Here is a 72,089-nt window from a genome sequence, read left to right as displayed (position 1 = left end):
TCTTTTTAGAGTAATCAGATTTGTTTTAGAAAACTAATGGCTCCCCAATCTCACTTTCTTTTCATATCTGTGTTATATAAATAAATATTCAATGCCTCTCTATGTCTTATTTTATCTACTAGATCATGAACATGTAGATAAAGAATTTATTTCAGTATTACCAATAAAACTTAGAATAATCAAAGTACTCAATAAACATTTGTCAAATAAGCATCAGAAATTGTCAACAATATTCAATTGTCAACCTGTGAATTACATACTAATGTCACATTCTATAATTAATCATTGATACAATAGGAGGGAAATGAACAACTACTGAACATCTTCTATATACTATCACTGCCCCAGCCTGTTTTCACACAGTGTCTCATTTTATTCTCACAACAATCCCATGATACATACATTATTCCTGTTTTTAGAAGCAGCAATTGATTCTTTGCTGTATTTCTGATGACAAAATGATCAATCAGTTTATATTTTGGATTTTATGGAGAGCAAATAACTTTTAGAAATGATGAAATACATGTTAATGTGTACTGGCCCTGCAGTCACGTATCTTCACATATAGCATGAGGATAATGGCAGGACCTGCCTCATAGGGTGATTGTGAGAATTATATGAGATGTTTGTGTAGAGAGTATACTACATTGACTGGTACATTGTAAGCAACCAAAATTGCCACTCATATAATTCTTAATTTATCATTTCCTACTTTGTAAATTTTAGTTATTCAAACTTGTCAGATATATCCTATGCTCCCTTCCTTTCCTGCACATGCCTTAACACTGGAATGTCTGGATCTTGGGTAGAAGCATCCAAGGCTTGAATATAGTTACAAACCTCCTAATTGGCACTTCCTGGGTCTCTGGATACACAGTATATCAGCCAAATTGGTGAGGAAAGAAGCCAAGGCTGATTGAAATGATGAATTCCTAGGGAAGGAAAGCTAATTTGCAGTTAATTTCTAAAATATTGGCTAGAGATTTGTTCAGCTTCATGGGGACACTAGAGAGATTCAGGCATCACCAAGTAATTTTTCAGGAAATATCAGACTCCTGGAAGCTTCCCTTTTTTTCTTCCTCTATATTACTAGAAGAATAGAATTAACTCAATGAGCTGATAAGTATTTGTCTTGCTGGAGTTTGTTTTACAAATGGAAATGACACAGAATCATAGCAATGAAAAATATGGCCACAAAAGTTTGGATGCTAATACCCGCATCAGATACCAGTGCTCATATGGACAAGGTGCCAGGGAAGTCCCACCATGGGCTACCCACACCTTAACATGGGTCTTCAAGGGAAGCTGGGAAGGGGTACCATCAATGACAGCCATGAAAGCAAAACAGAAAAGGATGAGCCACTGAAGCATGAGCAGGAGAGGAAGAAGAGGCAATGTCTTCCATGGAGCCTTGGTGCATGAGAATTTTAATTTTCAATCCATTTCCAGCCTATTTCGCTCCATCTTTCCCACTGTATCATTTGTTCCCTTACATGCACACTCCTTTTCCTTCCTTTAGGACTCAAAAAACACCGAGTATTCAAGAACAAGATTGTACAGAGGGAAGTCTATTTAGCATAGTCTTTCCTAGGTCAAGCTTCTCTCATGCTCCAGAGCAAACCAGTCTGCTCTTTTTGAACCTAAATATTTTCAGGCCACTTAAGAACATCTCCCTATGAAAACACTGCTATCAAAGCTAACAGAATTTGTGCTTTTTTACTGAGAGACTCTTCAGAGAGCATTGGGAGGAGCTCGAATGTGTTTCAAGGCTGTGGGTAAAGAGTCAGCAGAGCATTGGAGAGACAGCTTTGATGACATTGTTTTTCATTTCACAGAGGATGACTCATGTTTCTTTCAAATATACACTGCAAGCCACAGAGATGGCAGCTGTCTAATTAAACCTGATAAAGCCTCCTTAAAAATGAGACTTGGGGAAACACATCATGTAGATTGTAGAGCTGCCCAATTTTCCCTGGAACACAGAAGGAGCTGTGTACTATTTGGGAGGGACAGAGCATGAGACCTGAGGGAGAGAAGGCAAAGTTATTGGCACCATCAAGTTGTTGGTGTGAAATAACAGAACATACATGTTTCATATTTAATGCAAACTAGATAACTTTACTTTATAAAACATGCAAAAGGATAACCTCATCTACCATTTAAAAAGCCACAAATGAAGGCTTTGATAATTTACCATATCCCTTCTTAAATTATAAAGACTTAAGGGGGACAGTTTATTTTCTCCAACTGGCTTTTGCTGGCATGAGAACCTGGGAAATTAATAACAGAAATGAGATCATTAGGTCTAAGGCTTTGGGACAGCCCAAACAACTTCCTCCCTTTTCTCCTTTCAAACCCATGTCCTCTTAGGTTTTAAATAAAGGACCAGAGAAATGTAAGTAGGAGCACATGATTCTAGTTCAGGTATCATTATGGGTTCAGTTGTATAAGTCCAATGCCCAGAATATGATGTTTTTGTTTGTTTGGTTGGTTGGTTTGGTTTTGTTTTTTGGAGATAGAATCACCTCATATGGAATTATTTAAGCTCAAACTGGATTATGGTGGGCCCTAATTCAATCTGCCTGGTGTTCTTATTAGAAAAGGAAATTTGTACTCAAAAACAGATGCAAGGAAGAAGGCCATATGATGATGAAGGTAGAGATTGAAGCCCCAGCATTACCAGCAAACAACCAGAGGCTAGGAAGAGGCAAGGGAGGGTTAAAATAAAATAAAAATAACCTATACAGTTTTCAGAACAAGCATGCCCTGAAGAAGTTGATTTTTAACTTGCATCCTCTAGAACTGTGAGACAATAAATTTCTCTTATTTTAAACCATCCAGTTTGTGGTACTTTGTCATGGCAGCCCTAGCAAACTAAGGTACCTGAAGGAAAAAGGAGAATTTCCCATCATAAATTTCTCTGTTTCCCAATTTTATCAACTCTTTATTTTTTTATGTTATATTGTTTCTAATCCTCTCCACCACTGCAGTGATAGGCCATGGACCATCTGCTGTTTACCCAATGATACAGTAAGAAATAGAACATGAAATCTCCTAATTGTTGTTCACTAGAGAATTTCTACATGGTACGAGCTAGAGTTTTGCCTATTGACACAGCCTCTCCTCAACCTACTACAAGAGAAAGGAGAGAGCCCTGAAGCTCTGAGCTCCTCCAACCAGGTAGACCTTTCACTCACGTGAGATGCAGACATGTGCCTTTAAGAAATGCCAGGAGTTTGAGAGAGCCATACACATTGATTTGTAATCTTTTGAATCCCTCAGAGCACAAAGCATAGGGCTGATTATTTGAAGATGCACAATAAAGACCTTAAATACTTAAAACTGAGGTAAAATGGAATGTGATAGTTTAAGCAAACAGTTTCAACTTGGAGAAAAATAAGCTCAATTCCATGAAATAGCCATATGGTTTGTCTCATTATCTCCTTAAAATCAGGTGACAGACTTGGGTTTTCCAGATACCGAATTCAAGTTCCTGAACTCTCACTTTCTTATTGCATCAGAAATTTCACCTTCAATGTCAATGTGGGTTGAAGTACACCTGGGCATGCTCTAGATCACCAAGTACTCTAGTGTCCATTGTGTTTGATTTCCAGTAACCTGTGAGTGAGATTCAGACCAGCAGCTTTTTCCAGGCACTTGGAAAAGAAACAAAGATACCATTTCAGTTAGTATCCATATTTAGGAAGGATGGGCCAAAAGTAAGCTTCTGTGACCCTCAAAGCCCTGTTTTATATCCTTTCTCCAATCCTAAAAGCACTCTGAATTATACCTTTCTGGGTCCTAATCCACTGGATTATAACCACGTATTTATTGATCTGCCTCTTCCATTAGACTCTAAGCTCAGCAAATACAGGGGCTGGTTCTATCATGGCCACCATCTACTTGCTGGTATCAAGCATGATACCTGACTCTAAGTAAGCAAGGAGTAAAAATAAAATAAAATAAAATAAATTATATGGCAGGCTTTTGTTCAACCAAGACCATCCTAGTTTATCTTCTCCTATCACACATAAGGAAGAGGTTATTTTAATTCTGAGCAATTATGAAGGAGTTTCAAGACTAGCCACTCTTAGGGCAAATTCAAGAATAGAAAATCAGGCCAAATGACAAAGGCCTTTTAATCATCATGTCAGTAGGAATTCTAGAAAGAGAGAAATGAGTTGACCAAATGGGAAATGTGTGAATAGTTTCCATCATCCAAAGGTATAGTAGTTTTCTCTATACCCCTGGACATACTCAGAGGAGGGCTAGCTGGCAATGAGACTTCTGTGTTCGTTCTTTATTCCTAGTTTATCTGGTAAGTCTGAATGGTATTCATTGGGATGAACTTAAAAAGTTAATTGCATCCCAAGGCCTTGCCACAGACAATAAAACTAAAGGCTCAACATGATTTTTTAAGCTCTGCCAGGTGTTGTATATTTTCTCTTCTTCATGGAGTTTAATCTTATTATTCAAAATTGGGAAACTGGGACGGAGCAGGGAGGGAGAGTCAATGGTGTGTAGATGCGACCAGAGTGAGGGAGCTTGGCCTGGCTTTGACTCTTCCTGTTGGAGAAACAGAGCTGCTCAGGTATCATAGGTCCCAGACTGACACTCCTTCTCAGGAGAGGACAATGAGGAAAAGTGCTGAATGATAGATGTTTTAGGTTGAGTTCTCTGGGAAGCAGACATTGAGACAGAGTTTAGTGTGTAGGATGTATTATTAAAGGATGTACTGGGTACCAACATTTGTGGAAGGGAGGAGAAGGAAGTAGGATTGGGCAGAGGGAAAAGTCAAACTGATACAAGACCAATGACAGCCTTGGGTCAACCACCTAGGGGGCTGTGGAGCTCAAACAGCACTTCAGAGTTATGACCTATTTGGCCCAGATGGCCAGGCTTTTATCCCCCCACACTGTTCAATCATTGGATGTTGTCCATCCTGAGAAGGAATATGAACCTTTGACAGGGTGGCTTTCTGCAGCTAACACAGTCCCTGAGGAGTCTAAAAGTTGATATGCGTTTTCCCAGGGCACATACCTCTTCTTGCAAAGCTGAGAAAAGAACCAAGAATTCTAACATAACTGAGAGTTCATTGGGCATTCCTGAGGTGACTAAGATCAGTCAGGAGGTGGCAATAAATTAGGTGCATTGTGTATATTTTACAGACCTTGGACCATTAAAGGCTCAAGTCAGAATAGGACCTGAGGAGGAGAATTATTATTGAAATAATAACCCCTCTTTATTGTGTTAAAACACTTCATACACTGTCACATCCACTGTTGACTCTGATCATGATGTCAACCCTATATAGTAGGCACAGAAGGGAACACTGTCACTAATTCACAAATGAGGAAACTGAGGGTCAGAAAGAGACCATGGTTTTCCTGTATTTAGTCTATTTCAGAGCTGGGACAACAATCAAGACTTGCTGATTTACAAGTCTCATAACCTATGAAGATTTTTCTCCCTTCTTGGTTCTAATCTAATGGAATGGCTCACTCATCCCATCCTAGCCAAGGGGTCTAGCTCAGCAGCAAGCAGCACAGAGAGAGCCTCAAGTCATGGAGGAAATGGGATTCCCAATGTCTGTGCTTCTAACACCTCAAACTTTCTAACTGTCCTGCCGATTCTGCCCTCTGGACCATGGTAATCCCATTCTATCCCCAAACAATCATAATTTTATCAGACTCCAATAGGATTCTTCAAACACCTACTGAATTCACCACCTCACTCCATAACTAGAAGCTGAGACTTCTGGATCCTGAAGCATGAGCTTGGGTTATGACCTTGGGCAAAACTTTTCCTATATTTGGAGCTCAATTTCCTCATTTGTAAAATTGTTTATTAGACTAACTGATTTCCATAGTTCCTTCTAAGTTTAAAATTCAGTCCATGGATGTAGGAGCTGCATGTTAATAGCCTCTAAAGCTATTTTGTGTGGCTGTTGAATAGTGCTCCTCAAGCACAACTGAAAATAACTTTTTTTTAATGCTGTTATCTTCTGAGTCTCAGTAGCATGTTGTTACTGAACTCACAGAATTTCTTCTGTTAATTCTGACAATTAGAAACTGGTATGCATATTATAACTTTCTTTTTATTGATGCTTTTAAGAAATTTCAAAAAATGCAAAGAGCAAGTTGAAAGAATACATAAAGGAAGTATCATGAAATCTGGTTCTCTGAATAGCCATAAATCTTGGTTCTTCAAGGTTGTCTGGGACAGTAATCAGACTAAGGAACCCACACATTTAGAATATAAATTGATACTACTATAAAAAGAACTACAGAAATCATATAGTCAACAAATTATTTTACCAATAAGGAAACTGAGCTCCAAATATAGGAAGTATATACTATGTACAAGGCTATATCAACTGAAAAAAATTGTGATGACAATTTTGAAATAATTCTTTGCAAATATAGCTCAATTTTAATTATTGTCTTGGTAATAATTATGGAAGAAAGAAGTGATGACACTCATCATAAGGATTCTACTATCATGCTGAATGTCCCTATGGCCCCTGAAAAATTAGATAAGTCCTTAACTGGCCAGAGTATCTGGGAGGGATAGAAGGTACTGCATCAGGTACCAAAAACCCTGGGCCCTTCCAAGCCATTGTGGATGCATATTCTTCTTCAAGAACGCAGGAACTAGAAACGTCTAATCTAGCACAGTGACAGTGGTAACAGGTTAGTCAACCCAGCCTGTCATCCCTGGGCATTTGTGATGATAATACAAAATGCCAATTTTCTGTAAGTGGAGACTGAAAGACGCATGCTTTTCTCTTCTCAGTTAACATTCCTCTGGCTCCAACCTTACAATGTCCAGAGAAGTTCTTATCCTTTTAATATTGCCCAGAAAGAGTGCCCAATCCAGGTTTTGCCTTCTCCTTGCCCCCAATAATTAAACACAGACATCAGCCACCATGAAAGGCAGCCTTCTTTTCCATCTCCAACATTCAGTTAGTTGTCAAGAAACTTTCTGATAAGCTAATTTCCACTAAAATGATAGTAAATCCCAAAGTTTTCATGTGTTACTATTCCCAGAGGAATTGTCTTACAGTAATAAAGAGCCTGGTAGGTTAATTCCTTAAATCAAGGGCATTGCTTTCTAAAATTGGACTTTCAACACTGTGACAAAGCAGGAAGGGAGACATTTTGCCAGGGGAAAGTCTCCCCAGTGCCTTTATAATCACACTGCATGGGGCAATTGCACCTACACCATCAGGGCATAAGGCCACGCCTGCTGGTGAGTTTTTAGAAAATGCCAATGTGCTTTTCTAATTTGAGGTTTTTGTATTAAAAGCACAAAGTTACTCTAGTCAACACTTATATTAAGCTACAACAAAAGGCTGTAATTCAGTCATCATATGTGACCCGGCCAAGCACTTTACCTTGAGATAATTTGAGTCTGCCTTGAAACCCTGGGGTTCTGTTTTTCTTTTCATTTCCAGTTGCCCTGAAGATATTTATATATGAAACAAACAAGAGCAAAAATATACTGCAGTTCTTATTTGTGCAAAATACCCACAAAATTAGGGCGAAAACCAACACCAAGGCATTCTCAGCCTCCCCCGCCTAACTGTCCATCAAGACACAAAAACTCAAGCTGAGCGATTGAGTCTTACATTTATATCTACATGACATTTAGGAAAATTGAAGACTGGAAGCTACACATAGAACTAAAACCAGTGATTAGAGACAATGAGATTCAGTCTGAGGAAAAAAACAGTGATATTATTAAAGAGACACTGAGAAGTCCTTCAGACCCCAAATATAGACTATACCAAAACTTGTTTTAGATTTATCACAAATGTGAGCTTGAGTTTCTTTTAACATTAATAAAAACATGGATTCCCTGCAATCATGTATTCTGTCAGAAATATTTGTAGCTCACATATTTAAAATATAATTTAAAATTTTTCCTAAATGCCATTTACTTAAAGGCAGGAGAGCAGTGCCATCAAGAACACAGGTTTTAGAGTCAGGCAGTGAGAATTCAACTCTATATGATCTTGGCAATGTATTTAGTCCCTCTAAGCCACGGATTCCACTTCCATGAATAAATTCTCTTTATATCTACAACTCACAATTTTTGTGAGGAATAAATGAGATATATTGCTAAGTGCCTGGTGGATAAAGTCGTCAATGAATATTTACTATTATTTTAGAGGATAATTATTGCTTCAATTTAATAGTTATTTCATGTGTATATATGTTTGGTATTGGACAAAAAAGAAGCCACACCTCTGGAAAATAGAGACACAATGAAAGTTGAGATGGGGCTGAAACAGTTTAAGAAAGACATAATGGCAGGCTTGGTTCTAAAATGAGATCAACTCTATAGGCAGGAATGATAAGCAAATGTAAGGAAATGGCAAGAATGTTATCACAAAACTGATAACCCAAGAAGGTAGGATTCCATTGAGCTGGGGTAGGTTCTTCAGATGGCATAAAGGAGAAACATGTCAGATGCAGGCTCAGTCTGAAAAACTAAGGTGGACCCACTGTTCACCAGCGACTATGGCCAAGTGTTGTAGACCACAGAGCATGGCTTTGTGACTTCCCAGAGGCATATTGATTAGTAAGTTGTATGGATTATGATAAAGAAACAGGTGTGAATAAGACAATATCCTTGCCCTGAAGAAGCCAACACATATACCATTCAAGGTAGGGCATGAAAGAAATAAAATCAAAGTTCATTGTAAATCAAAATAAGTTTAGAAGATATACATTTGTGGGAGAAACAAGATTAAAGGAATACATATAGAAAAGATTCATGGAGGAGGTAAAGCCATTTAAATGTGGGTAGTATTTTTATAATAATAGTACTGATGATTGATGATGATGATGATGATGATGAAGGCTAATACTAGTTAAACACAAACTAGCTGCCAAGCACTCCTCTTCTTAGTGCTGTGCATTCCAACAGGCTTGTGGGTTAGGTGATATTCTTACCCCTATAGTACTGATGAATAAACTGAGGTTCAGAGAGAAAAAGTTACTTCTTGATATACGAAAATGGTGAGAGAGAGAATTGCAGGTAGAGGGAAGACATGAGCAAATTAAGGAAGAAGAAATGGGCCATTTATTCAACAAAAGTAGAATGGTCTGATTTGGCTGGTGCTTAGATTAAATAGAGGAGAATAGTAGGAAATTAGTCTGGACAGAAAGGTTGTAGAAAGCTTTGAACTCCAGATTTAATTTAATTAGCAAAAGAGTCTTTGAAGGTATCAGTGAAATGAAGTGATAAAATAAAGCTCCACTTTAAGAACTTTGGTATGGCAGGAGAATATAGAATGTAGGAAGAGAGTAATAAGGAGCTTAGAAAGGTTATTGAAAAAAAATTGTCAAAGTTATAGTAGTATTTACAGTTATGCTTGAAACCTCTCAGAGCATAAAACTGACCCCAAAGTAATTCTATTCTGTAGATAGGGATCCTGCAAGTATAGAGACTCTGTTTCTGGAATTCTGTGTATACTGGAGACTATATGACCCAGAAAGGAGGCAGTTGAGAACAGCAAGCTTGTGGTCAGGTTACTCTCTCAGGAAATACCAACTTTCCCAGGTGTGAAAGAGGAAAAGTTCACCCTTATCTCCTGCCCAGATCCTCTCCTTTTACACAGGCTACAAACATGACCCTTGGGAGAGATAACTAAATGAACACTTCATGGATCTTTCCTCTTACTTCTGATTCCAAGACTGCCCATCTGAATCAGACTCAATACTTCATCACATATGGAGTTTTGCATTCAGGAACTTCTAGTAACTTCCTATTGAATGCCACGAGGAAGGAGGGAGATGAAAGAGAGCAGGCTTAAGTAAAGGAGTGAGAGAGAATTATGACCATGAGTGTATAAAGAAGAGCCTTCTGCTTAAAGCCCAAGCTATGAACAAACCCTAAGCTATGAACAAATCCTAAGCTATGAAAAAACCCTAAAATTTGATATGATGCTATATGATTATTAATATAATTATTACTTTTATTATGATTTTGAAGCAACTTACAAAACTAAATGAAAACAAGATCAAAACTCTGTAAAAGTTACTTTATGTATATATATTTATATATACACTTCTTTATAGTTTTATATATATATATATACACACACGCATACACTTCTTTATAGTTTCTACTAACCTGTGAATTCATTAATTCAACAAATATTTCTTTAATAGACTTCCAGGCAATCTTCTAGAACTGGAAATAGAGATAATGATGCACAATATAGACAAAGTCCCTACCCAATGATCTCATTTAATCATCACAATTTTCTAAAAGAGACATTGTAATTCTCATATTCTAGATGAGGAGACTGGGGTTCTGCAACATTCTATGATTTGTCCCAGATCTCAGTTTGAAAACAGAAAACTCAAGACTTTTGATGCAAACCCTCACACTGAGATTTCTGTATGAGGTGGCCTTATGGATTTGGTGGAAGGCTTATGAGGAGAGATCCAGAAGACCAAAAGGCCTTTAAAAACAGTTTTGATAGTAGGAAGCTTCACCAAATCACAGTGTCTGTGAGAAATATTGATTTAGGAGATGATGTTAAATGAATGCAATTGAGTAGATGGAGGCTAGAGGTGAGTAGTTTCAAGGTATTATTTTGAACTCATCAGTTTCAGTAGAGACACCCTCTGATCTCCTTCAGTATCTCATGAGCTCCTGGTCTTGCAACCTTTATGGATTTCTGTTTGTGACATTATGCCTTACATAATTCTCCAAATAATTTACAGACAAAGAAGATAGAAAGAAAAAAAAAACAACTTAAAATTGGGAGAAAATGTCATTTAGCTAGCCAGGAGACCAGTAGGTTCTTTGATGAGTTATTAAAGATTTGTTTTGACCTATCTTACTTCCTTTTAAAAAATATAGACAGTCAAGGCTTAAAGGGACATTACAATTCATTGAGTGCATCTCCACATCCTACACGAGGAAACTAAGGATCAGTGAGGCTAAATGTCTTGTTCATGGACTTTTAGAACCCATCAGCCACAGCACCTCAAATTCTTTCATCTCAGTTCAGATTTCTTTCCATTCTTCTAAAACAGCTCTGTGGAAGAGGAGCATTCCAGGTGATTACCTTCCGATCTAAAATCTGCCTATAATTCCGACTTGCATGTCCCATTTCCTCCTACCCATGATAGTTAAAGAAAATTTTAAAACTCTGGTAAAAGGAAAGACGCAAACAATTTCCTGAAGCGGCAGCCTGAAGCTTTTCCTTCCCAGCCTGGTTACTATCATTTGTCTTGTATTCTGTACCTAAATGGTTGCTCAGAACCTAGGCCAATTTAACCTGTTAGACTCATCAAGTTGTCAGGTTGGGAGGAAAAGAAAGTATCATGGATATATCAAAAACTGATATTGTATAAAGATCATCAAACATGAAGCCAGGCAAATTGAGATAAAATCCAATAATTATACATCTGTGGGTAAGACATTTAATCAATAGCCAAGGTATAAGGAGATACAAAGATAAAGAGGACTCAATATCCAAGACAGCTTTGTTAACTTCACATTTTATCTAGGGCCAGCACTCCTCCAAGGCATAGAGTAGCTCAAGTATGAGAAACCTCAGAAATAAATGCACAGTGCATCAGAAAAAGTAAGAAGAAAATAGCCCCGAAACTTTTAGGTTGATTTCTAAGATTTGCTTAAAGATGGCCTCAATTTCCTCATCTGTTCAAAAAAATACAGTTCAAAAAAGAACTGGTGAAGCCCTTTCAAGATGGAATATTCCGTGAGTCAAAGTCTCTTAAAGGAATAGCCAGTAAATTGAGGTTGTAAAAGCAGATGGCCAGGCTGACAGTGTCCAGAAAGTGACAGTCCCTTGGTTACCCAATTACACCTTTCAAAGAAAAATAGGAAGTACCCAACTGCTTCCAATTATAATATGCCCTGTTCTGGGGAAAGACAAAGTCAAATATGTTAAAGGCCTAATGAGGTGTGTGGGAGCAGCCTCCCTCTGCAGTTTACAGCTTTTTCACACTGTTAGTTCTCACTGCCCAGTCACCAGGCATGGAGGGAGAGCCAAGGGAAAAGAGTAGTTGTTTTCTGGGCCAAGATGAAACAAAAGGAACCATATCAAACGCTTCATTTTATTGTTTTCACACAAACTTGACAGAGGATTCTTAATTTTCTTTTCTTTCCTTTTTTGCTTTCAACTTCAACATCCTAATAGGAGAAATGCCAAACGTGTTGGAAATAGAGTCTGAACCATTCCCTAAAGGAGTTAGCAGTTTAGTCAAGCTCCATGAAATCTAGTTGAGGCCCATATCAGAATTATCACTGTTGCGTTCATCAAAACTGAAAATATGCACATCAGAATGTGTCTGGGAAATGCAGAACATTGGAAATGGTAATGGTATATCTCCCAGGAGGCTTAGGGTCTACCTGGGTTCCTCCACTCACATGGTGAAAATCATAAAACTTTGATCATCTAACTAAAAATGGACCCAAATGATTTATCAGTAAAATATGTAAATTCCAGCTTATTAAACTCAATACAATTATGAGAATCAATTGTGACAAAAGGGACATTTTGCATATTAAAAGTTCATTTCCAATGTATGATAACATTATTCTAAAACAAATTTTCATAATAATCTACTTTAGATTTCTGAGATATATAGAATTCTTAGACCGAAAGGAGTATCAGGAAATCTGTATCTATCTCCTGACAGATGTTTGTAAAATTTTAAGGCTTTTTCTCTAGATGTACATGCCATGATCTTCCTAGTAGCCCAGTCCTTCAGTTAATATTTCCCTCTATAGTTACTAGAACTCATTCTTCCTGCAACTCCACTCTCCTCTCCTTCCTCCTTTTACGGAGAGCTTTAATTCACTTAATTAACAAGGCTTGATAATTGGGTTTTAACTAAAAGATTAAATTAATTATATATTTTAATTGATATTTTTTGTTAGATTCCTCTGAGTTTTTAATAAATTTTGATTAGACATTAAGATGAACATTTTGTATATTAGTTTTGCAAGTCTATCACTTAATGGCAGGGAAAGTCCTAAAGTTCAGAGAAAGAATTCCTGCAAATATGATATTCAATTATGAAAAAACAAATCCAGAAACAGAGAAACTGATAGGTTTTTTTGTTTGTTTTTGTTTTGTTTTTTGTTTTTGTTTTTTTTAATTTGGGGCCAAAGATATTATAACGCAAAATTTTGGTCGATCCTGTTTGCCAGCAGATGATCTCCTGTGTGATATTATTAAAAGGTTTCATGAAGCCACATGTGAAAAACAGCCCTCCATTAGCCTTCATGAACTTAAATTTCGCTGCGAGAGTTCTATTACATAGGTTTTTAAATACAACAGCCATTGGGAGAAAAGTAAATCTTTCTGTCGTTATTTAATGTGACCACATAACATAATGGACCTTAAGATACCATGTAATTTTGAAATGGTATTATTTATCCCTCAGTAGAAACAGAAGTATCTGAGAACAGGTTTTTACTTTGGGAATAGAGAACAAGAGTTTGGGTGCTCAAGACACATTGTATGAACAAGGTATAAGGAGACACAAAGATAAAGAGGACGCAATATCCAAGACAGCTTTGTTAACTTCACATTTTACCTAGTCCCAGCACTCCTCCAAGGCATAGAGTAGCTCAAGTATGAGAAACCTCAGAAATAAATGCACAGTGCATCAGAAAAAGTAAGAAGAAAATAGCCCCTAAACTTTTAGGTTGATTTCAAAGATTTGCTTAAAGATGGCCACAAACTCAAATCCAAGAGCAACCAAAAATTTCAGAAGAATATGTTTAAATGACCATAGTTGATTTTGGAGATCACAGATTTGATACCAAATGAATCTGGGAACCATAAAGACAAAACTAGAAATTTTAAAAATGCCTCAAGCTTTTTTGTCACATTAAGGTCTTCCCTCACCACCAGGGTTGTTTCTGACCTCAATTTAATTTAGCAGTAAGGATGATTCTCCTGATCCCTGAAGAATTACCCTGAACTCTACCAGACCTCACTGTCTTCCCTTAAATCAGCTTTATTTCCACGGGAAAATGAGACATGTATCAACTGTGAACTTGAGTGGCCACTGCTTCTTCAGAGGTGCAGTTCTGACCTCTTCCCTACCCCCACCTCATCCCTGACCACTCAATTGAGAGTGGGGTGAGTAAATAACATTTGCTTCCTTCTTTAAAGTATTCAAAGTATTTCAAGATTCAGTTTCTCTCCCTCTTTCCCCAATATTCATCACTCTATATTTATTTGCTGGAACATAGCAGTGGGGTCATTTATTCAACATGCCATGGTGACTGGCGCTGTAATCTGCTTTAGTGACTGTTGAAAAATTCTTCTGCAGTAATTTTTAAATGTCTGGACAAATGAGTTGAAGAGAAGTGCCCAGAGCAGGTGGGTGCTTAACAGAGACTTATTACTCTAGTGATACAAAGTCTACAGGCACCTCAGTGGACCGAGTGATTTTACCCGTGTGTGAGATCATTATGAAACCGCTATCATTCTGTCATGAATAATTGATCATCACAGTTTGATCATCACAGTATTAGGGGGTGGTGGGAACAACAGATGTGATAAACAGTGCAATGAATGTGACAAAGAGGAAGGTTATAGTTTATTATTTTACTGCCTATTATTTCACAATTTGTGAAGATGCCATAGGCACAGTCATCCAATCTCTGCATGAATGTGTAAACTGCATGACAAGTAAAAGATTAAAATTAAGTGATTTAACCCCGACTATGAAATGGTCCCTTTGGGTTTTGTAGAAAAGTCTGTTTCTAAGAGAATACAAGACCTGTGATAGCTCCTGTAGGAACTGTGCAGCCAGCAGAGTTTCTTTGCCATCCATTTCAGTGTTCTTCTCACAGTTGATATTCCATTTGCCCTGAAAGTCAGTTCACCTGTGCACCCATGTTCAGCTCAGGACTCTAACTGCAGGGTTCTACCAGCCACCCTTCCCAACCTGGGCCACTTATTCAAAATTTACTCTTCTTTATTTCCACCAATCAAAAGTCTTATTCTCTCTCCCTGCTATTCTGTTAGCTGTCAGGAGGAAAGTAATCTGAGTAAAATAAACTAAATTAAAACCAACATCATGATGACTGCTAACTTTCTACGTCAGCTAATTACATAATTTACTTTTTCCAGAAAATAAAGCTGAAATATGACAAAAAGACTGCCAAGTACCATTATATCCACCTAAACTATCCATTTCTGATATTTCTTGATAATCACACCATACATCAGAAAGAATAATGAATAGATTTCTGGTGACTTCAAGCTCTAGGTAATGATCTTTAAAGAGTTATAGGCCCAGGTAGAGTTTTGTGTTTTTTTTACATAAATATGGAAAAAAAAAAAAAAAAAAAAAACATGAAATGACAAAAAAAAGCCTTCCCAAATGTTTGAATATGAGATTACACAGAGAGTAGGAGGATAATTTTCTAGATAAAATTCTAAAATCAGATTTGAAGGAAAACAGCATGTGCCGCAGAAAGTAAAAGGAGGAGGAAGAGAAGGGGAAGGAGGGAAACAGAAAGAAGGACTATTCTCCATGGATGTCAATTAAATGGACGTAATCCCCCCATAAAATGCACTGTGAGAGAATTTTAAATCCATGATTATAGAGGCTGGCCTATTTTCCAGCATTCCTACATTATTAATTCTATAGCATTTAACAGTCATTCAACCATTGTCTATGTGGTGCCTACAATATGCCAGGCATTCTTTTAGACACTGAATTGATAGCGATAGACAAAAATAGACAAAAATCCCTGTCCTCAAGTAGCCTATATACCAGCAGGAGAGACAAAAAATATTTATTAGGTTAGAAAGTGAGGAGTATTACACAAAAAATAAATCCAGGACAGAAAAGAGAAAAAAATCGGGAGGTGGGATGCATGGCCATTTTAGAATTTAGATAGGAAGTCCAGGAAATATCAGACTGAGTAGTGAAAGAATGAGGAGCATCTAAGGGAAGAGCATTAGAGGAATAAGGAAGGGCAAATGCAAAGGCCTGAGGCAAGAGCATGTCTGGTGTTTTCAAGGAACAATGAGGAGGCCAAAACTGCTTGGCAGTGAGCAACAGGGAGAGTACCTGGGAGATGAGGTCAGAGGTAAGGGCAGATGTGGGGCAGATGACGTGGCGCTTACTAATTGTTGAATGGGTTTTGGCTTTTCTCTGGTGAGAAGGAAGCCTTGGAGCGTTTTGGTCAGGAGAGTGACATAATCTCTATTACCTCTTTATTAGCCAGGATCACAGTGGCTACTGGATGGAGGGAAAAGTAAACAGGCAAGGGCAGAAGCTGAGAGACTAGTCAGAAAGGAGGCTATTCAAGTAATTGGAACAAGAGAGGATGGTGGCTTGAACTAGAATACAGCAATGTATGTGGTTCAAAGTGATTGATTCTTGGTATTGATTCTTAGTATCTGCTGAAGTGTTCCAGAAAGGAAGGAGTCAAGAATGACTTTAAGGGTTTTGTCAAGAGAAACTAGAGAAATGGAGTCATCCAATACTAGGATGGAGACAACTGAGAGTCAGGTTTGAGGGCAGGAGATTCAGGTGTTCTTTTCTGGACATGTTAGGTTGTTGATGCATATATTGCTCAGGGTGGGGTAGCTACACTGAGTAACAAATGACCTCAAAATCTCAGTGCTTACAACACAGCAGGTTTATATCCCATAAATCCACATATACATCATGGATTGGCTTTGACATTGCTTCCAGTTTTCTTGTCTTTGGGGCCAGGGCTCATGGGCAGCCTCTAACTAGAATATTTCCAATCATTGTGGCAGATAGAAAAGAGACTATGACAACTGGCTCTTAAAACTTCTGCTAATACTGACGCATGTCCCATTTGGTTGGCCAAAGCGTGTCACAGGTCTAGACATAATATCAAAGTGATGAGAAAAGGATATTGGCTGTTTAAGAGAAAGACCTGTGGGTAACATTCCTGCCTTCCCTTATTTTCCCTTCATTAAAACTAATAGAGAAGATTGTTGCCTAGTATTGTGGGAAGATGGTGGAGCAGGAAGCTCCAGGAATCAGTTGCTCCACCATATCAACTATTGGACTTGCAGAAACTATCTGAATATCTGAGTCAACTATTTTGAAACTCCAGGTTCTAGTGGAATACTGTGCAGCATTCAGAGAGGAGTGGGAGGAAGAAGCTGCTAAATCATGGTAAATACTGGTGAGTTCTGCCCTCCCTTGCAGTGGCTGTGATCCCCGTGATGGGCAGCAGGGGGACTAGTGTGGGCTCCTGGCACAGCTTGCTGGTTCCAGGATGGGACATAAAGGCCTAGTCCGCCAAACTCCAGGGCAGTGTGGTCTGAACACTGATCACTGCTTTTAATTCGTTAATTCAGATCACTGGGAGCTGGCTCTGAGGATAGCCGTAGTTCCAACCCACCTCTGGCAAAGGTGGCAGAGGAATTGTAAAGATAGTAACCTTCCCCTAAACTATACAAAACAAAGTGCTGCATTAACTGAGGAAGTGCTGAATCAAGAAAACACAGTTCAAAAGCCATGGACGAAGCTCCTGTGGCGCTTACTGGACCCTCCCTCATTCCCTCCACAATACAAAGTAGAATCAGCTTGTGCTTCATTAGGGGTCCCTTGCCCTATTCCAGAGAGAGCAGAGTGGCCCCTGTGCACATACTAGGGTACATGCATGTCAGTGCCTACCTATCAGGTAGAAGTCTTAGGGATGAGCAGGGAACTTGCCTCAAGCTAACCTCCCAGAGTCTGTCCAGAGGACAGAGAAGTGGCTTGCAGACAGCTAGAACATTGTGAGAAGCAGTTAAGTCAGAGTGGCCTGGGGCAAAGGACGACCTATATTAAGTCACATAAGATAGAACCCAAGAGGGGGTGGACATCTCTTTCAAATGGAGTAGAAGGGCATTTATTTGAACACCTGTAAATTGTAAATGGGAATTCCTAAGGCCACAAGCAAACACAAGGCCCAGGGAAAGAAGCAGATGCCATGGACCTACACAGGCTCAGCTAAGACAGAGGGAACCCTGGACTTCACATTTGCTTTGGGCTAATTTTCTTGATAGGAGGGCTAAGCTCTGAAGGAGACTACTGCCCGAAACAGAGCCAATTTTCAAAGACAATAAAAGGTGCTTTTTGCTGTTTTTGTTTTCATTACACAAATGAATTTTTGTTTTCATTAGTTCCTGGCACTCATGGAAATGTCTGTCATATCACTAGCTAGATATAAACTTAAGGAAGAGGCAGCTCAGAGACTAAATTCCAGAGTTAATACTTAAAAATATTAAAATGTTCAGTGTGCAGAAAAGAGTACAAGGCAAACAAAGAAACAGGAAATGATGGCCTATCCAAAGGAACAAAATAAAAATCTAGAAGCCATCAATGAAAAGTATTGGTAAAAACAGATGGTGGTGATGGCAGCACAGCATTGTGAACAGAGTTAACAGCATGAATTATATATTTGAATGTGGTTAAAAGAGGAAATTTTGGGTTGTATATGTTACTGGGATAAAATTTTAAAAAAATTCTGATCTACACATACAGTGAAACCTTATGTAACCACAGACTATAGTTAATGGTACAACTATAAAAATGTTCTTTTATTAGTTGTAACAAATGCACCACACCAGTGCAAGTGTTACTAATTTGGTGGTATGTAGGAACTCTATATTATATGCATGATTTTTCTGTAAATCTACAACTTACCTAATTAAAAAAAAAAGAAAAGAAAAATAAGTGATGAGGAAAACTGCATGACAAGTGAAATATTAAAATTATTTAACCCTGACTATAGAAATTTGCCCGTTTGGTTTTGCAGAAAAGCCTTGTCTAAGAGAGTATACAGATCATATACTTATGAAAATAGACTACTACTACTACTAGATTCTACCACAACATCCAAGTGGAGATGTTAAGTGGGCAGTTGAATATATGAGTCTGGTATTCAGAGGAGAAGCCCAGAGCTGAGATAAAAATTTTTAAGTCTTAGGATTTAGTTACTATTTAAAGGCATAAGATGGAATGAAATCTCCAAAGGAATGAGAGTAAATAGAGAAGGAAGAGGCCCAAAGACTGAGCTCTGAGTGCTAGGCCATTCCAGTATTTCCAGTTTGGGAAGATGAGGAGAAAAAGCAACAAAGCCTGAGATGGAGAGCATTGTGTGATATTCCTGAAGCCAAGTAAAGAGAGTGCTTCACAGAAGCCAATTAAGGTGAGACCAAGGAATGATCTTTAGATGTAACAACATGGTCATCACTTTTGCCCCTGCTCATAATTATGAAGTGGCAAAACAGGAATCAAAATCCTCACAGCCATGTATTCAAAGGAAAATGATAGAAGAGTGAGAGATGGCTATATATAGATTGGTTTTATGAAACTTGGCATTTAAAGCCAAAAAGAAAAAAGAAAAATGTGGCAGTAGCTGGAAAAAAGTAGGCTCAAAAGTTTTCATTTTTATTTTTTTAGATAAGAGAATAAAACAAGTGTGTATGATAAAAATGATTCAGTCAAGATGGAAAAATTGATGATGTAAGAGATGACGCAAGAGACTGTGGGAAGGAGAACAATTTCCAGCACGACAGCAAGAGGAGTTCTACAGACCTGTTCTCCAGTGAAACAGATGAAAATTATAAAGAAACACACAGTCATTTAAAGTCTCTAGAAATGGTGCAAGGGGCAAACAGAAAATGAAAAAGAAACTATTCAAGAAAATCTACTAAAATCAAGTAAGAAAAGCAAGAGTCTATAGTATATGAACCAAGACCACTCCCTCTTGTAACTTCCAGCTCAAAGGGATGAAATCTCCACTCAAAATTGGTGCAGTCAAGAACCCAGGGCACCTTCTCTCTCAGCATCCAGTTAGAGGGCTATGTTCCTGCAAGGAATAGAACATCAGCATTTCTCATCCTGCCACCAGTTATCTGTTTCTAAGGCTAAGCTCTGAGTGAGTACAACTGAGCAGTGGGGGCTTGTTTTTTCCACTCAGACCCTTACATGTCGGACATAGGCTCTACCTCAGGTATGGCACTGCTGAAAATATTAGGGCCTCAGTAACCCTTGCCCCAGGTCATGAGGCAGTGTTTTGGAACTGGGAAAGGCAAGCCAAGGGGACCTAAATTTACTGCCCCCCTCCTTCTATCATTCAGTTCTTAAAGTAGGGATGTCACTCAAAGAGAAATATACTCTTGTCCCTACCACAAGCTTCAGAGCTGTGGATAAAAAACTTTGCCTTAAGGGAGAAGCAGGAACTGACTTCATTTGCAACAGAGTGAAAAAGTCCAAGTCTAGTGGAATTATCAAAAACATTGGAAAAAATAAAAACAGTGGAGGTGGTGGTGAAAGGCAATTGGGGGAAATTGGTAGATTAATTGAAGACAGACTAAATTGTAGGACAGCTAACATGCTAGAGAGAACCTAGGAAAGAAATAGCCGGGAGAAAAATCTTCCTGTGGTCAGAACAAATACCAAATACTGACCTTGGGAATTATCCCTCCAAAGGAGCCCAAATTTGACTGAATAAATCTGTAAAGAAATCTAAACCCTAAGGCATTGTTGTAAATAATAGAGTGATCATCCATCAATAATTGGAGCTTAACAGCTAGGTAAGGTCAGGAAAAAAAGTCCAAGAGAACACTGACAAAACCATTGTCATCCCAGGGTGATTGAGAGCATGCCCAAGTTTTGCACCCTTCCCCTTCTCTCCGAGGTGTTTAACACTTAAATAGACTTACTAAAATAATCCAGTGAGTGACTAAGAAAACAAACAAACAAAAAAACAATAATATTCCCTGGAGGTTGGAGGGTAGTCCAGGACCCAAAGTTGCTACAATATATTATCTAAAATGTCCAGTCTCCAACAGAAAAATTATAAAATATGCAGAGAAATAGGAAAGGGTGACCAATACAGTAGAAAAAAAGACATACAGAAGAAACTTCCTGTGAGAGTGACCAGATGTAAGATTTTACAGAAAAAAAACTTCCAAGTACCCATTAAAAATATATTCAAAGAACTAAAGGATACCATGCTTAAAGAAGTAAAAGAAGGTATGATGATAATAGTGTTTCCAACAGAGAATATCAATAAAGAGATATAAGTTGTACAAAAGAACCAAATAAAAATTCTGGAGTTGAAAGGTACAATAACTTAAAGAAAAAAATCACTGGAGGGGCTCAACAGTAGATTTGAACTGGCAGAAAAAAAAGTTAGCAAATACGAAGATAAATCAGTTGAGTATGCAAGCCAAATAATAGAGAAAATAATGAACAAAAATGCAAAAAGCCTCAGAGAATGTGGGACACCCTTAAGTGCAACAACATATATATAAAGGAAGTTCCAGAGGGAGAAGAGAGGAGAGCAGAAAAAATATTTAAAGAAATAATGGCTGAAAATGTCCTCAATTTAATGAAAACCATTAACTTACACATCCAGAAAGTTTGATAAACTCTAAGCAGAATAAATACAAAGAGATCTACAAACAGACACATCATAGTAAAAATAGTGAAAGCCAAAGACAAGGAGAAACTCATGAAAGTAGCAATGGAAAAATGGCTCATTACTTACAATATAAGCAGCTGACTTCTCATTAAAAACAATGAAGGCTAGAAGACAGTGGGATAATGCATCCCAAATGCTCAAAGAAAAATTGTTAACTAGAAAGCCTATATCCAGTAATGCTATCTTTCAAAAGTGAAAGTGAAATAAAGACATTCCCAGATAAAGAAAAACAGAGAATTTATTGCTAACCAACCCACCTTTCAAGAAATACTAAGAATCTGTCTCTTCAGGCTGAAAGACAATGGTTTAAATTCACACAGAACAAAAACAAAAAACGTAAGTAAAATTAATCATGTAGTTATAAAAGATAGAGTAAGTGTTTATTTCCTCTCATTTCCTATCTTAACCAATTTAAAAAGCAATTGTATATAAGATATTGAATCTTTGCCACATAGAAATGTAATATGTTTGCCAATAACAGCACAAAGGAGGTAAGTGAGAGCAAAGCTCTTTGGGGTTACTGAAATGACTCCAGAAGGTAAATCAAATCCCACAGGAACAAATGATAAACAGAAATGATAGACAAGAAAGTTAATATAACAAAAGCTATAAATATATACTTGCTCTCCTTTCTTCTCTCAGCCTCCTTAAAAGTCATAAAATTATGTAAAGTAATAATTAAAACAATGTATGGTTGAGTTTATAATAGGTAGAAATGTAATACTCTAATAATTCCATAAAAAGGGAGATGAGGAAATAGAGCTATACAGGAATATTTTTATATCTCACTGAAACTAACTTACTGCAAGACTGAAGCTGATACTGATAAGAGATATACAGTAAGCCCTAGAGCAACCATTAAAGGAATAATTTATATATCTATATATGTGGGATATATATATATACATGGAATATCACTCAGCCATAAAAAATGAAGCATGATACATGCTATAACATGAAGGCACCGTGAAAGCATTATACTAGGTGAAAGAAGCACAAAAGATCACATATAATCTGATTCCATTTATATGAAATGTCTAGAATATACAAAGCTACAGAGACAGAAAGTATATTACTGGTTGCTTAAATCTGGGGAAGGAAATAATACAGGTTTTTAGAAGGGTTTGACTTTAGAAGTTAAAAGGTAGGGGGCTTTCTTTTTGAGGTGAAGAGAATGTTCTAAAATTGATGGCAGTGATGGTTGCACATATTTGTAAATACACTAAAAACCATTGAGTTGTATACTTTAAATGTGTGAACTCTATGATATGTGACCTATATCTCAGTAAACTTGCTAAGAAAAAAAAGTAGCAAAAGCAGAGAGAGCTGCTGGATTGACATCCTTGCTCGCAGCAGAAACAGGTGGGAGGGCAGAGACTATGAGCACAGGCCAAGGAGTGCAGTGATGTGGTGGTGGGAGCTTGTGATTCAGACTGCCAGATGCTCCCTGCATTTGCTGATGATGGTAGTGTTAAGCTCCTTTTTCTCTGAGATGTGTTTGAACATTCCTATCCAAGTCCTCTCCATATCTGAATCAGACCTCAGTCCTGTATATCCTACATGTACAAAAGAATACCCTGGCCCAGCCTCAAGGAATGTCATATTAACGATCATCTCAGGAGGCTTCCTGCTGAAACAAGTCAAACAGAAAGTGATGAGGCATCAGGTATCATCTTCTAGTGGGATATATCTCTCAAGAGGTACACAGAACAATTCAGTGTTTGGCTGCATTTTAACCCAGTTCACTGCTTACCTGGGATAATACCCTCTCCATCCCTCTGTTTTCTAAAATACAAAATGAGGGTCCAGTTAATGGGGTTCTGTGAAGATTAAATTAGATAATACATATAAAGCACTTAAAATAGTGCATAGTCCATTGAAGATGCACGCGCGTGCGCGCGCACACACACACACACACGCACACCCCTTTGCTGTCTTTACTGTACTAACAATAATGGTTAGGAAATAATAATCAGTTGATGCCTGGCAGGCGGGAGATATCTGAATTATACTCATTGTCTGAGGTGCATGCATTTAAAGAGTTTGGCCCTGCACTATTTTAAGTTATTACATAAAGTATAGGGGTTATCTTAGATAAAATACAGACATGTTCTTAATATATTAGATGGCACCATCAAATTTCAACTGATTGTCAGCACACTAGATGACATAAAACATATAAGTTTAAATTTAAGTATGACAATAGCATGCAATGATAGAAAAGCAAGACATTTGCTAGTAGCTGTATGGGTGTGTATTCTGTCTTTATTAGTTATAAACTGTGAAATCTAGGCAATTGAATTTACTCAATTTCTTCAGCAATAAAATATGTGAAACCAGAAGAGCACATTACTTCTTCAATTTCCAGAGGTTGCTTATACAGGAGGTGACTTCCCATCTCCTCAGCAAAAAAAAAAAAAAAAAAAAAAATTCATTAATAGCATTATAATATTGTATTATGTAATATTACCTATTATAACATATACTTAATAATTGTTATTAATAATAATGTTGTTATAGCTGTACCTGTCATGAATATGCTCAGCTGCAGGTTCAGAAAAACCTACTGACATGGCTGAAGCAACTAAGGTCTATATCTATTCCATTGAACTAGAGTGCTAGGATTACACCTCCCCAGGATGGTTCTGTATCTCAATAATGGCATCATAGACACGAGCTCCTTCTATCCACTTATCTGCCAAGCCTCGAATGTTCCTTTCGTACTTGAGGTCGTAAGACACAGGCTGCACCTCCAGGCATCACCACCCCTTACCAGGCAGGAAGAAAGGGAAGGACAAAGAGAGAGCCGCATCCCAGCCAAGCCTGCTCATTTTAAAGAGCTTGCCCCAGATCCGGTGGCTTTCCTTTACAGTTTGGCCAAAGCTGTGGCACTAGGGTGCTTCTAGCTTCAAGGTGGCTAAGGAGTTGTGGAAGATGAGTGAGGCTGTTGAATCAGCCAACCTCTGATGACTGCTTCAGTATTAGGCAGTTCTGTGCATTTTATATACATTAATTTGTTTAGTCTTCACAACAACTCCAATTTAGAGACAAGTAAATTGAGGCACAGGGAGGTTAGGTTACTTGCCAAAGGCCATCCTCAGAACAACTGCTAATGTTCAAAATAGAAGTGCTTTTGCACTTTATTACTAAAAGACACACCTTCCTCTTTGCTGCCCCTCTCCTGTACCAAGGTTTATATCTCAGGTGATTAGAATTCAGGCTGGATTTTAGTGTCCATTTACATCATTGGCTTTGGAGCCTTTGTTCAGGGCACAGCTTCAGCAACTGTTCCTGGGGACTTGGATCACACAGTGATCCAGTGGAGCCAAAATTTGCCATAAGGGGTCCAACACCAGAATGCACCCATTTAACCAGCATATTCCAGCTGCCATTCTAAGGTTATATAGAAGGTAGGAGTGGGAGTATACTCCCTGGGAGTGTTAATGTGGACTAAGGAACAGGACAAAATGCTTTAATGCTTCTGCTGCATCCTAGTTATCAATGGATAGTGATTCCATTATAGCTGTCATTTTTCTAAAATAGGTTCACCTAGGGCGGAGCCTGGAAATCAAAGCATACACAACAGTTGAAACAAACGTTTCTACACCAGTCTGTGAGCTGGTGGTTTGGAAGTCAGCGTCCTGTTCCTTCTTAATATGATGATAGACTCTATTGTCTCAGGATTAACATAACTATCTTTGGAAACATTGAAAGGAGCCTTGAGGGGGCTTAGCAGTCAAACCTTCAAAGGTTTGGCATGAATACACTCCAGAGCTGAGTTCCAGTGCTGTGGTTTGTTCCATGGACGACAAATTACAGAAAAAGGGCTGAGTTTCATATCTAAGTCAGCATGGAACAGAAGAATAGAGAGAAATCACAGAAGCAAAGTTACGGGTGGGAGAGATTTTTCAGCAGAGCCAATATCCTGAGCCAGAAATGACAAGAAAACCATGGCTACCCAGCACACACAATGAATTTTGAGGAAGGCTAGGGATCTCCTACAGAACCTCAAATGGAGAGAATGATCCATGACATAAGTGCACGAATATATTTCAGAGGAAGGGGCCACACACAGCTGATACCAGGTGACCTAAGAATAGTTACAATATCCATGCCTAGAATTTCCTTGAGCATCATCTAATATAATGGTACTTAAAAATACATTATAAACAGTTAATTGCTATATAGTTGTTAATTACTATGGCTGCCTTCATTGTTCTCTTTTTGTGATTATTCTGCAAGCATTTAGCTCAGGGCCTTGCATATTATAAGTTCTGTGTAATTATTGACTGGTTGAGAGGATGGTTTTAAAAAAGAGAAATTGACCTCCAGTCTCTTTAACCCCCATTTCCCCTTTTCAGTCCCTTGAGGAGAGAGAAAATTTACAGTATAGGCAATTCCCAGGAGGTGAAACTTGCTGAAGGGACACTGGTAGACAACACAAAAGGAGGCCTGCGGAGCTGCTTGAAGGAGCTTACTTGGTCTGTTTACAAGAAGAGCACGCATCCTGATTGTAATAAGTGAGCTTGGAGGGCTAGACAGCCTCCTTAATCTCAGAAATGACACTGTGAACTCCAGTTCACCTGCTCGATTTATTTACATTGCTTTTCCCGGCTAACAAATCCAACTCTCCATCAGATTAATCAACATTTATCAGCCAGCGGCGGGAGCATCATTTCATAACGTAAGTAAAATAGAGAGGGAGTGAAATGGAATAGAGAGAGAATAAAACTCCCATTACTCTGTGGCTATTTTATTCTCTATGTATTTTATTCACATAATGAATGATGTACTTCTGGCTTTAGCAGCATAGCAACCCTGGGTTCTGTTTGTTTAATGTTTCCCTGCCAGGGGCTGTGCAATTCAATAGCATATGCACAGCAGGATAAAGGAGGAGGATGGTCAAGTCCTTGCTTTTGGGTTTAAGATTGCTCAAATAAACCGAAATTGTCTGCAGCCTGGTTTTAGTTCAAACAGATAATCATTAATTGACAAAATAATTAGTCTGTGATATGTCACTGACCCTTACTGCAAATGAATCATTCATTTCATTCAGTTAACAATTCTTTGGCACAAATTATGTGTTGACAATGTTGAATTTAACCAGAGCCTTGTGATTCTAGAAAACAAAGAAGGTTTAGAAACCCTTCCATCCTTTCTGTTCCAGATAGTGTCCTACTGCAAAGAACCTTCCTTCCCCATATGACTTAACAAAATCTCATGAATGCCCCCCTTTGTACCTATGACAAGGCCAGACACAGACTCTCCAAATTCCCATTCTTTGTCTCATAAATGATTAGTTGAGCTGCTGGTCCCCGTTGATCAATCAGAACAAAATGCTTGTTATGAACTTTGGCACACCCTTAGCTTGAGCCAGAATACAGCCCCTCCTTAAGGGCCTTTCTGGGTGGGGATGTGAGGATGCCAGCCTTGGGGTAAAACATTCTCTGATCTTTTATCCCATCACTCTTTCATCCCACTTCACACACCTGATTCTTTCTATCCTCATTTACTCCTCTCTATAAAAGAAAACCCTTTTTGCCTATGCCCTAGAGATGCTTGCAGAGCTTATGGTCAAAGCATTCTCCCGATCCCGATTGCTGTATTTTCTCTCTGCTATCACAACAGACCACTCCCCCTTGAAATAATCCCATCAAATAAAATCTCTCCTTACCAAGTTCAGAATTGTTCTTTATTTGACAGTTCTGGGTACAGTTGTAGATGCTGGAGATGTAGCAGTGAACAGACCAAATTCCCTGCCCCCTTGGAGTTTGCATTTTAGGAGGGATTACATGCAATAACAAATATATGATAAAATTTCAGGTAGTAATAGTATTATGATCAAAACAAAGTAGTCTATGGGGACAAAAACAAAGAGTGCTACTTTGGATAGGTTAGCCAAGAAGGTTACTCTGGGGTGATAGTGGAGACAAGCCTAAATGAAGTGAGAGAATCAGGCTTTTGTATGTCTGAGTGATGTGCATTCCTGACAGAAGGAAAAATGAGGAAGGTTTGAGGAATTGGAAGGCTTGTGTTACTGGATAGGAGTGAACAGAGGGAAGGACAGTAAGAAAGCATGTCATGGAGGTAGCAATGGGCTGTATGTATTATGTAGACTCTAAAGCAACAGTAGAAATTTGAAAATGAAAAGGATTAGGTGGAAATTTTAACACTTCTTTATGAGTTTGTCCCTGATTATACTATTCAAAGACAGAAAATCTGATTTGAAATTATTTATTTTTCAAATGAAGCACCGATATTGCCCAGGTTATCAGTATTTTAAAGATGTTGATGACAATGACAATAAGGTATTTGACAGTTGATTCGTTGGCCAATATTGAGCCAGTGAGAGATGACTTTTTGAATTGGCTTGCTTTATTTGTTTAACTTTTAAATTGAAATACAGCATGCAAACAGAAAAGTGTACAATTCATGTGTGAATGGCTGAATGAATTCTCAAAAAGTGAATATACAACCTAGATCAAGAAATTGACCATTATCAACATCCACAAGTCTCCCTTCCTGGCTTCTTCTGATCATAATCCCCACCCCCCCCATTTCTCTGGAGTTGACCGCTCTTAGTTTTGCCTGATTTTTAATTTTTATATAGATATGAGATTCATCCTTTTTGCGTGTAGTAATTTATTCTCATTGCTGATTAGGAATCGATTGTATGAATTTGTCTAATTTAATTATCCATTATACTCTTGATAGACATAAGGAATATTTCCAGTTTTGGTCTATTAAGCATTAGCTACTATGAATATTATCTTACTTGTCTGTTGTTACATGTGTGCACTCTTTTCTGTAGGGTATATTCTCGTGAGAAAATAGTTGACTAATAGCATACATATGTATGTTCAGATTTAGTAGAAAATATGACCATTTTTTCAAAGCTAATGTATATATTTACATCCCCCCACCACCACCTTAGGCAGTTTTACAGGTACATAGAGGTATTTCATTGTGGTTTTATTTTGTGTTTCTCTGCTAACTTACAAGTTGAAGCACCGTTTCATATGTTTATCAGCCATTTACATACCATCTCTTGTCAAGTGCCTGATTCTCTTGCCCATTTTTCTTCTGTATTGTTTGTCTTTCCTTATTGCCAGGAACAAGTTCCTTATATATTTTTTATATATGTGTTGCAAAATAACTTCTGCTCTCATAGCTTTTTTTTCACCTATTTAAATTTGTCTTTCAATGATAATGAAATTTCCATTTATAATGTAGTTTAATTGGCATATTTTCATTTATAATTACAGTTTATTGTGACCTATATGAGAAATACTTACTTATTCCAATTCCAAGACAAAATTCTCATATTATTTTCTAAAATATTTTTTTTTTACCTTTCACATTTAGATTTACAATATTCTTAGATTTGCTTTTTTATTGGTAGTGTGTATTAGATTTCAAGTCTCTCTCTCTCTCTCTCTTTTTTTTTTTTTTTTTTAAGTGGATCTTGATTTGAACCAGCACTATTAACTGGAAAGATTAGCCTTTCCTACATTTTGCAGTGTATCTTTGTTGTAAGAATTGTACTATATGTTGTAAAACCATTTATGCGTGGGCTGTTTCTGGGCTTTCTATTCTGTCTACTATTAATTCATCTGTCACACAAGCAAGAGAGTGCTAATTAAAACAAGCTTTTATACTAAGATTTGATATCTGGGAAAGTAAGTAATTCTCAACTCTCCCCCCCCCCTTGGTTGACCGTATGAATTTTTAAATCAGCATGCCAATTTCCAAAAAAGAAAAATTAATATTGTTGGGATTCCATTGAATCTGTACATAATTTGAGGGGAATGGACAAATTTGTAATACTGAGTCTGCTGATCCATGAACATATATCATTTATTTACATCCTCTAGTTTTTTCTCAAAACATCTTGTCACTTTCTATATAGAATTCTTAAACTTCTTTTAGATTTATTGCTAGTTAGTTGATGTTTTCTTGGTGCTACTATAGAGAGTATTAGATTTTAATTTTTTCTGCATTCATATTGCTGGTACATAGAAATACAAACCATTTTTGTATATTAAGCTTTGTGCCGGTTTGAATGTATTGTGTCCCCCAAATGCCATTATCTTTGTGGTCTTTCTTTTTGGTGCTGGTTAGATTTGCTTGGAATGTGCCCCATCCAGCTGTGGGTGGTGACTTTGGTGGGTTACTCCCATGGAGGTGTGACCCCACCCATTCAGGGTGGGCCTTGATCAGTGGAGCCATATAAAACATGCTGACTCAAAGAGACTGAACGGAGTGCAGCTGTGAGTGACGTTTTGAAGAAGAGCAAGCTTGCTAGAGAGGAACGTCCTGGGAGAAAGCCATTTTGAAACCAGAACTTTGGAACAGATGCCAGCCACGTGGCTTCCCAGCTAACAGAGGTTTTCCAGACGCCATTGGCCATCCTCCAGTGAAGGTACCCGATTGCTGATGTGTTACCTTGGACGTTCTGTGGCCTTAAGACTGTAACTGTGTAGTGAAATAAACCCCCGTTTTATAAAAGCCTATCCATCTCTGGTGTTTTGCATTCTGCAGCATGAGCAAACTAAAACAAGCTTATATAAAGCAAACTTACTACACTAAATTGTAATAATTTATCTATAACTCCTTTGGGATTTTCTATATATACAGTTATGGCATCTGTGAATAATGGCAATTTATTTCTTCCTGTCCAAAACTTACTGTTTTTAATTTTTTTTTTCCTGCCTTAATTCATTGGCTAGAACCTCAGTACAATATTGAATATAAATGGAAATAATGGGCTTCTTTGTTTCATCTTCAAATTTAGAGGAAATTCTTTGATATTCTACCATTTAATATTATGCTTTCTGTAGAAATTTTGTAGATATCTTTTATCAGACCAAAGGTGTTCCTTCCTAGTTGTCAACAGTTTTGTTTTGTTTTTTTTTAAATTTTACTGGTTGTTGAATTTTTTTCGAATACTTTTCCTATACCTATTGAAATAATCTTGTTATTTTTCTTCCCGTTAATCAGTCAAGGTATATAATACATTGATTTGTCTTTAATAAACCAACTTTGTATTCCTGGAATTAAACCCAACTTGTTTATAATGTATTTCTGTACATATAATTGGATTTTAATTGCTAATGTTTTGTTTAGGATTTTTAAATCTATTTTAATAAGAGAGATCAGCCTTAAATCTTCTTTTATTAATACCTTTGCAGGTTAGTCTGGTCTCATAAACTTGAGAAGTTTTTCCTCATTTTTAAAATCTGAAATATTTTGTGTAACATTGGAATGTTTTTCATAAATATTTGAAATAATTCACTGATGACGTGTGGGGATTTGTTTATGAATGAATTTTCCTTAAGAATACATTTTCAGAAGAGAACCTAAGATGGCGGCTAGGAGAGACAGGGCAAAAAAACACCTCTGTGAAAAATACTAAATAAAAGCCAGAAAGTGACCCAGAACACCAGTTCCAGCAATGCACCAGCTGGACAAGGTCTGCTAAATCCACAGGGACCGTGCACTTGGTGAAACCGGGAGTCTGCATTCTGAAACGAGTGAGTGAGCCTGCTGAATATCCAGCAGCCACTCTGCGGTGTGGGGAAAGTGTGGGTTGGCTTTTGGAGGTCGACTAGTTCTTTTTTAAAAAAACCCAAAAGCTGCTGCAGATACAGCAGCGAGAACCACACAGTGAAGAGTGGAGGAATGGGCTGTGCAAACGCTCCAATATCTGGCATGAAAGATAGCCTTTCGAGCACCTGCTGCTAATTGTCTCGGAGCAAGGAAAGCAGAGGTGAGCCAAAAGGGGATAATAACCATGCCCCTTGCAGCCATCTTCCCGGCGGGCTGGGAATGCTCCTGCCCGGCTCCGGAGCCACAGCCTAGAGCCGTGCCAAAATACCCAGGGCGACAGGAAGTGTTTCAAGCATCATGCGCACATGCCACAATATCGGGCATGGACAATAGCCTTTTGTGCACCCATAGCTAATTATCTCGGAGCTGGGAAGGCAGAGCTGTGAGAAAAGGGGGAATTTACACGCCCCATATAGCCATCCTTACAGCAGGCTGGGAATGCACCTACACGGCCCAGTGGCCCAGAACTTCCCTTGAGGGACAGCGCACACTTGTGACGTAGCACAACCTTTCCTCAGCAGAGGCCCTAGAAGGGCACGGCTTGGAAGATGGACCCACTCGGAAATCCCAGGGAGCATATGCCAATACCAAGGACTTGTGGGTCAGCGGCAGAGACAATCTGTGGTGAGACTGAAATGAAGGTTTAGACTCTTGCAACAGCTTTAAATCCCCAGGAACACCTGGGAGGTTTGATTACTAAAGCTGCCCTGCCTCCCTAACTGCTCAGACACACGCCCCACGATCAGGGCGGACAGCACCAACAACACACCCAAACTTGGTGCATATTTAAAATTCTGAGACGCCATCTGCTGGTTAATTAGAGAAAGTGTACGCCACCAAGCTGTAGATCTGATAAATTAGAGATTAGTCTTTGAATAATCCTAAATATCCTAAAAGAACCCTATCAAGTAAAGCAAATGCCAAGAGGCAAAAAATAACAGAAAATTTTAAAGCATATGAAAAAACCAGACTATGTGGATAAGCCAAATCCAAACACCCAAATCAAAAGATCAGAGGAGACACAGTACTTGGAGCAGTTAATCAAAGAACTAAAGACAAACAATGAGACCATGGCACAGGACATAAAGGACATGAAGAAGACCCTAGAAAAGCATAAAAAAGAAATTGCAAGATAAATAAAAAAAATAGATGATCGTATGGAAATAACAGAAACTTTTGACCAAATTAAAAAGATTCTGGATACTCATAGTACAAGACTAGAGAAAGCTGAACAACAGATCAGTGACCTCAAGGACCACAGAACAGAAAATGAAAGAACAAAAGAAAGAATGGGGAAAAAAAATCAAAAAAATCAAAACAGACTTCAGGGATATAATAGATAAAATAAAACATCCAAATATAAGACTCACTGGTGTCCCAGAAGGGGAAGAGAAGGGCAAAGGTCTAGAAAGAGTATTCAAAGAAATTGTTCGGGAAAACTTCCCAAACCTTCTACACAATACAAATATACAAAGCATAAATACCCAGTGAACTCCAAATAGAATAAATCCGAATAAAACCACTCCAAGACATATTCTGATCAGGCTGTCAGATACTGAGGAAAAAGAGAAAGTTCTGAAAGTAGGAAGAGAAAAGCAATTCACCACATACAAAGGAAACAGCCTAAGATTGAGTAGTGACTACTCAGCGGCCACCATGGAGGCGAGAAGGCAGTGGCATGACATATTTAAAATTCTGAGAGAGAAAAATTTCCAACCAAGAATACTTTATCCAGCAAAGCTCTCCTTTAAATTTGAGGGAGAGCTTAAATTTTCACAGACAAACAAATGCTGAGAGCTTTTCTAATAAAAGACCTGCCCTACTTCAGACACTAAAGGAATCCCTACTGACAGAGAAACAAAGAAAGGAGAGAGAGGGATGGAGAAAGGTTCAGTACTGAAGAGACTCAATATTGGTTCATTAAAGGACAGTAAGAGAGAGAGGGATAAAATATGTCTGACAAACATAAACCAAAGGATTCAAGAAATGCCTTCACAGTAATAACGCTGAATGTAAATAGATTAAACCCCCAATTAAAAGATATAGATTGGCAGAATGGATCAAAAAATATGAACCATCAGTATGTTGCACACAAGAGACACATCTTAGACACAGGGACACAAAGAAATTGAAAGTGAAAGGATGGAAAAAATATTTCATGCAAGCTACAGCCAAAAGAAAGCAGGAGTAGCAATATTAATCTCAGATAAAATAGACCTTAAATGCAAGGATGTTATGAGAGACAAAGAAGGTCACTACATACTAATAAAAGGGGCAATTCAACAAGAAGAAATAACAATCATAAATGTTTATGCACCCAATCATGGTGCCACAAAATACATGAGACAAACACTGGCAAAACTAAAGGAAGCAATTGATGTTTCCACAATAATTGTGGGAGACTTCAACACATCACTCTCTCCTATAGATAGATCAACCAGACAGAAGACCAATAAGGAAATTGAAAACCTAAACAATCTAATAAATGAATTGGATTTAACAGACATGTATAGAACATTACATCCCAAATCACCAGGATACACATTCTTCTTTAGTGATCATGAAACTTTCTCCAGAATACATCATATGCTGGGACATAAAACAAGCCTCAATAAATTTAAAAAAAATTGAAATTATTCAAAGCACATTCTCTGACCACAATGGAATTCAATTAGAAGTCAGTAACCCTCAGAGACTTAGAAAATTCACAAACACCTGGAGGTTAAACAACACACCCCAAAAATAAATGGTTCATAATTATAATGTAGGGGAGCTAGCAATAGAGAGCAATTAATGAAGGCAGAACAATAACCCAATAAGAACAGATAAGCTATCGTGGGTAAATTTAATGTTCTGGGAATGCCCAGGAATGACTATGGTTTGTTAATTTCTGATGGGTATGGTAGGAACAAGTTCACAGAAATGTTGCTATATAAGGTTATTTTCTTGGGGGTAGAGTAGGAACATGTTGGACTCTCTTGTTATGGTTTGAAATGTTTTTTTTAATGTATGTGTTTTTAAATTTTTTTTTATATATAGTTGATTTAAAAAAAATGAAAAAAATACACAGAACCCCCTTGAGGAGTTGGTGGAGAATGCAGGGGTGTTGAGCTCCCCCACCTTGATGGTTGCTGATGTGCTCACAGACATAGGGGACTAGTGGTTTGATGGGCTGAGCCCTCTACCATGGGACTTGCCCTTGGGAAGACTATTGCTGCAAAGGAGAGGCTAGGCCTCCCTATAATTGTGCCTAAGAACCTCCTCCTGAATGCCTCTTTGTTGCTCAGATGTGGCCCTTTCTCTTTAGCTAAGCTAACTTGGGAGGTGAAATCACTGCCCTCCCCTCTACGTGGGATCTGACACCCAGGGAAGTGAATCCCCTTGGCAACGTGGAATATGTTTCCCTGGGAGGAATCTAGACCCGGCATCGTGGGATGGAGAACATCTTCTTGACCAAAAGGGAGATGTGAAAGGAAATGAAATAAGCTACAGTGGCAGAGAGATTACAAAAGGAGCCAAGAGTTCACTCTGGTGGGCACTTTTATGCACCATATAGACAACCCTTTTTAGGTTCTAATGAATTGGAATAGCTAGCAGTAAATACCTGAAACTATCAAACTATAACCCAGAACCCATGCATCCTGAAAATGATTGTATAAAAATGTAGCTTATGAGGGGTGACAGTGTGATTGGGAAAGCCACATGAACCACAACCCTTTGTCTCATTTATGGATGGCTGAGTAGAAAAATTGGGGAAGGAAAAAAAAAAGGCACCCAGTGTTCTTTTTTACTTCAATTGTTCTTTTGCGCTTCAATTTTTATTCTCATTATTTTTCCGTGTGTGGTAATGAAAATGTCAAAAGTTAATTTTGGTGATGAATGCACAGCTATATAATGGTACTGTGAACAATTAAATGTAAGCTTTGTTTTGTATGACTGCATGGTATGTGAATACATCTCAGTAAATATGAATTTTAAAAAAGGAACACATTTTCTTCAAAATTCATTAAGCCTCTTTAGTTTTTGCCTTTTCTCTTGTATCACACTTGTTGCTTTATTTTTCTAGGAGTGTTCCTATTTCATCTAAATTACTAATTTATTGGCAAAAAAAAGTTGTTTATAATATCCTTATCATCTTGTAAAATGCATATATATGGTATGTAATAATGTCAGCATTTCCATTCATATTGATTATCTCTTTTGTTGTAAATCACTTCCACAGTTTATCAAGATAACCTTTTAAAGAATTCATTTTTTTTAGTTTCTTAATTCTCTCCAATATATTTTCTGTTATATTAAATTATTTGTTAATTTTTATTATTTATATCCTTATTCATTTACATTTAATTATTCTTGATTTGAGTGCTTTGCTCATTTATTTTCAACTATTTTTCTTTCCTAATGTATGCATCTAAGACTATGAGTTTTCCTCCAGTTACAGTCTTGGTGGAAACCCAAAGGATTTGATATATTTTCTTTATCATTTCAAAAATATTTTTCAATCTTCATCATGATTTTTTAAAGCATAAGTCATTTATAAGTGTGTTGCTTATCGTCTAAGTTGTTGGGGTTTTGATAAAGGTTTTATTGATTGATTGATTGATTGCTTAATTCCACTGTGGTTAAAGAACACATTTGTACTTTCAACATGCTGGCATTTGTTGAAATTTTATTTATGGTCAATTTATATGGCCATATTTTTGAAAACATTTTGCTTATAATCTGAAATTGTTGAATACCGTATTATATATATTTCAAACAGATCAGAGTGATTTTATTAGGGTAAGAAAATTGGAACCAGCATTGGCCTGGTTTTTTTTTCGCTTTGTTTTGTTTTAATTTTTATTTTGCAATACTTTCAAACTTACCGGAAAGTTGCAAATGTAATACAAAAATAATAGAGAGAACTTCAGTATTCCTCCCACTCAAATCCCCAAATTTACCACCTTTTAACATTTTGCCGCCTTTGTTATATCATTCTGTCTCTCTCTCTCTCACACCCTCTGTCTATCTATCCATCTGTCTTTGAGAGAAGAGTGCATATATTATGCTCCTTAACCAATTACTACTTCCATGTACATTCCCTAAAAAGGATATTCACTTATGTGACCACATTAAGTACAATTATCACATTCAAGAAATTTAAAATTGATATAAAGCATATAGTCTATATTCAATTTTTTTTCAATTTTTCTTTTAATGCCTTTTTGGGCATTTTGTCTTCCATTTTTAGATCCAGCCCAGGATCATGTATAGCATTACTTGTCATTGTCTCTTTAGTCTCTCTCTCTTTTAAACTGTGGTAATATCTATATAATGTAAAATTTTCCATCTGAACCATTTCCAAATATACAATTCAGTGCTGTTAATCACATTCACAATATTATGCTGCCATCACCACCATCCATTATCAAAACTTTTACATCACCCCGAGTAAAGTCTCTGTACCCATTGTGCATTAACTCCACAACCTTCCTTCCCCCACCCCTGGCAACTTGAACGCTGCTTTCTGTCACTATAAATTTGAATATTCTAGTTATTTCATACTAGTGGACTCATTCTATATCTGTCCTCTGGTGCCTGGGCTATTTCACTCAACTTGACATCTTCAGAGTTGATTCATGTTGTAGCATCTATCAGAATTTCATACCTTTTTTTACAGCTGAGTAATATCCCATTGTATGTATATGCCTCACTTTGTTTATCCATTCATCTGTTGATGAACACTTGAGTTGCTTCCACTTTTTGGCCATTGTAAATAATGCTGCTATGAACATTGTTGTATGAATACCTGTCTGAGTCTCTGCTTTCAATTATTTTGAGTATATGCCTAAAGGTGAGATTTTGAGTTATATGGTAATCCTATATTTAATTTTTCGAGGAATTGCTAAACTGTTTTCCATAGTGGCTGAACCCTTTTACATTTCCACGAAGAATGTACTAAGGTTCTTATTTCTCTGCATCCTCACCAGCATTTGTTATTTTCCATTTCAAAAATAAGTCATTCTAGTGGGTGTGAGGTGGTTATCTCATTGTGGTTTTAGTTCGCAATTCTCTAATGGCTAACGATTTTGTTTCATGTGTTTATTGGTCATCTGTATATCTTCTTTGGAGAAATATCTATTTAAGTCTTTGTCCATTTTAAATTGGGTTGTTTGTCTTTTTGTTGCTGAGTTGTATGAGTTTTTGTTTTATATTCTGGATAGTAAATCCCTATCATATATATTGTTTCCAAATATTTTCTCCCATTTTGTATGGTTGTCGTTTCACTTTCTTGAGAAAGTACTTTGATGGACAAGCATTTTAACTTTGATGAAGCCCATTTTATCTAGTTTTTCTTTCATTTTTATGCTTTTGTTATAAAGTATAAGACTCCATTGCCTAATATAAGGTCCTAAAGACATCTCCCTCTTTTCTTCTTAGAGTTTAATAATTTTAGCTCTCATACTTAGATCATTGATCCATTTTTATTAAATTTTTGTATGTGGAATGAGTAGGGGCCCACTTTCGTTCTTTTGCATGTGAATATCTAGTTTTACCAGCTCCATTTGTTGAAGAGTGTATTCTTTTCCCATTGAGTGGATTGGCATCCTTGCCAAAAAATCATTTAGCCAAGGATGTGAGGATTTATTTCTGAACTCTTAATTAGATTCTATTGATTGGTATGTGTCTTCTTATGCCAGTACCACACTGTTTTGGTCATTGTAGCTTTGTGATAGCTTTTGAAATTGGGAAGCATGAACGAGTTCTCCAAGTTTTTCTTCTTTTCCAAGATTGTTTTGGCTATTTTGGACCCATTTCCCTTCCATATGAATTTGATAATTGGCTTTTCCATTTCCAATTTGTCTGGTTTTAATTAGAAAATGTTAAACCAGGGGAGGTTTGTGGGAGATTGGGTCATAGATCTCTGCATAAAGCTAGGGTGCCTGAAGGGAGACATATTCACTGGTAAATTAGGGGAAAAAATGCTTACATACAGAAGAAAATCTTGCTATTTCAGTCTTGGCTTTATATGCAGCAGGAGGAAAAAAAGAAAGAAAGGGAGGGAAAAGATCACCTCACATGACTTTGGGAATAGATTTAACAATAAAAATTCACTAAATACATGAGGAACCATTCCATATGCATAAGCATAAGGGTCAGCAGAAACAATAACAACCTGATCAGATCTGCAAAGGCTACAGATATGGAAATTTTTGGATTAGTAATATAAAATAATTATGTTTAAATTTTAAATAAAAGAGAGAGTACAACATGTCATAAGTGAACAAGAGACTATTAAAATTGATAAGACATTGGTAAAGGACAAAATAGAGTTCCTAGAAATTTAAAACATAAGGATTGAAATCTAAAATTCAGTGGAAGTCAAAGAGGTCTGAAGAACCTCAGTTTATATACCTAGTTAAACAAAAATTTAGAAAATACAAAAAAATTGAGAGGATGGGTAGACTAGAAAGCCCAATATGCATTCAACTGTATTTCCAGAAGAAGAGAGTAGTGGAGAGCCACTATGTGGAGAGAGATTAGCTGGAAATTTTACTTAATTGTTTAAAGACATAACATCAGGATCAGGAAACCCAAGTAATCCCTAAAAGGATAACGATAGATGGAAAAATATATATTTATACAACTCACATCATGGAGAAATTTCAGAACATTGAATTTACTGTAATGTTATAGTAATTAAAACAGTGTGGTAATGGCATAGGCATAATTAAAGGAAAGGTAAAATAGATTAAAGAGCTCATAAATACATCCCCACTAATAGGGAAACTTTATAATTGGCATAACTCATATGAAGCAGTGGGAAACATTCATGTAGTCTAATAGGAAAAAAGGGCAAAAGATATAAGTAGTTATTATATTAAAAATTATATAACTTTTTTCAGAAAAGAGGAAAAATGAATGTAATAAATATACAAAATATTCAACCTAACTAATTATCAGAGAAATAATACACTTACTATCCTTGGTGCAAACATAGCTGGTGGGCATTTAAATTGGCACAACTTAGAAAAGTAGTTTGGCATTACCCATGAGTATGAGTTGATCATACTCCTATACTATGACTGGGTGGCCATACATCCTGGTATATACTATGTACCCCTATTTTCTTTAGTCATTAAGAATATCCATTTTTAATTTTCAAAATATCCCAATTTGAACAATAAGTTAAAATGATCACCCTACTTGTAACATAGCAATTCTATTCCTGGCTTTCTTTACCTGAGGAAAACTCGTGTCCACATGCACCTGGATAAATCTATGGGAATGATTCTGGTAGCATTATTTTTAATAGCAAGTCTTGGAATCAAACTAAATGTCCATCTATAGAAGAATGAAAAACCAAAAGGGTTAAGTTTTTATTTATACTGGAATACTATTGTATTAGTTAGGGTTCTCTAGGGAAACAGAATCAATAAGAGATATCTAAAAAAAGTTTTTATAAAAGTGTCTTACTTAATTGTGGGAAACACGAGCCCAAATTCCATAGGGTAGGCAGAAAACTGGCAACTCCAATGAAGATGGTGGGTGAACTCCTCAGGCAGCAAACTGGCAACTGCGATGAACTCCTCAGGCAATGCTTCACTAGCTAGCCAAAGAAGAAGTAAAGGTCCTCAATCTGTCTCGCTTAAAAGTTTTCAACTGATTGGATTAAATCCAGCTGATTGCATTCTCTCATTGTGGAAGACACACCCTTCATTGATGTGATCAGTCACAGCTGCAGCCAATTGACTGATAATAAACCAGCCTTCTGGTTTATTAACCAACCACAAATGTCCTTGCAATAACAGTTAGGCCAGTGCTTGCTTTACCAGACACCTGGGTACAATCACCTGGCCAAATTGACACATGAACCTAACCATCACAACTATGTGGAAATAAAATTAAATGAAGTAAAGTTTCACTCACAACAATTTTGAGTGAAAGAAGCAAGTGACTGAAAAATGCAGACAGTATTTATTGTTCTAATAACATGAAGTTTAAATACATGCAAACCTATATATTGTTTAGTCAGACATACACTTGTCAGAAAATTATTTAAAAATCAAGATAATGATTTCACACAAAATTGAAAATAGTGGTTACTTCTGGAAAGGAAAAATAGAATCTAAGGCAAAGGGTATGCTGAGGGTTTCAAATGCACTCGGTTCTTCCTTAAGACAAGTGGGGCTATTGAATAAGAATAATAAAAACATGAAATGGTATGTTGTATTTAAATTTAAAAATCATTATTAAGCTCTGGCAATTTGATAAGCAACTATAATATTGCTTTTGGCATTTTTTTTTTTTACATTTAATGTCTATATTTCTGCCTCTTTTTCAGTTAAGGTGATGGTGCTTTCACATCAATTGTAACAGATTTTTGTGTACTTTGAATAATATCCTTTCATCTATAAAGCATGTAGGGAGTATTTTCACCTTGTTTATTGTTATCAAAAAGATAAGTTCATAAATACAGTTTTGCTACCTTTGGAATAGTTCAGTATCCCCATTATCATGTCCAGTTTGGGGGTTTGAATTTTTGCGGTTTCATCATTCATGAAGTGCCAGCTTTACTTCCAATATACAATCCTTATTATCTGGAACTGAATGGCACACCTTGATTATATCTTTACCCATTGGACTCATAGACTGTTTGTTTCTCACCTGGAAGAGTCTTTTGAGGCTAGCCAGGGAACCCTTCCTTATTAAAAACAGGACACTAAAGCCCATGGGGAGGATGTGACTGCTTGCACAAGCCACAGGAAGTGAGCCACAGAGCTGAAAGTGGACATGAGACCCCCTGACTCCAGGTCAAGCCAGCGGAGCATTCGCAAGGAGGGCTTTCAGTGAGCCTGTTTGTGTGCTTGCTCGAGATAAAAATAAATGCATATGTGACTTTAAGCTCCCAGGTAAAATAAACTTGTGGATGATGCTCTTGAGATGGGAACAACTAGATGGCATAGCAAGGGTAGGAAACAGGGGATGTTTAATTGCTAATTACAAATCAGTGATAAACAACGTTGGATAAATGTATTAGGACTGAGCTTACAGCTGAAAATCAAGACTCGGCCACCAAGGAGAGGAAAATAGCAGGGACTAATATGTTGTAATGAAACAAACCACATGGTCCCATCACACGCATGCTGCACTACACTGCATTAATCCTTCCTGTAGCTTTCATTTTGAGTGGCTACATTGGCCCATCAGTATAATGGGTAGTGGAAGAAATTACATATTACATTTAATTGTCACATTGAGCAGCACTGTGGTACAGGTTTTCTTGGAATTTTAATAGAGTGTCCTGACTGGCTTGCCAGCTAACATAAAATCAGCCTCCTAACTACTTTCTTTACTGCTGTCTTGAAGACCTTGACTGATAAACCCTTATGACCTTTCTCAATTTAATTCAATTTGCTAGACATTTGAAACTGACTTTTTTTAAACAAATTGATGGTAAATGAGGGATTTCCCCCTACTAATTATCCCTCCCTCTTTCCTCCAGGAAAGATTAGATAGATGAATTGGAATATAACTGGATAAATTGCATAAATGTTCAACATTAACTCATGCAAGGCAGCAGGCAATTTCATGGTGCATACATTTCCCAAGTTTGTTGCTTTGGGATGAATAGATAAAACAAATGTTGCGGTTATTTTTTTGATAATGAAAGACTAGACTTAGTGGTTAAGAATATGGGCTTTCATGACAGACAGACATGGGTTTGAATCCTGGCCTGACAACTTAGTGACTGTGTGCAAAATAGAGTATTTGTTCAATCTCTCTGGGCTCCAGCTTCCTTAATGTAAAATGGAGTGCAATGCCTATCACATATAATGAGTATAAGAATAAAGCTAGAAATCATACCAAAAAGGACTTAACTTGGTTTCTGGCATGTTAAAGTTCTCGATAACTGGCTCAGACTTCTTCTTTTCATGAATAACGCTCCATCAGAGTCTACCTTCCAGCATCAGCATCTCCTCTGTCCCAGGATTCTTCATATCAGCAAGATGTTCTAAGTTAACAGTGGGTTTAATTAGCTGGGCTGGGCTGGATTTCTGTGAAAAGAGAAATCATATAGCATTCCTGCGTCTCACACAAGTTAGTGTTATTTCATAGGTCTCTGACTCTCGATTCTGTGGACATCTGAAAGCAGCATTAAGGCAAGGCCACCCCATCCCAGGGCCTTCCAAAGATAAACTGTGGGTCAGATTTATCTTTACCTGGGGATACCAGGCGACCGTGGGCCTGTCTTACACTCTACAATACTTAAGAGATGCCTCACAATTGTCTTTAGCCTGGAGGTCATGGCTGGGCTTACCCAATTCTAGTTCAGGAAAAATTCTAAATCTAATAAGACTACTTGGTACAGTTAGTAAGCTGTATGCCAGGCTGCGGAATGCTGCTCACTTTCCTCAAATAAGGAAAAACATTTAACAAAGTAACCATGCTTACTGAGCCTCTCCTTGCTGCCCTTCATTACTCTACCCTGGTCAGAAATCTCAGTCGTGAGCCTTCCTCTTCAATGTGAAATATATGTCTAGTGAAATCCCAGTATTGTTTATTATTCACAATCATAGAAACAAAATTTTGGAGAAGAAGGCTGAATAGAAATGTGGTTCTCATATTGGCTAAGGGCTGCCTTCATTCTCAGTATTCACTAGTCAAGTGGGGAAATGTGTAAGATGTGAGGTGTTGCCATCATCATCATCTTCTTTATAAACTGTCACTTTTCTCCACTGAGCCCAAACACCCTCAACTCTTCACATCATACACTTTGCTCTCTTTTACCAATACCATTCTTTATTTAAACACTCCTTCTCTACTAAGCCCAGTGAATGCCTCAAACATGTAACAAGCCAGTTGCTTTTACAATCCCTCAGTTTTCTCCACGAAAAGTAGCAGCCACATAGACTCTCGAATTCCCCATTGCCACTAATGGAATTCCAGCCTCAAAGATTTTCACAGTTATCTTCTCTGCCATCCAAGTTACTGAAATGTTCCCTGCTCTGCCAGCTCAGATGTCATTATTTGGGAAATATTACTTCTCAACATTTTCTTTTTTCTAGTTGCTTGCTTTTTTCATTACTTGCAGTTCAGCAGCTATTAAGATCCAATGCCGAGGAAAACGACAATAACAACAAAAGAGCCGCTTAATAACTAAACTTAAAAACCAAACTAGTCAGCAGCGAACAATGCCCTGTCAACATTTCTAAATGGAGCAGAAAGAAGGCGAGCCAAAAGGACAGAGAGAGGGCAAAAGAGCGAATGGATGCTTCCTGATGGATGAGTATGCATAAGTGCTTCTGATAATGGCTAAGAGTGCAGACCTGCAGCATATTAAAGAGGAGGAAGAGGGAAAGGAGCTAAAACCCTCAGGCAGGGATCCCAGTGCAGTGATTTGGGCAGACTTAGACTTTGGCAAAGCGCTGAAGTCAATAGTATCTCCCCAGGGTACCTTTGAGTTCCCCACCCCCAGCTCAAGTCTCTGCCCTGGTTTTAGCATCGTAGCAACATTGTGTCCCTTCATTGTCCTGTTCCCACAGGGCTTGGCCCTCAGAGAGATGAAATAAAGCCCCCACCTGAGGTGAGTTAAATATGTTCTCCCTCCCAGAGGTATTTACAGAGGCAGAAGAGACTCTCAGAATCCCCAGAGCCTTCACGCTCTACAGTAAAACACAATAGATTTCAGAGAGAGAGAGAGATTTGGGGCCCGGAGCTTCCCAGCATCCATTAAATCGCCCCTCAAAGCTATCTAATAGGTAATATATTCTTAAATGGGCTTTCTTTGGTGACTTATATCTTAAGAGAATAAGATCGCAGTTGTGACCAGCTGTGATGTCAGTTCCAGAATTAGGACCCATTCTCCAGTTCTGGGAGGATGGGGAGGAGGGGGAGGCACAGCACACCTGTCTCTCAGAGCTCCAGTCAGATTGCATATGTCAAGCAGAGAGGCCACCCACAAGTTGCAACAGATGATGCTGTCTCCTCTTCTCAGTCAGTTATCCCCTCTTCACCCAAGGTAACTGGTCAAAATTTGTGCTTTCATTCATTTTATAGGAGCACTGTCATACTTCAGCCTTTTACCATGGTTTTACAAGACCTTTTTGAAAGAACAACGTTTCATGTGTTGAACTTGGTTCTCGACCACTGGCCTGCAATTATCAAATAAATTCTATAATAGAAGCTTACAAGAATAATTTCCTGGAACAGTCTTTGGTGGATCTACTAACATTGTCTATGATTTATTTGTCTTCTCAGGCTTTTTTATTTTTTTTACAAGACCTGAAGCTGAAAGCCTTGCCCAATTTGTTGCTCTCCCTACAAAGGAGATTCTTGGCAGATATCATTGCCATTCTGAAATCATTTTCCAAATAATCTGTGACTTAAAAAGAACCGTCTCTTTGAAAACTGCTCAAAAGTCACTGGTCATCTCACTTACACTTTACTGTCCTTGTAAATAAGACCCCTTGCCAAGCATACCTATATAGAATCTTCACTTGGAAATTTAATAAAGATATCATGTCAAAAACCACTCAACTTCTCATGAATAAACTGAACCATATGATTCCATTTTTGTAAAGTTCTAACAGGTAAAAGGAAACTATGGTGGGAAAAATCTGAAGAGTTTTTGCTTCAAGTGAGTAGAGATTGACTGGAAAGAACATGGGGAAACTTTCTGTTCTTTTAATAGGGGTTGGGGTTACACAGATGTATGTAATTGTCCAAAGTCAGTGAATGTGCTACAAAGATTTGTGCATTTCATTGTATGTAAAGTAAAAAAAAAAAAAAAAAAAAGACAAAAAGAAGCATGTAAAGTAAAAAAAGAAGCAATCAGTTGATTCCCTTCCCTCCAAATCTGTTTTTCCCTCGGTGATTCTTCATGTCAGAAAAAGCCCACCATTCACCCTGTCACTCAGGGCCAAAACCTTCCCTCCTTATTACCAATCCAACTTTATAAACCTCCTAAAATGAATCCATCAACAAATCTGCTGTTTGTAACTAAAAAATATAATTGAATTCAAATTTGTTTTATGTTTTTCATTACCGATATTCTAGGCCAAACAACCATCAAGTCTTCCCTGGAGCTCTGTCTCTTTGCTTCCATTCTTGCCCCTTTTTCTCTCTCTTCATAATCTAGTTGCTACACCATAGCTGTTTTGAACTGCGTAAATCATGATTCTCCCGTGGTCCTTCAGTGGCTTCTCATCGCAATTAGAATAAAATCATAATTAGAATACCCCTGACCCCTGCCATGGCTTACAAGGCGCAAAATTATCTAACCCTTGCCAAACTCTGCAAACTCATTTCTAACCTCTTACCTCTCTCTCACTCCATTTTAGCCATGCTGACGTTCCTGATGTTCCCCCAAGAAGCCTAGCACATTCCTACCTCTCTGCCTGGAGCTTCCCCACGTATTAGCCCAGCTCCCTCCCTTGCTTTAAACAGGGCTCCCTTCTACTTTCACCTCCTTAGAGAAATCTTATTGGCATCCTTCTCTAAATTAGTACTCCTATCACTGTCTTATTTTTTAATAGCACTCATCATTCTCTTACATTGATTTATACACATACACACACACATATATATTTTTAATAGTCTTCTGTTCTAGGATATAATACCCGTGAAGTCAAAAACTTTATTTTTCCATTGCAATATTGCTATAAAAATTCATGAAACATAATAGGTGGTCAAGAAATACCTCAAATCAATAAGTGGATAAATAAGTGATTAATGACATGTTTTAAGAACTCTCAGTGGTAAACAGTCAAAGATAGCCACCATCAATTCCTTCCCTCCCCATACTTACATGCCGCTCCTCCCATTCTACTCCATTCAAATCTGGGCTGGCCTTAGTGACTTGCCTTGACCAATAGTATGTGACAGAAGTGAGTTTTGGGATTCTGATTGTAGATCATAAGAAATCTTGTAGTTTTACCTGTGAGACTCCCATGACACCAAGAGAGGCTACATTGTAAGCACTCCATTGACAGTCCAGCTGAGCTCCCAGCTGACAGCCAACATCAATGTACAGTCATATGAGTGAGCCATCTTGGATGTTCAGCTGAGTCAAGCTTTCAGACAACTTCAGGTCCAGCCACCATTTGATGACAGCTGCATTCTTACTTCCAGCTTCACAACTGAATCCATTCAACCCACGGAATCATAAGAGATAGTAAGTTGTTGTTTTATGCTAAATGTTGGGGTTTGCTATGCAGCAATGGAAAACTAGAACACTCTTCAAAGTATACTCTTCCTTCAACTCTAATATCACAGAGAGTTTTGTACTGGTTTTTAGTGGACTACAATAAATTAGTATTAATATCACTGATGCTGTTCATGTCTTCAAATGATGCTCGTGAGCATGAACTGTTGATAGAACACATGCACTCTCTGTGTACCCTCTACAAATACCAGCATTTTAATAGTACTTACATAACGGAATAAATTATACTTAATGTGTTCAATTCTCCCTTTGGTATGCAACATATTCATGAACCCCATACTCAAGCCTCCTACCTCAATCACCTCCATTTTATGGTCATACTCTTTGCCTTTGAACATATTGAATCCCCATTAAAAATTCTCTTTCTCTTCACCCTATATGTATTTAAATTCTGCACATTCTCCAAAAAACCAGCTCAAGTATTTATTAAATAATTATAAAGTCCTTCAATTTATTTTGGTAGTCATAAATTTATTAGTACTTATTGTTCCATTAATGTTCATCCAGAGATATTCAAGGCTTTGGTCATAAAAGAGAAGACCATGCTCAGTTCTTAACTTGGTACTTTTTGATTCAAGGGAGGGAAGAGTATATTTATAAAATGCATTTAGAATAATACAAAGTATTATATGTCAAGATGATTGATACAAACTGGAAATGTGGTAGCAGTTCAGAGAAGAAAGAGGTCGATGTTGCCTAAAATAGTATGAGAAAGCCTTTTGAAAAAAGTGGGCCTTGTGACAGGTCTTGAAGAATTGGTGTAATTTGATTAGGCAGAATGTGTACAAAGGGTATTTGAGGCAATGGTTTAAAAAGATGTAGATGGCGAGTAATTTACACAAGGTTGGCTTCTTAGAGCTTACAGTAGATGGGGCTGGAAGGGTGACTAGAAGTTTGATTATAGAGTGGTAATCTGTTCTTCTCACTAGAGTATTCTTGTTAATTCTTTTGGCCAACTTTAGAGTCACTGTAAGATTGGTTGAGTACACTTGTTCTGGAACCAGACTGCCTAGGTTCAAATCAAAGTTCCCACACTTGGTAGCTGAGTAACTTCGAGAAAGTTACTTAACTGGTCTGTGTCTCAGCTGATCATCTCTAAGAACAGGGTAACAGTAGGCATTACTGTGTAAGTTTGTTGTAGGGATTATATCTACTATATCTAGATGTAATCTATGTCTGGCATATGGTGAGCACACAATGAATTTTGGTTAATATCATTAATACTGTGACATGGAGTAAATACTTGCAGTGAAATGGCCATTTTGCCTTCTATGTCACACTCTTACATCCTGATTGTTTATATTAAACTCATTCTGCACTTTTTCAAGTCTCTTGCCACAGCACCTTTCTTTTTTGATAATTAGATAATTTACTGACTGTGATGGTTAGGTTCATGTGTCAGTTTGGCCAGGAAATGGTGCCCAGTTGTCTGGTCAAGGAAGCACTGGCCTAACCATTACTGCAAAGAAATTTTGTGGACTTAAATCATCAATTGATTGTATCTATGGCTGATTATGTCTACAATCAGCTAAGGAGAGTGTCTTCAGCAATGAAGGAAGGCCTTTGATTAAATCAGTTGAAGTCTTTGAAAGGAGAATTAATGACTTCAGCAGTCAGAAGAGAGAATTTTCATCTCTTCAGCCAGGCAGACTCTCCTGGGGAATTCATTGAAAACCTTCATCAAAACTTTCAGCTTGCAGCCTGCCATACAGAATGTGGACTCGTGCATTACCATAGTAGCATGAGACACGTCTATAAAATCTCATAATATTTACAGCTATCTCCTGTTGGTTCTGTTTCCTGAGAGAACCCTGACTAACACAGCTTTGGTACCAGGAGTGGGGTGGGTTAAAAAAAGAATTAGAAGTGTCTTTAAAGCCAATTACATCAGGGCATTCTATTGCAGTTTCATTTGGTGAAACAGGATTAATCTCTCCAGACAGAGGAGTGAGGGCTGTTTCCTCATTGGAGGTGATTACAGGTTTATCAGGCACTGAAGGGTTAATCTCTTCAGACGGAGGTTGGATGGCAGACTCCTCAAGGCAGGCTGGAGGTCACTTAACTGTCTCCTCAGGGCAGGCTGGAGATTGGGTGGCTCTTTCCTCAGGCAGGCTGAAGGTGGGGCAGCTGTTTTCTCAGGGCAAACCATTACAGGTTTATCTAGCAAAGGCTCAGCAGAATCTAGCATTTCAGTGTCCCCACTGCCTCTTTATCAACCCATATGCCCCCATTCAAATTTTCAGGATCCCATTCCTTTCCAACCAATGCCCTCACTTAACAGCAGATACTCTGGAAGGTTGAGAATTTAGTTTATGTTGTAAATCTGTACTCACACAATGAGACCCTGGGTCTGGTTTTCAGAGATCTCAAGTCTGCAGCCACAGGAAATAAGATTTTCTTTCAGGGCACATATAGAAACTTTTACTTCTTTCATATGGCACTTAAGTTGCAAATTTGAAGTCTTCAGCTTATCACTTTCTTTTGTAACTGTATCTAGTGTATCTAGGAACAATAGCCAACATCATTATACCTTTTAACTCCACAAAACCTTGTCAAGCTGTCAAAAACACTCTCACCCAGAACCCTGCCCCTTATAAGCATATAAGTAGCAGTATCCAATGGTGATATTTTTTGCATATCTCTCTTGCCAAATCATGCCATGGATTGTGAATGCCATCTTGATTATTGAAAATTGAATCATTAGTGGAATCAATGAATGATTCCACTGAAACCAGTGGCAAAACCCATTTTTAAGATTCTGTTTGTCAAGAACCTCTCCCGGTACCAAGGCTGTGTTAATCAGGGTTCTCTTGGAAAATAGAACCAACAGGAGCTAGCGGTAAATATTAGGAGATTTTATAAAAGTATCTCATACAACTGTGGGGAATGCACAAGTCCAAATTCCGTAGAGCAGGCTACAACGTGGCAATTCCAATGAAGGTTTTTGATGAATTCCCCAGGGCTATCTTCATTATAAAAGAATACCCTCTAAAGTAGTATAGCCATTAATTTTCATTTTATTATGAAGAATAAAGCTGAAATTCCTAAGTGTTCCCTATGTGCCAGGTGTTGTTCTGTGTGTATCTCCTGTCATCATCACAACCACTCACAAGCTGCAAGAAGCTTATGGTAAATAGATAATCAGTTTCAATCCAGTAACTCAAGGGTGTACAAGTACCAAGAAAGTTTTTTGTTATCTGAGAACACTAACAGGCAGAGAGAGCAGTGGCAACTGAGCTCACAAACTATTATTTTCTAGTGTCTTGTTCTTAAACTGGGGATTCAAAAGAACTCTTAGCAATTCAACACCTTTATTTTGTGGAGGAGTAAACAGAGGTTCACAGACTTACCTGATGTCACATGAGTATCTTTTCCACTGCTTTGCTATGGAGTGTATTTGAGGGCATACTTACGAAGATTGTTTTATCAAGCATTTGGAGATAATGTCACTTTAATGAGGTAAACAAAGCCTCCATTAAAATATTTGTCTTAAGGGATCCTGGAACCCTGAACAGAAAACCATTTCTTCTGTCATCTTCCCAACTGCTCCTCACTCTCCCTTTTCATTCCCTCCTCTCTCCACATGAGGGTATCTGTATTAGTCAGTGTTCTCTAGGGAAACAGAACCAACAGGAGAGATCTGTAAATATAAGATTTTATAAAAATGTCTCAGGCAACTGTGGGGATGCACAAGTCCAAATTCTGTAGGGCAAGCAGCAAGCTGACAACTCTGATAAAGGTCCTCGATGAACTCCCCAGGAAAGGCTGGCTAGCCAGAGAAGAAATGAAAGTTCTATCTTCTCCCTTAAAAGTCTTCGACTGGATTGAATCCAACTGATTGGATTCCCTCATTGTAGAAGACACTCCCTTAATTGATCAGCCATGGATGCAATCAGCCACAGATGCAATCAGTTGACTAATGATTTAATAAACTAGTTTTCTGGTTTATTAACCAGCCATGAAATGTCCTTGCATTAATGGTTAGCCCAGTGTTTGCTTGACCAGACAACTGGGCACCGTCACCTGGCCAAGTTGACACACAAAACTAACCATCACAGTATCCAACAATTCTTTTGGCAAATTCCAAAAAGAAAACTGGCAAGTCTGGAAAGGCTCTTGGAGATTCATTCAGCCACCTCAGCCCCACTAGGTACTGTTCATAGAGTCACTTCTGTGAGATCTCAGAGTCAGTAACCCTGACTGTGGAAAGGGTTTCTCTTAACCTGTGCTCCCCCTTTCCAGAGCCTGAGACAAAGGCTTGCATTGGGGTAATTTATGGGGAAGGGAGAGAGAGGGAATGTTATGAAAGCAGGGTCAATCGATAAAGAATGTGCTGGACTGACCACCACAGGGCCAGTCATCTTTAATCCTGTATGGGTGACACATGAATTACATCCAGAATTGCCTTCCAGGGATAAAAGGGGACTTCCAGGTTATGCATGCTACTCAGGTTGTGCATGCCAGGAAGGCTTCTGCAACCATCTTCTAGTGTAAGAGAAGCTCCAGGGTAGGAAAGGGGAGGTATGAAGAATGGTCCCAAGAAGCTACACTTGCGAGAAGTCAGTCAAAGCCTTCATGGTCCCCGCAGCAGTGGCTGGAGTAAGAATTGGGACCAAGAGGATGTGTATGGATCAAAAAGGAATTGGAGGCAGGATCTTTGAGATAATCTGACTGCACCCAATCTTTTCATAGGTGAGGAATATATGGACCAAAGAGCATTGACTTGCCCAAGCTTGCAAGGAGAGTTAGTGATGGCAAGAGATATGAACCAGGGTTAATGACTCCTAGGCCACTAATATCTGCTGCCCCTTTTGTCCTTGCTGGAAAAACAAAAATGCTCACAAATTTGCATTAACTGTGTTTCATTTGGGTTTAAATTTATTAAACTAAATTCATAGTTCCCCAGAGATGAAGCAGAAGTCTGTTCTGAGTTTGTAACCAGAGAGGGCACAGATGCCATTATCTGCACTGCAGTATAATTTGAAGTGATGAAACCTTGGGTCTCCCTATGGAAATGGTATCTTACAACTCCAGGTTCATGCTCCTAGAAAGACTTTGAACTGTGGGTACAGGGATGGGTTCTGGAGGCAGACTACATGGGTTCAACTTCTAGCTGTACTCTGTACTACACAAAGACCAAAGTCAAGTTTCTTAACTTCAATAACTCTCAGATTCTTCACCTGCAAAACTCAAATGGCTGGTGCAAGGACTAAGTAAGATATCACATATCAAGAGTGTGAGATTATGTATAGGAAGATTTCACAAATGCATTTATGAAGAATTCCAAATAACTTGACCCAGGTAGGCCAAGACAAGATTTCCACAGCCATGGGCTGCCTGCAAGCTTACAACCAATCACTTTGTATTTGTGTAGAAGGCTATCCACAAGATGATTCTTATATCATTTCCTGTCTTACATCAGTCACTCAAAGAACCAATTAAAGTAACTGAAGTATTATTACCTGGCTACTTTTGTTACTCACCTGTCTCTCTGCTATGTTCTTCCTCTTCTAAGAATGCCCTCTTATTTTTCACTCTAGTGACTTAAATTCTACTAATCTCAGTTTCACCAAAATGATCTGACTCCCCTCTGAATGACTATATCCCATGCCTGGAGCAGAGACAAAATCAATTCATGCCCACTGAAGGAGCTAGGTGATGGGTTGCTCCTTTGGTATTGCACTCTTTTGTAGCTTCAGATAACCCCAGTTGCAAGAGTGGAGGAGCAGGAGCAAACCATCATTTCCAGAAATATTTACCAAATTCCTACAATGTAGTAAGCACTGAGTGAGGCTCTGGGAATACAACAGAGAGCAAAGCAGGCTTACTCTCTGACCTTATAGCACTTACAATAGACTAGTAGAGCAAACAATCAATGGTTGTAGTAAAACTAAGTTTACTATTGTGGTAATTGCAAGAAAGGAGAGAACAGTATTGTAAGACCAGAAAGCTAGGGTTCTTGGCTTTTTCAGGGAGGTCAATGACTGCTTCCCTGAGGAAGATCAATGGATATGAGATGTGAAACATAACGGTGAGGTGACCAGATGTGTGGATTGGGATGGATGAGAGAGAAACAGGTCAGGGAGAGGGAGCAGTGTAGTTAGAAGAAACTACTAGTGGAAGGATGTTGGTCCAAAGGAACATTTAAAGGAAGCCCTGTGGGACCCAGTGCAACTGCTGCACAGAAAGCAAAGGAAAATATGGCATGCTTCAAGAGACCTTGAAACGATTGGAACTGCAATTACAAAAGCACGTTTTTAATATGACATACCACCAATTCCACTATTACTGGAAAGATATCAATATTTTATTTCAATGTACAATGATCAAAAAAGGGAGAGGCCACTAATATTAAATTGGCATCATTTGGATGAAGCACCTCTCCAAGAGTAGCAAACATAATGTGTAGTTGGAAAGTATTAATCATTCTTTCTTATTAGAACTTCTTAAATTTGTGTGTGTGTGTATGTATGTTTACATGCATATTCATGCTTGAGGAAGACACTAGAAACATAAAGATTTGATGGACATTTTCTTTATTAAAGTAATTTCCGATTTAAGAGCTCATTTAATGCAATTTTTACAGAAATGTGGCATCCTAATTATAATTAAGAAAACCAAACCTTCCCAGTGGTTACACAGCTAGTTAATGGCAACAGTGGAGTTAAAGTCTAGCTCTCCTCTCTCCTCAACCATTGTTTATTCCACTGTCCGAGAAAGCTATGAAAGCTTACTGATCTCTGATGATGGCAGTCAAGAAATGCTGCAGTAACTCGATTGAGACAACTCGAGTGAAGACTTCAAACAAAGGATTGAACAACTAACTTCCTCTCTTTAAAACCTTCCTATGTTAACAATTCTCATCTACACACACACACACACACACACACACACACACACACACACACCAGTATCAGGTATCTGTTCAACCAAGATACCAAGGGCTGTAGCCTAGATAAATAGACAGAGTTATATGAAAATCCCTGAACTAATGTGATCATAACCTTTCTGTCTTTCTTAAGAAAGAATAAAAGAATCCTTATGAAATGGGTGATGTTATAACATGAGTTACCTTGAATCCACTAATATAACTTTAAGAGTAAATTACTCAAAAAATATGTGCCATATTATTAGTAGCAAGTTACCTGTGGCACACCTCATGATGTGTGACAGCCCATCAAGGAGAGCTCAGCTGGGAGCTTCTGCTTGAAAGATGTCTTCTCACTTTTCCTTGCTTCCCCCCTCCTTTTCTTCCTCCTCAATCTCCTCGCTTTCTTCCCTCTTATTCCTGATTCTGCAGAAGGTTCCATCCTTTAGGCTATATGTGCTGATTATCACAAGAAAGAGAAGCAAGAGCCAGGTGTGTTCACAAAATGATCAATCCTTAGAGATAGATGTACACGTACCATCTAGACAGACTGAAAGCAATATGCCACCCAAGGCCTTGGGAAATGTGAATCTTTGCTGACCCAGAAGCACAGTTATGCACATGTGCACATAAATGCGCACACACAGACTAGATCTGACACCAGCCAAATAAACTCCACACCTACTCACCTTAATAGTGAGGGAGCCATTTGAAGAGCCCTCTTCAAGCATATAAAAGGTGAAACAGTGCAGCAGATTGGCAGGAGAAGGTTATTTTGAGGGTTAGTTTGAATTATGGGGTTTATTTGTATCCTCTGTCATTCAGCAGGAAACCTTGTAAATGATGTTTGCACGCACTAAACTCGTGATAACTGAACTGATGAGTTAAAGACTTGACTGAACATTTAATGTTGCTTATTAAATAATTATGACAAGGTTTGATGACTGGCCCTGATTCCCTGAACTTCCAACTGAGATTTTCAGCATGCGTTTCATTAGACAGACGTGAATGGAGCCTGCTTCAACCCAACTGCAAATGAACTTGAAAAGTATTCAAACTGAAAACCTTCGAATGTGAATAATTCAACTGTCCTGGTCTATCTTTCTGAGTCCCCAAACTAGCATTTCATTTGATGATGGAGTAGAGGCAGATTCTCCTACATCTATGGGGTTTTCTAAAGTATCATTGCAAGATATCTCCATATGTACTTAATGAAAAATTAATCTATATTCTTTGTGGAAGGATAGAAAAAACCACTTCAACTTAAGAATAGCAATTCTTATTTTGAGATGTCAATCACCATCTTCCATGATTACTGAGGCAATGTATGTCCAATGCAAGTGAGAGATGAGAAATGCTACAATTTATCGAGGCCAGTGAACTTGTTCAGCTTCTGAGTCCGAGTCATTTGTTGTAATGACATGTGTCATGCACTTTGAAACACCCCCATGCGCTGGTATAAGGGCTCATCAGACCAACCAACAATATAATTTCAAATAAAAGTGGATTGCAATTCTTGGTGTTTTGTCCTGTATCTTAAACCTTTTAAGTGGCAGTGTCTAGTCCTAATGCCAGATTCAATTTTATGTATCTATTGACAATTCATATTTGTGTTTTGCATTTTGATGGATTTTTTTTATAAAGACAAGCAGAAAGTCCATTCCACATTTAAAAGAAAAGTGGACATGGTAGTGTGAAAGAAGCTCTGGGATTCTAGAGAGGTGGGCTCAATTCAGAGAGCAGTAGAAGGTGATGGGGCCTGTGTTTAAATCCCAACTCCACCATAACTAGCTGTGGGATAGGCCTGGAAATCAGGAGTTTCTGAGTTCAAGTTCTATTTTCTAGCAGCCAAAACTGCATCTTGGGAAGTAACTCAAATTCTTTGGCCTCAGCTGCCACATCTGAAAAATGAAGATATTTGACCCAATGCATGTTCATATTTAAAATTGATGATTTAGCAGGCAGTTCTCTAGAATTAATGTCAGTTTTAATTAGTAAGGAATATTTAATTGGTGCATAAAAAAGGGATGGTGTTTTAACAAAAGTAATCAAAATATTTTAATGCAGCATTTCAATGTATAGTTTGCTCACAATTAGCTGGGCTTCTAGTAGCTCTGAAAAGTCAATCTGCCTTATCGTGAATTCCTGACTCTTAAATAAAAAATGAACAAAGTATCTAAATTCAATTTCTTCTTATGTTAATCCAAAAATAGTTTGGAAGCATTTGATAAATGACAGAGAAGCACAAAAGGCCATAAATCACAACTGACAATGTCTCCAATATGACCACGGTTTGATCCTGAGGTTACTCAACCATTTTTCCTAAGACTCGTCCCTGACAGGCAGATTTTCTCCTGCAGTAATTCCCACTGATCTTAGAGAAGAAAGCAGATAGAGTAGGGGGAAGGTTAATGTAAAAATGATCAGTCACTAAGGAGGGATGTGCCATAGTGTTTTTCAGGTATTTGGTTTGGAGATTCTGAAAAAATGAACAGCAGACCCAAGTTCTTTTTTCAAACTGTGTCATTGCTGTTAATTTCGTCAACCATCACTTTTTAATTTATCCAATCTTGTTTTTACCTCCATAAGAGAAGAAAAAAAAACATTTGTGAAAAACAGCCTTCAAAGCTGGTGTAAACCAGCAGACTTAGAAATGGATAGGCAATAAAGCACAATTAGTGAAATAGGTAACTCATCTTTTACCAGGTAAGTTATGGCCTGTGGGCCAAATGTGGCTTACTACCTATTTTTGGTAAAGACTGAGAGCTAAAAATTTTTTAAAGATGGACCTTTGTGAATGATTTGCTGAGGAAACACAAACTTGGAACCCCAGTTAAGTGAAACGTTATTCCCTTTCAAAAAAGAATTCTATTCTTCTCATTAATACACCTATATTACAAGAGAAAAATTGCACTCAATTATTCTGCTTATTTTTAAATTTCATAATTAAATGTATGGAAATTTGTTTTTTCTATTGTTATATGAGTAATATCATAATATGATTATAATGATAATATCATTGACTTTGCCTCTTGGCCCACAAATCCTATAGTAAATGTTTGCTGACCCTTGTTTTATACTATAGCTATTACCCAGGCCTAAATATTAGTACCAGATGTCCTTTTCTATTTCATACTTACTGTTTAGTGTTTATAAGTATCATGAATAAAGAGCTCTTTGGTTTTTGAAGAATGGTTCTGATGGGAAATTATCCATCATACTCTATTGGTTGTACGTTTTTTCATAAAAGAACACATGATGAAACAGCGTAAAAAATACAGCAGTTCCTACACATGCAAATGAGTTTAAAAATCGGTTAAATATATATAAAATAATGTTTTGAATGCTGTAATATAATAATAGGTTTTTATCAAATTTCATCATGAAAGTAAAACAAAACCTACAAAATGGGAGAAAATATTTGGAAACCACATATCTGATAAGTGTTTACTATCCAGAAAAATATATAGAAATCCTACAACTCTACAATAAAAAGACAACCCAATTTAAAAGCAGGCAAAAGAGTTGGACAGACATTTCTCTAAAGAAGATATACAAATAGCCAATAAGCACATGAAAAGATGCTCAACATCATTAGCCATTAGGGAAACGCAAATCAAAACCAAATGAGGTACCATTCCACACTTGCTAGAATGGCTACTATTTAAAAAACAGAAAATAAGTACTGGGGAGGATGTGGAGATACAGGAATATTTTTTCATTGTTGATGGGAATGTTTTCCTCAGTGCAGTCACTGTGGAAAACAGTTTGGTTTACTGTATAATACGGCAGTCTCACTTCTAGATACAGTATATACCCAAAAGAAATGAAAGCAGGGACTTGAACATGTATTTGCACACCAGTGTTCATAGTTTCATTCACAATTGCCAAAAGACAGAAGAAACCCAAGTGTCCATCAACAGATGAATGAATGAACAAAATATGGTATATACTTACAATGAAATATTATTCAGCCATAAAAAGGAATGAAGTTCTGATACATGTGAGAATAGGGATGAACATAGAACACAAACTTGAGTGAAATGAGCAGACAGAAATGACAAATATTGTATGATCTCATGATGTGAGATAATTATAAAAAGCAAAATCATAGTCAGAAACTAGAACACAGGTTACCAGGAGTCAGGTGGAGGTAGAGAATGGGGAGTTAATGCTTAATTGATACAGAATTCCTATTCGAGGTGATGGAAAAGTTTAGGTAATGGATGGTGGTGAGGGTGATGCAACATTTTGAATGTGATCAGCACCCCTGAACTGTGTATTTGAATGTGGTTGAAAGAGGAAATTTTAGGTTGTTTATTATAAGTTACTAGAATGAAAATTTAAAAAAAAAGAAAAAACCATAGGACTGTTTAGCAAAACAGTGAACCCTATTGTAAGGTATGGATGCTGGTAAGGGTATAATTATAGTGGCGCTGTTTCATCAGTTTTAACAGGTGTGCCCCATGCTGGTGCGAAGTATTGGTGATGGAGAGGGCCGCATTTGTGAGGTGGGGAGGAATGTGGGAGCTTTGTATTTTATGCTTGAATTTTCTGTAAACCTGCAAATTCTCTAATTAAAAAATTAAAAAAAAAAAAAACCAGCTCCAGAAAGAGATTGAATGAGTCATAAGGTCACTGAGATTTCTTAAAGTCCTGAGTTAGACTGTTCAAGTGCCTTTGTGGTAACTGGGCCAGATGATGCCTTTGAAGAAAGAACTCCAAAGCCAACAATCTTGCAAAACACCAAGGCAATGATTAGTGAAAACAAGCTACACTTCCATCTTCTTCTCCCACATGTCACCCTCCCTTAAATCAAATAATTTCACACAAAGTTCTTATCTGCTAGATAAGAACCATATTCAGAAGCAGTCAGATACACAATGAGAAATGAAAGTCATCAAACTAAAGAAACCAAATGATGCCAGCAGAATATTGTTCCAAGAAAAATGGTGACATTTCAGTTGCTACAAAAACTCTGATACACAATAGATAACATCAAGGAAGTTCCAAGTTTCATTTCTATCTAAGATTCTTTTTGACAATCAATAAACAGATGGTTTCACTAAAATTCAAATCCCTTTTTTCCCCATTTGTTCTCTAAAACAAGACAATCAGGCTAAGGGAGCAGTCATTATAGTTTCACGTGATTGTTCTGTGCGTGATAATCAGATGTATATGGTTCTTTAAGATTTTGTGGGGGAAGAAGGATGGCCTGTTGCTTAATACAAACAAAAGTATCCTTTTCCAAAGAATATTGACCAAATGCTGATAGTGACCCCAGAGCCTTGGTAAGTAAGGTGAATTAAGAGTAGCAGAAACTTCTTTCACCAAAGTGTGGAAGCACTTGGCTACGGTGCATGCCAAAATGCCTAACTCCAAGGAATGATCTCATAGTGCAGTATGATGGACAGGCATATACAATAAAGTTTTCAGTTATAGTTAAGCGAAAGGAAAATATAATTCTCTTTCTCCTTCAGTGGCAGTGATTTATCATATTTTGGCTTTGGATGTTTGTAGGTTCAGGCAGTTTCTTTATTAACTCCAGTCTGTGGCCAAGATCCAGACTGGCAAGTTCTGCAGAGCCTGGAGTTGATGGGAAGGCAGCCCAGAGATCAGAGACCAAGAACAAAGAATGCTGAGGTCTAAACCAGAAAAGAAATAAACTTTGGGATTCCAACCCAGTCCAACTCTTTCATTTGAAGTAATCCAGCCTCTAGACTTCCTGGGAACTGGTCAAACCTCAAGTTCCTTCCCTTGCCCCAAGTGAAGCTAGCCACAGCTCAACAATTCTGCTACTTTGAGCCAAGAATTGGGTTTAAGGGATTAGTCTTTTACCTTTGAAAAGAGCCCTAGCTAAAGAAAGTGTCCACTTGCAGTCTGTTCACAAAATTGTCACAGTGAAGTCCCACCTAGGCAATAAGGAGCTATCTTTTCCAGTCACCCCCAAAGGAGTGTCCTCACAGTCAAGGAGACCCCCACATCTAATTGGTATGAGAGGTATGTGAATATGTGTGTGAGTGTATGTGGGGTTATATATTATATCTCTGATATATATGTGATATAAATTATATCTGTACATGCAATATACGTTATTTTCTTTCAGAATAATTTAACATATATTTTAATATTCTTAAGATTACATTAGTATAGGGAATGTACCATAAACAGATTTTTTTCTTATATATGCTCTACTTTCCCACTTCAATTATATTCACATACTGATATCAAATCAATTTCCATTTATTCCATATATTAATAATCATTCACTCATTAGATGATAATCATAGTATCTCAGTACACTTGACAAACAGCCTGAAGGACACGTTTTTAAATGATGGAAAAGATAAGGTATGGTAAGATTGGTTAAAAGAGATGTAAGAAGTGTTCATTTTTAGGTTAGATAATGGGCATATCATGTTAGAATTATAAGAATAAAAAACCCTGACATTCTCCCCAGATATTTAAGTTGTACTACTGCCTGTCCTTAGGATGGCCTAAGTGATCTCTTAAGGCTCTTAAGAGCTCCTTCGCCTCTTTGAAATTAATTCTATGCTGATGCTCAAATTCAAATTTAATTCAACTGAGTTTTGAAAGGCTTGTGTCCAGCCTCAGTAGGTGCTGTGGTGAGTGCCTTCCAGGGGAAGGCAAAGCAATGTATTTCCCACTGGCAAACGAACAATTCTTATAGGAAAAGCAAGATTTATTATCTTGCACAAAAGATCCAGAGACACAGTAGAAAGAAGAGCACAGAAAAAGGATGGTAAATAAATGAGGTGACAACATGAAAATAAAGACAACAAATAGAATAATAAAATGCCAAAAACTGATGGATGTAGGTGGACTGGAAATCTGAGGTAGGTAGAGAACTGTAGGAGGGATATTTGTCACCATTGGAAACGAAAGAGTTAATAGACTTTGAACAGAATTTAAACCATGAGACTAAATTGATGCATCTTCTTTGATTGTTCAAAAGCCGGTAGAACCCCTGATCCATTCCATTACATTTATTTATCTCGTGCTGAGCTAAAGGATAGAGAAGACCTTTCTTACTCTAATAAGTGAATAGTCCTGCCTCCCTCACTGCTGCTGCATCTTTGCTGACCTATATTTCTCGCATATGGATGGATCACTGCTAGCGGGTTCGACAGATGCTATAATATCATTATGCAAATGAAGGTTCACTGCCACTCGGGAATGCTATAGACTGATCGCTTCATTATCAGCCTTATCAGAAAATACAAGAGAATTGTGTCCCATACTCAGTGAGATGAGAACATAATTTAAATTAAGTAGTTTACTGTCTGGCTACCCTATTGGCTAGGGTGGGAGATGAGGAGAGCTGATTTCAAAAGCTGGGATATCAACAGGCATTGCTCAGCTCGGAGGCTGTCCTGGCTGGCTTCCTGTGCACTCCCTTCTCCTTGGCTCTGCCCTCTTCTCTCCTCCAAATTCTAAAGCGGAAGTCCTAATAGATAGTCAATATATTATTGTTGAATGAATGAATGAATACATGTTTCAGTTCCTTCAGCATTTAATTTGTTCTCCTGCTGTCATCTGCCCCTGAAGAGAACCTGCGTTAGAATAGAAGCAGTTTAGCCCCATTCAAGAGAGGCACACTGTTTAGTCAAAATATTTCCAACCTTAGCACAAGGCCACCTGAATTCTACACACAGTGGATTCACAGTGTGACCTTTAACAGGTCACATGATTCTTTTTTGTAAATAGTCACTTAACTTATTTTGGTCTTATCTACAAAATGAGGAAGTCAGTGAAGACTAGCGATAATATTCTATTATTATCTGGACTTTTATTCTGATATATTTTCCCTAAGGCTTGTGCTGGTTTTTTTTTTTTAATTAATGGCAACTTTCTTCTTATTATTTTTTAATTCAATTTTATTGAGATATATTCACAAAACATACAATCATCCAAAGTGTACAATTAATTGTTCACAATGCTATCATATAGTTGTGCATTCATCGCCCCAATCTATTTTTTGAACATTTTCCTTGTACCAGAAAAAGTAAAAATAAGACTGAAAAACAAAAGTAAAAAAAGAACACCCAAATTATCCCCCCTCCCACCCCATTTTTCATTTAGTTTTTTTGTCCCCATTTTCCTATTCATCCATCCATACACTGGATAAAGGCAGTGTGATCCACAAGGCTTTCACAATCACACTGTCACCCCTTGTAAGCTACATTGCTATACAGTCGTCTTCAAGAGTCAAGGCTACTGGGTTGCAATTTGATAGTTTCAGGTATTTACTTTTAGCTATTCCAAGGCATTAAAACCTAAAAAGGGTTATCTATGTAGTGCATAAGAATGCTCACCAGAGTGACCTCTTGACTCCATTTGGAATCTCTCAGCCACTGAAACTTTATTGTGTTTCATTTTACATTCCCCTTTTGGTCAAGAAGATGTTCTCAATCCCACGATGTTGGGTCCAGATTCATCCCTGGGAGTCATATCCCACGTTGCCAGGGAGATTTACACCTCTGGGAGTCAGATCCCACGTAGTGGGGAGAGCAGTGAGTTCACCTGCCAAGTTGGCTTAGCTAGAGAGTGAGGGTCACATATCAGCAACAGAGAGGTACTCAGGGGGAGATTGTTAGGCACAATTACAAGCAGGTTTAGCCTCTCCTAAGGCTTGTGTTTTAAAAATAAACTATGGCTACTGATACCTATCCCAATTAGCAATTATCATGGATTCCTATAAAAATGATGCATATAAAGCTATTACTCATTTGTGTAGTGGATTATGAAAACTAATGTGCCATCGTCAATGGATTGAGGACTAGATACCTGGATTCAGATTTTGACATTGATCATCATGTGCTGGGTCACCTGACCCAGGTTCTCAGCTCCTACTTCACTCTCAGTCCTAGCGCTCAATTGTCACCTCTTCTGTCAAATGACGCCCTTTGCATCATTATAATTCTCTGTTCATAATTCTACTGCACCATATCTCCTATGTAATATAGTTGTTTGTTTACATTTTTTTCTCTTTCTGGTTGTGTGCTTCTTGAAGAAATGGTCTTTCTTATCTTCATATCTACCACAGCCACCATGATTCTACACACCTGGTCCATAACAGGACTAAATAAATGTTTGAGTAAGATAGGTCACAATGGACCAGATTCAGGGGAAGCTGATAGCAAAGTCCTAAGAGAAGGTGCTGTGAAAGAGAGTGCCTCAGTTCTCTCTGGAGGAGTGGACATAATTTCTCACTACCCCAGAGGAGAAGTCTCCAGAGAGATAAACCCCAAGTGCCTATTGGAGGCGAAATTGACTCAGTAACCTAGGTAGCGGTACCAAGCCAGTCTTGAGCTAACTTCAACATTGCCGACTCTGCTGACTCGGGGATGGCTTCAAGCAGGAGGGTGTGCCAGCAGAGAGGGGAGCAATTTTGACTGGAATAAAGCACAGAGTTTAGAGTCTAGATCTAGCCTTTCATCTTGTGAAAGCTTTGACTTTGAAACAATTCCACTGGCCCTGGAGCTATTGAGGTGTGGTATATAATGCCTTTAAGCCAGGGAGACACCAGAAAGCCCAGTTGGAAACTCTGACAAAGGTTGTACTCACCCTAGCGGTAGATTAGTACCAAACGCCAAATTTGCAATTAGAGTCCATAAAACTCACCAGCCCAACCCAGGCCTTTTTTGTTTTTTTCTTTTTTTTTCATGATTCTAAAGCAGAAGTCCTAATAGACAGTCAGACAGTCAATATATTATTGTTGAATGAATTAATACACATTTCAGTTCCTTCATTGTTTAGTTGAGTTTCTGAGTTTCTGAGTCATTGAGTGATTCATTTAAAGACATAGAACTAAGAAAAAGAGAAAAATATACTCATAAAATGTTTAAAACTTAATGGAAACTTAGAATTATTCTATATCACCATTCATTTGACAGAGGAAACTGAGAACAAGAGAGGATGGGCATCTTTTCCTTGATTCTTTAATCAGTGGCCACAGGACTTCCAGCTTCCAGTTAGGCATTATTATTCCAAAACCACAAACTCTGGGATCTGATATCTTGCAGGAAACCTTGGCTTCAACCACTGATGGCAAAGTTCCTAGAGTTGACTAGGAACCTTTTAAAGTCTGGTTATCTTCTCTTAGAAATTTGCTTATAGCATCTGCATAAGGACTCAGGACATTCCTTCATTCAAAAACCAATTATTGCAATCCAATTGTTTGCCAGGTATTCTCCTCAAATGGAGAGACATTCAAAGTTGAATTGGCTATGTTTCCTGGCTTATAGACACTTATTTAGAATTTTATGTGAAATATTAACCAGCACCCTTTCCCTACCCCCTTATTAATTGGTCATATAAAGACCTAAGCAAAAGATACTGCTAGGGTCAATACCCAAGGGAATTTTTTTGTTGTGGGGAGATGCCAAATTTGGATCTGTTTCAAGGTTCCAAGGAAATCTGAATTAGTTTGGTAGCTTTTTGACAACCAGGATGGTAAATTTTGGAAGGTGTGAGGGATCTATTTCCCATATAGATATATATATATATATATATATATATATATATAGTGGGAAAGGAGGCATCTGGACATATCCCTTGAATTCAGGGGGTGTAGGTGAACACAGGAACCAGTACTGTCTCTCCTCTGGAGAGTACTGAGAGTTTGAAACTCATGGAAACACCATGTCAGTGGAGCATGAAGGAATGGTGGTACAGTGTGCTAGGACAGAGACAGTGGGAGTGGAGAGGATGGAGAGGGTGGCAAATTCCCATACCAGTTGCCCACAGCTCTCAGAGTTTTGAAGACCAGCCTGATTCTTATATCCCCAAGGGAAGGGATGCAGAGTATAGCCAAAGCAGAGGAAGCAAAGAAATCACAGAGCTGGTATAGGCAACCACCCATCTGTGTCCTCCTTGCTGGGAAACCAGAATGAAGCTGAACATTGCTTGAGTTAACCTCAACCACCATAATTGTTTTTCCCTCCCTGCTTTCAAAAGCCACATTACATCTGCAGAAAAGCCCTATGGCAGAAGTAGAAATGAGAGGAAAGAGAAAGAGAGGAAAGACCCTTGAATAAAGGAAGAAATGGGTTTGAGAATATAAATTGGGCATTGACTAAGATATTAACAATCAAATTAGACTGCAAAATCACTTAATTAAATTGATTTCACAAGAATGAACAAAATAAGTAAACATAAGAAAGCTGACTTTCAGAACTAAAGAAGAATTATGGTCATGATAATGAAAACAAGTGCTGTGTTTGCACATGTCTGAATGGTGACTGTATGTCTATACCCATTACAGGGCAATGGAGACTTGGCCTGATATGTAAGCAAATGACACCAATTCAGGGACATTTATGATCCAGTCATATTGGATTAAGATCCCCCTGATTCAGTTTGGCCTCATCTTATCTACTAGATTCTTCAAAGACCATATTTACAAATGAGTTCACATCCACAAGACTGGGGGTTGGGACATGAACATGTCTTTGTGGAGGACATGATTCAATCCATAACACAGAGTAACAGAAATGCATTGGGAGAGGTGATCAATGAGAATCCATAGGAATAGTGAGGTTAGGAAAAGTTCATTAAGGAAGTCAGCTTTCAGCAAATCCTGGAAGACACAGTAGGAATTCACCTGCTGCAACAGGCAGAGTTTACGTTTTCAGAAAGTTGATGTTCATTTCAGAACACACAAGTCACTATGTGTGCTTAGTTACCCATATACATCCAAGCCCCAAGGCTCATCACATAGAAAAGGGTAAATGAAGCTCCAGGCATAGTAATAGCAACCCTTGCTGAGTGATTCCCATGACAATTTCATATATATTATTTCACATAATCTTCTCACCACTTTTTGAGGAAGGTACTGGTACTATCTCCATTTACATATGAGGATCTGAGGTAAGGAAAGGTTAAGCACCTTACTCAATTCATGGAGTTTGTAAGAAATAGAATCCAGATTGGATAACTCTAGGGTCCATATTCTTAGGCATTGATAACGTTTGAACAGAAAAATGAATGAATGAATTTATGAATGAGTGGGTGGACAGATGGATGGATGGTTTCTTCATAAAGCACAGTGGTCTTTCTCCATTCTCTGCCTCTGTTTCTGCATTTATTTAGCTACTGACATCATGGCTTTGTCCAGACCTTGCACTAGATTTTGGAACCTCTTTTATCCAACTTTGATCCTTGGCTCTAGTGATCCAAAATCCAGGTGGTGTTTCAGTCCAGCAACATGTAATGCAGGGGGGAAGCATTTTTGGTGGTCCTCACATTGCTCATCATCACAGCTTTGCAAAGGCTTTTGCCAAGCTCATGTCCCTGAGAGAACCTAGCAAAATGCAATGTATTTGTGATTAACAAGCAAATTGCTCAAAACTAAATGCCAGGTGGGCCTATTTCCAGTTAGTCCCATTCTTTGGGTCTGAGTTGCAGTGAATCCTTAAGCAGATTCTTCCTCCAAGGATGGTCGAAGACCAGCAATTCTCAAAGTGTGGCTCCTGAGGGGCTTATTAAAAATAGAAATTCATGGGACCCTTCCTACAGTTCCTGAGTCAGCAAAGGTGCACAAAGCTCCACAAAGAAATCTCGTGCACACTAAAGTCTGATCACCAGATTTCTTTAACGTCATGATCCAGTATACAAGTTCACCCAAGTATCCTTAACCAAAACCGAAGTTTCATGAAATGATCCTTATCTTCACTATATGTGATATAGTTTTCTAGTCTATTTTATTATATTTCTTTTTATATATTTTGCCAGCTCACAATTTGAAAAACACTGATCTAGAAGATGACTATGTTGACAAAGTCACTTTGCAGTGCTTCCCATCCCAGTTCCATGCCTTTCCCTGTTGGGGTGTCTCTCTGAGCCTGTCTTGAACTGTGCCCCCTTTTCCAGGCCATTCTATCTCCTCTCCTGTATAAAAAATTACTTTCCCTCCTTTTCCTCATTTCTATCGCCACAAAGTTTTCTATGCGAAAGTCACCTAGTCTGATCAACTAATCTGAGCTAAGGTGTTATCATTTAAGTCCAGAGGAGTATTTATGTAATTAATCTAGAGAGATGGCTAGATATAGTTTATCATTTAAGTCCAAAGGAGTATTTATGTAATTAATCTAGAGAGATGGCTAGATATAGTTTTCAGGATGTTATGCTTCAAAATTTGATATAGAGCCTCTTGTGCCTCTGTGTGGACCTGGCTCTCTTTTATCTTCTACTGTGCTCTACTTACCCCACCGCCCAGCTCAGGCAAGTCACTAATGGCCTTTGAATCTACAGTCTTCATCTACATAATATGAAGATAAAATCCTGACAGGGCTACTGTGAAGATAAAATAAGACTACATGTGATAATGGCTGGCATAGTGGTGGGCACACAGAAAGTCGTTTTATTATAGCAATTGACTTTTTTTCGTATTCTTCCCATCCCTTCTCTCCCTGTGTCCTCTCACCTCCCCTCTCTTTCACTTCATTTTCTTCCTCTTGTCTTCCAGCGTGCATATCTGGTTTGTCAGGACATGACTCTTACCTTGTGTGTTACTCACCAGCGTTGCCCCCACCCTCACCTTCCTGTCTCCCCAGAACCCCTGTGGCACTCCATTCGGTCTTGCCCTAATTGGGAAGGGCATTACCCCCTACTTTCATTCTCAAGGATCATCTCTCTGCTGTCCAGTTGCCATCTTGAAAATAATCTGACCGTATAATCCAGGATAAAATGTAAAAGACAATGGGTTACTAACCTCCAGTGGCAGTAACTTTTTCTTAAGGAACTACTTGTCAAGGGAGATAAAGACCAGACTGATCCCTTAATGGCAGATTCTTGGGCAGCAGCAGAGCAGTGGGGGAGGTTTGAGGTGAAAAGGGTCAGAGGGTTGCTTGCTAGTGCCCTCAACCATCCAAACCAGCCCTGGACCTTTGCTATGGCTCCTTTGTGGTTTCTTATTAATGAGCCAACTTCATGGGGGTCAGCTTAGAGGGAGGGATGACAAATTGCTGTCCTCTTCTGATTTCATTTGCTGTCAGGAACCCTTTGATCCATGACTGCTTAGTGGAGATTGCATTGCATCAAATAGAATTAGAGCTGGAAAGGCAGGCCAAGGAGCGCACCAGGCCAGGCAGCTACCTGCCTTCTGAGCTGTTGGAATACTAGCAATTGCCTCTTATCCCCTAGAAATGTCTCCACCATCTGCCAGATCCAGTGCTTCACATCCTGAACACAGCACAAGCTCTATAGTGGGTGCTTCTGGAAAGCAATGAGGGTGCTCAGAGTGAACTTTTGTGGCTTAATCATTCCATCCATCTTCAAGTATTTACTAAGCAACTACTTTAGAAATGTTGCTGGTTGGAAGGAAGAGAAAAGAGAAAACACAGGTGTGATGGAGTAGAAACTGCAGTTCTAAAATACGAGGGGAAAATTCATTTGTGTAGACCAGCCCAGCAACCCTGGAGGAGAATCACTTACAGCAAATGTGGCTTTGTCAGCTTTACACAAATATCTTGGCTATGTGTACATACTTGAAATGTATAGTAAAGTATTGAGCTAATAATAAATCCATTTTATCCACATTTTAGCACAGATTGATGTCTTTCGAAATAGGTATTAAATTATCTGAGTTCCATGGCTCAAGATTTGAGATCACTCATTGAACTGTAGTAGGCAATTCGGAAACTTTCATCAGTGCAACGGGTGTCCCTGCTGGTGTTGCCCAGTTCCAAGGTGATTGCCAGCTGCCTGCTTCCCTAGAGACATCCAGAGAGATATATCTCCATATATACTGTGGTGATACTGGCCTGTGTGTTGTGGCATCCTTGACACCTGCTGGTGAGCCCGGACAGTAGGCACAGCTTTGCTGCGAGCATAGAAAGAGGACCCCCCAGCACGAGTTTCTGGGAGATTAACATTGACCTAATTCGTTTCAGGAGAACTTGCTGACTTTTCCCTTTTCTCCTAGGATAGATCCACTGTAACTACTAACTCATCTTTTCTTGGGGTTTACTTTTTCAAGGAGTCTATCCTTTCCTGGGCATGGACTTCGGTGTCTTGCTCAATATCATCACTGTTGATCCCCTGAAGTGGGCAGGGTGACTCATCATCTCTCCGGTGAGGGAAGCCTCCAACCCTGCCTCCCCTTCTGAATGATCTCCTGATTGGAGTCTCAGGGTTCTCTTTTTCTACATTTGGCTTGAAATTGGTATCCTGGACCCTCCGTGGGACCTAACACTTGGGATACTTAAGCATCTGCCGCTCCAGGTTGCTCCCTCTGTCCTACCAGTGGATGTAGTAAGCCTGGGAAAATAGCAACCGTGGGATGTAATAACCCGGGCTAAATCTCCTCTGTACACACTCTGGACATGGGCCCTCTAAGGACAAGCTCTTTGAGTCAATGGGGTCTTTCAGTGACACAGCCAGGAGCCTGGCTCTGTGGCTCTCCCTCCAATTAGAGCATTGATCCTCTACCAAGATTCAGATGTGGTTTCCCTTGATTTTGTACTCCCAACACAGTTCTCCATTTTCAATTTGGGATCGGTTTTGGGAGTGGTGGACTCCACAGTGTTGATCATTTTCCTGTAAAAACAGTCTGGTTTGTCTTCAATGCTCTGGAAGGTAGGAGTGTGGGTAACCCTGCTCAAAAGTAGGTAATTTTAAGGCTTTCCCCAAATTCAGCTAATAGCCCTGTCTCAGTTGTTTTGGAAATGATCCTTCCTTCTTTTGTTTCTCCAACCACATCTGATGTCTACTGTCTTTGTGACATATCTCCAAATGCTCCTGGATAGCAAATTGAAGCATAAAAAATTACTAGCCACCATATACCTGGTTGCAGGGTGTCCCCAGAGAGGGGCCTATGAATGATGAAAAGAAAGATGCTTTTTACGGAGAACCCAGGGAGAAAAGTGGACAGTGCAAACTATTTCCAGATAATCACCTCCAGGAGAAATGAGCAGGTGTGAGTTGCACATGCCTGAGAATGTTGGGGCTGAAGAGCCCAACCCATGGGGATGCTCTGGAGATGAGCTCTCTGGGACAGTGTTCAAAAATGGGAAATCCAATCATACTGAGTCAGCACTAGGTTGGTACATGCCATGGTGAAGTAAACAGGTTGGGAGGTTAGGGCATCAGGCAAATGATTCAGTGGGCCAAGTTTGGTGAGAGAGTGGTCTCCTGAGAGAGTGTGGGGTCAGGAGAGGATATCCTTCTATTGACTCTGCCTTGACCCTGAAACAGTGAAGGGCTGGGACCCTGATCTTGCTCTCCTCTATTGGGAAAACGGCAAGCCATCATCATTAATAAACATAATGATTTTCTACCTCAAATTCATGGGACTGTGTACCATTCCTGTGTTCTTTATAAAAAGGACAAAATATCTGGTAGTATTCCTTCTCTGAAAACCTCCAATAAAGAAGGGCTTTCTGTCTGTGATTTTCCCCAGATATTCTAGTCCATTGTCCTCTACTGAGGGTAGGTGCCAAATCTCTGACCTACAGGTTCCTGTAAGCTCTATCAGATACGATTCAGTTCCCCAAGGCCAGAGCTCAGATTTTAGCATCTGATCAGAGGCTCAGGCTTGCTCTAAAAGTCATTCGTAAGATAGAATCTTTACCCAGAGACACCTGACATGGGAAGGGGAATGATGAGCAATTATTTTGTGACTGTTCTCTCAAATACATCCTACACTCTCTTCTAATCTATTCCAGGGACAGAGAATCACAGTGTTTGCAACCCTGGAGTATTTTACCAGCCCTGGATACATTAGTCTGTAAGCTTTGGAAAGAAGACCCTAGAAGGAAAATGTTCTAATATTTCCCAGGAGGGCCCATCTCAGATATCTGTTTGTGCAAACACAATTGATTTAGTAAAGTGGGAAGAACAGGGAACGCCAGAGTCCATCTAGACTGGAAGCTGGATCTAGGGTTCCCTTACCTGATTTCTGTCTCTTTTTTCCCCACAAATGGGCTCATTGGGTGGGAATACAGAAAAAGAAGGAAGAGCCCCACACTGCACAGAAGGGATAAAATAGATAAAATGGCCCATGAAGTCAAGCTCAAGCACATCCATGGGGCACCACAGTTGTTCTAGAAATAGAGATCTGTCTCCATCTTCTGATGTGTACACCTGTCTCCGCAGCACTGAGCACTGGGCACTGCACATGAACACTCCATCCTGGAGCTCCAGAGCACATCACAGCCATGGGACAGTCAGAAAGGCTCTCTAGGGTGGGAGAGGGAACACCATGCAGAAGGTGAACCCCACATCCTCCCTCACCATCCAGATCACTGCACATCAGGACTACTAGATCCTTCCATACATCGCTGGGCCTTGCTATTTTCCAACTCCAAGTGTGCAGTATATCATAGTCGATTCTCATTATCTGCAGTAGTTATGGTCTATAAAGTCACCTTGAGCAATGAATAACAAATACTGAACCTTACCCCTAGAGGAAATATAGGGTAGTGTTAGGTTCCTGTGAGCTTCTGGTCACAAAAAAATCAAAATATAACTTTGTTTTATGTGTGTTTCTGTTTCAAGATACCTTAAGATATCTTTTGCTTCTTCCTTAAAGTTGCATACAAAGAATTCCTAGGAAGTTCTCTGTTTCTCCAGCCTGTTAGAGATTAATCCAACCTGCCCCATTTAGAAGCAGTAGCATTGTCTTTAGAACTTTTTGGAGCAACACTTAACACTATTTACAGTATGAGAGCTGAAACAAAAAGGCAGTGTATCTTTGCCTAATTCAGTCTCAGCTGAGAGGTGCCTGTCTGGTGATTCAAGTTTTTCTCTACTCTGCACATGCCCATGGATGGCCATGAATGACCAGGTAAACACCTCAAATAGAGAATCTGTGAGTAATGAGGACAACTGTATGCCTTAGTATAGTTTTACTCTATACATACAGTTACGAACTGGGTTCAGCTTTATATCTTGGCATTCTCAGCTTTGATTTCATCAATTCCACAGCACTGAAAGTTTGAAGGTTTCCCAGGAATTTTTGCTAATTCCCCGGGATTTGCTCGTTTAGAATCTCCTGTCTTCAACTCCAGCTTTCCACATTATCTGATCTTGCTTTGCATCAAACCCAGACATAGAACTAATTTTCCCTTCAAGTTTATCCAAATCAATCTACTTTCACAAAAAGCAGGAGTGAGCGAAGTAGCCTCTATTAAAGATAGAGTGTCAAAGTGGGAAAGAGGTGCTAGTATGTCCCAAGGCAAATAATTTAATAATTTCAATGTAGTAACTTTTGTCTAGCAAAGGTTCTTTGGGGCTGCTGTGTCCTCAGGGCCTCTCAAATCTCCTCTCTTTTTCCACGTGGTGCCCCACCTTGTTGGTCCCTTTCCCCCGACATAATTTCACTCACAATAAGGAAGAGTAATTCAGCTTCTCCAAGTCTCTACCACAAGTTGCCCACTGAAACCCATCTGGATATGTAGCCTGGGTGAGGCCTTCTCTTTAAGAGCAGTTGGAGTTCTATAAAGCAATATATTTGCATGTTTTGAATTATGTCTGTGGTTACCTTGTGAACGGTTTTCTGATTTTTACCTTATACGTCTTAAGTTTTCACCCAAATTCCTATTGGCCTCTTAATAAATCCTTTAAAAATGAAGTTTTACACACACACACACAGACACACACACACACATCAATATATCAGATTTATTTTGTCAGAGATATAGCAGAGTTATAGTACCAACAGCTTCATTAATATGATTAAAAACTGCAGAAATCAAGCATTGGATCATTTATTTACTTTGATTTTCTCAAGTGTCCATGTCACCCAAAACTGTTTATATAGGGAAAGTATTCACACTGCCATATGAAAAAGATACCTGTGAAAGAAGATTTAGGAGAGAAAACTAGCCCATCTCATAGAAAAGCATAACAGAAAGCAACCACGGTTAAAGCCTTTTGATACTAATACAGGGCTAG

Source organism: Choloepus didactylus, chromosome 16, assembly GCF_015220235.1.
Source record: "Choloepus didactylus isolate mChoDid1 chromosome 16, mChoDid1.pri, whole genome shotgun sequence".
Lineage (NCBI taxonomy): Eukaryota > Metazoa > Chordata > Mammalia > Pilosa > Megalonychidae > Choloepus > Choloepus didactylus.
This window is presented reverse-complemented; position numbering follows the sequence as displayed.